General features: G+C 36.8%; 4 protein-coding genes and 2 long non-coding RNA genes across 10 annotated transcripts in view; 4 read left to right on the top strand and 2 right to left on the bottom strand.

Moving 5' to 3' along the window:
- The window catches only part of LOC147531929 (beta-galactosidase 15-like), a 3,873-nt gene extending 106 nt beyond the window's left edge, over positions 1–3,767 (bottom strand). Inside the window, exons 1-12 of the mRNA XM_086651238.1 lie at positions 3,547–3,767; positions 3,343–3,438; positions 3,128–3,240; positions 2,947–3,013; positions 2,744–2,836; positions 2,504–2,647; positions 2,212–2,406; positions 1,557–2,116; positions 1,263–1,470; positions 1,065–1,175; positions 828–938; positions 1–692 (exon numbers count right to left, since the gene is read on the bottom strand). The exon at positions 1–692 is cut by the window's left edge and continues 106 nt beyond it. Coding sequence (XP_086507364.1) covers positions 93–692; positions 828–938; positions 1,065–1,175; positions 1,263–1,470; positions 1,557–2,116; positions 2,212–2,406; positions 2,504–2,647; positions 2,744–2,836; positions 2,947–3,013; positions 3,128–3,240; positions 3,343–3,438; positions 3,547–3,729 — 2,481 coding nt within the window. The 5' untranslated portion in view covers positions 3,730–3,767 and the 3' untranslated portion in view covers positions 1–92. The remainder of the gene's footprint in view (positions 693–827; positions 939–1,064; positions 1,176–1,262; positions 1,471–1,556; positions 2,117–2,211; positions 2,407–2,503; positions 2,648–2,743; positions 2,837–2,946; positions 3,014–3,127; positions 3,241–3,342; positions 3,439–3,546) is intronic.
- A 22,090-nt stretch (positions 3,768–25,857) lies between these two features.
- On the top strand, positions 25,858–29,683 carry LOC147531928 (beta-galactosidase 15-like). The gene is made up of 12 exons (XM_086651237.1): positions 25,858–26,078; positions 26,187–26,282; positions 26,385–26,497; positions 26,612–26,678; positions 26,786–26,878; positions 26,975–27,118; positions 27,217–27,411; positions 27,507–28,066; positions 28,153–28,360; positions 28,448–28,558; positions 28,674–28,784; positions 28,919–29,683. The coding sequence occupies exons 1-12, from the start codon at positions 25,896–25,898 to the stop codon at positions 29,516–29,518; spliced, it is 2,481 nt and encodes an 826-aa protein (XP_086507363.1). The 5' UTR covers positions 25,858–25,895; the 3' UTR covers positions 29,519–29,683.
- Positions 29,684–30,121: 438 nt separating this feature from the next.
- Positions 30,122–31,902, top strand: LOC147531927 (uncharacterized). Its single transcript, XR_015228449.1, has 2 exons — positions 30,122–30,380; positions 31,528–31,902. It is a non-coding gene; the product is annotated as an uncharacterized LOC147531927 (long non-coding RNA).
- Positions 31,903–49,629: 17,727 nt separating this feature from the next.
- LOC147531926 (beta-galactosidase 15-like) lies at positions 49,630–53,974 on the top strand. The gene is made up of 13 exons (XM_086651236.1): positions 49,630–50,007; positions 50,106–50,201; positions 50,301–50,413; positions 50,507–50,573; positions 50,669–50,761; positions 50,854–50,997; positions 51,087–51,281; positions 51,370–51,929; positions 52,016–52,223; positions 52,343–52,453; positions 52,555–52,665; positions 52,820–53,308; positions 53,673–53,974. The coding sequence occupies exons 1-13, from the start codon at positions 49,825–49,827 to the stop codon at positions 53,781–53,783; spliced, it is 2,481 nt and encodes an 826-aa protein (XP_086507362.1). The 5' UTR covers positions 49,630–49,824; the 3' UTR covers positions 53,784–53,974.
- A 391-nt stretch (positions 53,975–54,365) lies between these two features.
- Positions 54,366–55,664, top strand: LOC147531925 (uncharacterized). The gene is made up of 2 exons (XR_015228411.1): positions 54,366–54,590; positions 55,355–55,664. It is a non-coding gene; the product is annotated as an uncharacterized LOC147531925 (long non-coding RNA).
- A 9,831-nt stretch (positions 55,665–65,495) lies between these two features.
- LOC147531924 (auxin response factor 19-like) overlaps positions 65,496–72,089 on the bottom strand; it is an 8,075-nt gene continuing 1,481 nt past the window's right edge. For 3 of the 5 annotated variants that reach the window (XM_086650263.1, XM_086650264.1, XM_086650265.1), the window contains 12 exons: positions 71,506–71,618; positions 71,317–71,412; positions 70,989–71,045; positions 70,723–70,878; positions 70,527–70,611; positions 70,097–70,187; positions 69,845–70,009; positions 69,552–69,747; positions 69,286–69,424; positions 66,834–68,791; positions 66,426–66,616; positions 65,496–66,134 (listed from right to left, as the gene is read on the bottom strand). In XM_086650263.1, coding sequence (XP_086506389.1) covers positions 65,954–66,134; positions 66,426–66,616; positions 66,834–68,791; positions 69,286–69,424; positions 69,552–69,747; positions 69,845–70,009; positions 70,097–70,187; positions 70,527–70,611; positions 70,723–70,878; positions 70,989–71,045; positions 71,317–71,412; positions 71,506–71,618 — 3,428 coding nt within the window. In that variant the 3' untranslated portion in view covers positions 65,496–65,953. The remainder of the gene's footprint in view (positions 66,135–66,425; positions 66,617–66,833; positions 68,792–69,285; positions 69,425–69,551; positions 69,748–69,844; positions 70,010–70,096; positions 70,188–70,526; positions 70,612–70,722; positions 70,879–70,988; positions 71,046–71,316; positions 71,413–71,505; positions 71,619–72,089) is intronic. The other 2 variants (XM_086650266.1, XM_086650267.1) reach the window with 1 other exon arrangement.

The raw sequence follows: 72,089 nt of genomic DNA, 5'->3' as shown, positions 1-72,089 counted from the left end.
CTTCTCAAGTTTACCCCCTTCTTCACAATAGGGGTTTCCACTCTTTGAACATGTTGTAAATTTAGGAATATAAAGAAGAGAGAAACCATTCTCTAGCAAACAGCTTCTACTGCCAATCTCTTCACAACATCTTTGCCACAGTCGCTTGATCCAAAGGTTGCATCTGAAACATTGATGGTACAACTCTCTTTCCCAACACATACCTTTTGAATAGCAGAGAGTGTGTTGGAGGCCTCACAACTGCCCTTCTGAAACGATCCGCACGAGCCTTTGGGATCACCGAAGCTAGCGAATTTGATAGCCGAAATGCTACGACCCCCATGACATGACAATTGCAATGTACTTCCTTCGTAAGCGTTGCCACAAGCTGTACCTACTGTAACGGTTTGGAAATTAACTTGTGTTGGATTACCACCGAATTCTTCGAATAATATCAAGGTATTTGATTCATCATTGAGGAACGATCGTGGTACATGATACCATCTTTGAGATGGATTTCCACAGTTGGTCAAACATTTCTTTTCATTGTACTTTCCTCGATAATCACACTTTGCATCACAACCGTCATTTTTGGCGAGAAATGATGGCCAGAACCGTCCGATGCTATGACCATTGACCCAAGCATGACCCTTACCCATACCTTTCAAGTCAACAACTACTGGTTCTGTCCCCAAAGGAGCCTTGAAAATTGTCTGCATAAAGAAGGCTTAATTAGAGCTTTCTTTGTAAATGAATAAAGGTAGACAATAAGAATAGTAAGAGGGATTGTGATCGGAAAAAGAAGTTCGACATGAAATAATCATTGTCAGTATGATTTGAGGTAATACCTTGTACCAAGTCATGGGCCTGTATATGGCAAGTTGCTCATTAGTCCATTTGGCATGGCGCGACTTCGCACTTGGATCAAATACTTTTCTGCTCTCTCCGTTCAACCCAACCTGCACATTCCAATTGCAACAAAATAAGCACAAAAATATCAATAACAGATCAATTGTCGATTTTCGCAAAACATAAACTCTTAACATTTCTTCATGTAAAACAGATACATTCATTTAGTATTATACCTTATAAGACCAAGTGCTGTTTGACAAGTCTTTAGTATTGTTGTTGCTTCCAATCAATTGAATTGGTCCCAATATTCCCGTTTTCTCCAAATCGAAAAATGAACCGTAATTCTACCCACATAAGAGAAAGCCGAATTTAGATTTTAGAAACCATTAATTATTCAAAATCACTATTCAAAGGTCATAAAACAATGGTACCTTTAATCCGACTGTGGCACTAAGTAATGAGATAGTGTTTTTTCCTGGTTTCAAAGGGACTTGTTTCTCAAAAACAAATCCATATGATCCACCATTTTTGCCTCCCCAATCGGAGCCTATGAGTTTCCCATTTACGTAAGCATGAAGTACATGGCCTGTCGTACTGACACGTAGAGTCTGTAATCCTTTGTGTGCATCACCTACAACGCTGTAACAAAAATATTTAATAAAGATTAATGTTTGGAAAATGATCTTATACTCGAAAATATTAAGAAACATAATAAACGTATATACCTAGTCATGTACCACAAGTAGTCAGAAGCGTCAACGGTGGTTTCTTTTTGTTCAAGAAGCTTATTTGCTGTAACGGTGCCCTTTCCTTTTAGGGTATCCTTTATTGATTCAGCCATCCATGACCATGTAAGCTGTGATGGTTCATCTTCAGCACTGTTTGGTTGATTTACCATCACTGAAGTTTGCACATTAACTTTAGCAGTGTTGTGGATCTCCTTGTTACAGTCAGCGAGGATACTAACTGACCAACCAGGTACTAAGAATTTTACATTGTTCAAATCTACAGTTGTATCGTCGTTGTTTTCGTTGGCAATGAAACATACTTTGTCATTGCCAGATGTATAGGTGGTAATCCAGACATTACTCTGTGCTTGTGTGGAATTTCGTGTACCGCTAGTTAAAATCTTCTCTGAAGATTTAAGGGCAGCATGAAGTTCTTTAAGATGTCCCCATTTGGGTTGGTTTAAGTTTCCATATTCATCAAGTGGTGCGTCATAATCATATGACGTTGCTATGTATGGACCTCCTGTAGTACGACCGAAGTTGGTTCCTCCATGATACTGTTCAAACCCATCAACGACAAACCAAGATTAGACCAACCTTCGAGTCTTACTATTTCTAAAAAGATTGAGGGAGATTGTTAGAGAGTATTCACCATATAGTAGTTTTGGAGAATACCATCCTTTTGGAAGAAGCGGGCAACAGCATAGGCCACATCTTCAGCTGTTCTGTGGGGGTTTGCCCCACCCCATCCCTTGAACCATCCAGTCCAGTTCTCTGTCCACATCTTTGGGCTTTTTGGGTTGTTTGGTGTGAATTCATCACAGTAGAAACCATTGCATGTGTTGATCTGCATATTTTTATATTTTTCATCCATTCAGCATAAAATTCGTACGTACTAGTTGTAGGGTTTTTTTTTTCTTTTTAATGAAAGTATTAATATTTACCATTGTCTGTGGGGCATCAGACTGTTGGCACATAACCCATGGGATACCGACGTTTTGAGACAAGGCCATGTTTGCAGCCCATTGGATGTATGACTTCCCTGCTTGTCCATAAGGTCCATTAACATTTCCGTATTCGTTTTCAATCTGTCAAGTAACAACAAGGAGTAATTTGCATTAAGAAAGACAATATAATAATTAAATACAATAATAAGAAAACACATGCTGAGTTTATGAACGAACCTGAGCAAGGATGATAGGACCTCCTTGTGGTGCAAAGAGCTTTGCTTCTTTGCACATGTCTACTATCTTGGTAGTGAAAGTTTGCATTTCATCCTGCACAGGATTTGTACAAAAATTATAAAAATAAATTATCGAAGAAAATATTTTGGATATTCTATGATCGAGGAACCATAAAACTGTTGTGGTTATTGTAAATTAGTTACCTTGTAAACTTGATTATCTGTTCTCAATTGAATTCCTGGTAGATTGTGTAACCACATGGGGAATCCTCTGAGAAATGAGAGGTGTAAAATAAAGATTAAAAATAGGAGGAAGTACTCAGGAATAGTAAATCGAAAATAATGATCAACGAAAGAGACAATGTCGAAGAAAATATATAATTACCCATAATTCCACTCAGCACAAACATAAGGACCAATTCTAAGAATGACGTATAGTCCTGCAGCTTGTATTGTCTTGAAAAATCTGATGAAGTCGAGGTTCCCCGAGAAATCGTACTAAAGAGAACATAAACGAAAAAGTTCAACCAATAAGGCATGTAATATATTTACATATACAACATCAAAAAGAATATCCAGTTAGCCAAGTAATATAGAGACCTCTCTACGACGAGGTTCGTGCCTGTCCCAGAATATGTATGTTTCAATAGTGTCGAGCCCACCTTCTTTGGACTTCTGAATTAGATCCGGCCACATCTGTAACCAATTTCAATAAGTATATTTTAGTGACCATATTCATATTTGGGGATTAAATATTCAAAATTTGAGCTCATGCTCATTAATTTCATTTTCTTTTTAAACTACCTCAGGAGTGCTTCGAGGATAATGGATAGAACCGGAAAGGATAATACGGCGCTCGCCATTGATAATTATGGCACGGGAATCGGTAGAGACGGTGGTGGCGGTGACTACAGAGGACAGGCTTAAAGAGAACAATACTACAGCTAGCCCGAAAATGAAAGCACTATCTCTGAAAGAACCTGTCATGATGTTTGTTTTATGATGAAGAAGGAGGACAAAGCCTTATTCTAATTCTCTATTCAAGAAGAGGTATTTATAACGTTTAAAGAGACTAAATATAGGAACTGTTTTATTTTGTAGTAAATCCTAAATCAAAATTAGTCTTCTAAAAAAAGATAAAGTGAAAGTAGGAAGTGGCGGAGAGACAACCTCTCCCTGCATTTTGGATACCACAAAATTCTAACCACTACTTTTCAAACTGGGCAGGGGGCACTAATACAATATTCTACCTACTAAAGATATCCATGGTTTATTGAACTTGGGTTATGATATAAATAAGGGTTTTTTAGCTTAGCCCCTCAACACTAATTAGTAATTGAGTTTACCCCCTTTAGTAATTAGTAATTGAGCTTACCCCCTTGAGTTTAGAATTTTTGGCAAAACTACTAAGAAAATTTTAGGCCTCTTTCATTAACGGTTGAACTTACGCGGTTATCGTGCTTATCACATCTTCATCATGTATCAATGCCTTGTAACGACTAACGAAGATCGTAACCGATTTCTCAAAAAAAAAAATTGAAAAAAAAGGAAAACTGAATGCTTAAAATGAAATAATTTGATTTAATGATATGAGCGAAAATAATATGGTCTAATGGCCTTTAGAGTCCGTTTGTTACGTGGAAAGTGAACTGAGAAATATAAATTTTCCTAAGAAAATCGATTTTCCCCTGTTTGGTATGGCTAAAGTGCGAGAAAGTTGAATTTTCGTTGGAAAAAAAGGTTAGAAAAGAGGGCTCCAGATTTTTCAACTAAAAACATGGGAAAGCTGATTTCCCACCTTCGCAAAGACGCGTTCTCTCTCCTCCTGTGTTTATCCTCTCTAACTCGTTTTCTATCTCTCTCTCAATCTTGGGAGAATTACTGAAATCCCCGTGTTTTTGAAAAGCTTTTTGGTCTCTCCCTCTCAGTCTCTGAATTCTCCCTCTCAATCTCTAGTATCCCATTTTAACAAAAAAAATCTCTACTATCCCTTTCCTCTTTATAGCTTGGACGATCTAAACAAACGTGAAGAGGGTTGTTCATTCCTTCTTATTTCGTCAATTTGCTCCGTCGGTCGGGAAAACAGAAAGAGTTCGGATTAGACTTTTGGGGTGTTCTTTGATTCTCAGAATATTTGTCGAATTTTGCAAATTTGTTCTATCAAGTAAAAAAAGGAACCATTTTCCCCTCATATGAATTATTTGAGTATCAATTCTGCAAGGTATTACTGTCAACTCTCAAAACCCTGAAATTTCTTCTAGTTTATACTGTTGGGTTGTTCTTTGATTTTGAGATTCTTAGTTGAATTTTGTGAATTTGGATCTGAGTTGATCTTCTAGTGGTGATTGGTGTTTATAATTAAGATATGATTGTCTGATTTGAGGAAATTCTTTGTTGATTTTGTCAATTTCTTCTCTCTCTAGGTATATGAAGTACGATTCTTTGGTGATTATGATGTAATGCAATATATCATTGAAAGCTCAAGTGAACTTCATTAATAACCAGGTATTTGATCATAGACGACAGGATGAGAGAGAGAAAGATGTATTACTTCATAACATTCATTACGCAGAAATATGAATATATCATTTATTAGGCAGGATGCCAGAGAGAGAGAGAGAGATTTATGTCTAGACAGAGTGAGAGAGAGGGAGAGAGGGAGAGAGAGAGAGAGAGAGAGAGAGAGAAAGAGAGAGAGAGAGAGAGAGAGAGAGAGAGAGAAAGAGAGAGAAGAGGAACATGTAATATAAAAACATGCTATATGCAAAAATTTGAATATATCATTCTTTAGTAAGGGTTTCTACAACTACCAAGTTGATCATAAATTGAATACGTTATAAGCTTAATTTTGGTGAGATCTCCGGCACCCTTTGGGTTGTTTATTCCCTTTTGTCCCTGATGGAAATTTGCAGGACTGTTGTATGTCATCCAAATGGCAGCTTGATCCTAATACTGATGAACTTTGGGGTGATGTTGTCGTTAAACTCAATGAAATGCCTATTGAAGCAGGGTCTGATAACACTTAAGTGTGGAAGGCAAGTGTAAAGGGCAAGTGTGAAAGGAAACTTTACCTTAAAAGAAACTTATCTAGCTTTGAGATCTCATGGTCCCAAAGTAGATTGGCATAAAGTTGTGTCGAAAGCAAGTGTGCAGGTTATGGTTGCATTCTTTAGAGACAGCTATGGAAATATTGAGTTACTTGTAATTAGTGGAACCTGGACAACTTGGTGTGGAAGTGTTGGAACCTTGACAACTTGGTGATGTGTTACTTGTAATTGTTGAAGATAATCAATCAGGAAAAGTTAGATTATAACATCCTTATTTCAAATAAGAGGAACAATATAATAAGGTTCATGAAGGACTATTGAGGCAATTGGGTCGGGTTAAAATAGGACTAAACGTGTAATCATGATAAATCTATGGACTAAAGTTGAAATTCTGTTGTTTAAGGGGAAAATCAGAATCGAGTTCCCTTTCTTCTTTCAACCGAGTTCAAGAGTAGCGTTGGGGTTTGGTTGGAGAAGAAAATCTCAATCAAGAGAGGAGTTGGGAAGATTGTAAAGGGGATTACTTGTTTTGTCGAATTCCAAGCTTGAAGGTGTGATATAAGCAGGGTTTTATGGAAGTTTTGATAAGAATTATTACCTTCTCTCTCTAGGTGATCATGGCGGATTGAATTAACTAGTTTTATGGAGGTTTATGCTTGCATTGTAGGAACTTATGAATTACGAAGGAAGTCAGTGAAAACGCAACAAGAAAATGAAACCAAAGTTTTCATCAAGTAACTTAAGGTAAGGTTTGCAAATCCTTGAGATAGATTGTAGGTTTATGTATTCTAGGGTTTGATGTTTATGAAATTGGGGATTTGTTATAATCTCATGGAATTATAGGGTTTGGACAATTGGAAAATAAGTGAAGTTGTATTTAAGGAATGTTAGAGAAGTTAATAGGGGTTAGACCATCAACGATTTCTGGGGACTGCAAAATTCAGTCTGTTGTCGAGCATATCTGTGTGTTTCGAGTATCTGGATGAAGTTATACAAAAGAGAGTTATGGTTGTTAGAGTATGCAGCACACTGTTACACTAATTTGAGTATTGTTGTATTGTTCTTCGAGTTTAAGAAGTCACCCAAGTCTTAGAAGCTCTTCAAGTCTTAATAACACCTGTAGTTGGACTTTGGAAGAAAGATTTAAGGCGGTTTAAGTGCGCAACGCGCTGTTAGGAGAAAACTGATTCACTATTGTAGGTTCTTCTTCCATTTTGGGGTTTATACATTGGGAATTTGTCCGAGACAGTACGTAATGAAATGTTATAAATCGAACTATCTTTTCAACGATATATTATATGATCGAAGGGGATCGAAATTGTGGTTGGTTTGAATCTAAGACAGAAAAGAGGCACACGTGGGTTCTTCCAATGTTAGGCGATTTCGATTTGGTTTATGAGTGTTTTACGGTTTTCGTTCTTTTGATTCTTTATTGTACTTCAAAGTCCTTATTGGAATATCCAACATTTATGTTTACTTTGTTTGATTTTGTTAAAGGAGAAGCTGAAACAAGTGTAGAGCGAGTTGTTCGAGGCGAAGCAAAGGACGGAGTCCTGAATCGCTAGGTAGGGGTGAGTACTTGTTTTCTTTTATATTATTGTCTAGATTCATGCTAAGAGTATGAGATATGCATGCGTCACTACGTGTAGATGGTAGGTGATCATAACTGCATGATTTAAACCCTTGATTTCAATGAAACTTGTATTGTTGGTTTTTATTATTGATGGTGTTGATAATTTAGACTCTGATTTCAATGAGATTTGTCTCATGAACTTTGCTTACTGATGAGATCGTTTTATGTATGGAAAATGTCTTACAAATGATTTCCTGAGAGATGGTTTTGAAACAAATTTTAACATTCGATGGTTTGAAAACATAAAGATTCCATATGTTGTACGTGATTGGTGAAGTGGACTGAGACGAATCATGAGGATCTTGGCAGTTGTAATGCTCCACTCTCTGGTTAGGATTCTCGTTTTAGGTTGACCCTCAGGGCTGAGGGATTTGCTACCTCTGACCGCTCGATTGACCTGTAAGCATGCTTGTTCTTACCCTCGGGGCTCATGGGTTGTACACCTCGGGCCGCTCGACTGGTTTGTTGATTGAGATCCCTTTGCACGTTATGATATGACTGTTTGTTGTTCCACTTGTATGTGTGATAAGATAACTAATGTTTCAAAAAGCCTTATCTTAGTCGAGGGCGTACGGGCGAGTTCCGAATCTGCTGAGATTGTGGGTGAAGGATGTTCTTATAAAAAAAAATATTATTTTTGCTTTTGACATACTAAATACTTTTCCTAAACCAGATGAAATAGTTGCATGTTAGGGTACTGATGAGACTAAGCTTTTCATCACAACACAAATACTAGATGGACGACCTGACTATTTGACTTCGGTGAAGCTAAAGCATATCTAGTTAGGCTAGGTGTATATATTTATCATGAGGTTAGTTGTTCAATGATTGTGGAGTAACCTGTAGGGATTTACACCCTTCTACTAGTGTTTATAGCGGAAATATGACATCTAATGTCTACACTAGTATTCCCAGGATCACATGCAAAACTAGTAATTAATCTAATGGAGATAGTAGATTACCTTAATCGCTTTTCCCTCGAACTAGTTGAATTGATTGAAGAAGACCAAGAGCTTCAAGTGTAGCTCCTCTACTTGGGACACGAGCAATCAATTTGATCTCCCACCTTGTTGTATAGCTAGCACACCAATGGTGGTTGGAAAGAAGAACACCTTCTTCTTTGACTAGATAGATAGTTAATGGGAATTAGCTCACTTTCTCCTCTCTACTTGATGTGGTAGAGTAAGAAAGCTTAGAGAGAAATTCCACACCTTATTCTCTGCCCTAAGAGTGTTTATATAGAACCCTAATAAGAATCCACCTCCTTTTAGGTTTCCTAAAACACCCTTTAGAATAAGATTTAGGGAAATAGTCGAAAATAGCAACTATTGGTATTTTCTCAATTCCCTAAGGAGGAGGTGCCCAAACACCACTAAAATTGGCAGATATAATGTTTATTATATCAGCAACTAACCCTCCAAAATTCAGCCCAATCCGAGTCCTATAAGTACCCGAACCGGTCTAGGCCCAAAAACCCTGTTTTTGGCCTTTTTGTACTATCTTTGCCTAATTCCTTTTTAGGCCTATGAGATATGTTTATGGGACACTCCCATGATTATATCTCACTCCCACTAGTCATATCCTAGATCAATTTGTCACTCTTATGTGTAACCCGTTGTAGGATCCGATCGAAGTTAGCCGCGAATTACTTCGTAATTCGTCGATCGTAGTTGGTCTCTAGCTACAACTCTACGATCCCTAAATCAATCGGACTTGATGATCTTCCACATCAATTTTCCTATCCGACAAATTGTTCGCATTGTCACCTTGGTCGAAGGACATCTCCTTCAACTCCTTCATAACCTAGTGGAAAAGTGTTTACCTACCTAGGGGTAAGATCACTACAAAAATACGGACTAGTTGTAACGGCTAAAAGCCGTTACAAAAAGTGTAGTTGTAACGGTCTTAGGCCGTTACTATTTATATCTAGGCCGTTACAATAAGTGCCGTGGCAATTAAAAAATGTAACGAGCAGGAGCCGTTACAACTAGTTTTATTGTAACGGCTGTCCTCTTTTAAGCCGTTATAACTGAGTGCGCGGGAATTATTGGCGGGAGTCAATTCGTAACGGCTTTGAGGGAGGACTAGCCGTTACAAATAAATAATTGTAACGGCTTTGAGCCGTTGCAAATGTTTGTTTTTAAAAAAAAAAAAACTGCAGCAAAATGTGAAAACCAGCAGCACTATTTTGCTGCTTTTACTTGCTATATTTTCCTGTTTCAAAACCATAAACATTCAACCCAACCACACAAAGCTTTAAACATTCAATCCAACCTAAGTAACTTTAAACATTCAACCCGACCACACAAAACCTTTAAACATGCAACCCAAACACAATATAGAACTTAAGCTAAACAAGATGAAAATATATAGAGAAGATGACTAAAACCAAATTGAATTAACTAGTAAACTACTTTATAATGTCAATATGTTTCACAAGATGTCGATAGTTGTTTATCTGAGTGCAATATCATAAACTAAACTAATGGTTCAGTTCTCTAAATGCATTTCAACTACTTACGAAATAGACATAACAAGTAGGCACTAGGTGATGATAGATTTCATACGCAATGAGAGTTCAAGCAAAATCTCTAATCGGTGTGGATCCATCATTGTGCAAAACGTTAAAAACCCTGTCAAAACGATGAATATAAACACATTAACGCATTTAACAGGACAGTAAGAATGGATCCAACCCAAAACCCATCCAAAAACAAAGGTGAATGTTCAGTACTTTTAGTTGTATAGTGAATTAGAACTCAAATTGATAATATAGACAGGGACTAACCAACAAAGATGGGAAATTTCAAACCTTTGAAGATATAATCTACAAATAACAAATACCCATATGAAAAGAACCAGAATCAAACCCCTTAACCACATACTAAACACCTAGTATCAAACCATATAAGTCCTAAGAAATCCACAAGGAAATCCTAATTATAGAGTTATATTTCATAAAATGCAAATACTGACACTAACAAACAGAGATATCAGTAAAAAATTCTTCAGAAACAACCAATTTAAGCACAAACTAGCAACCAAATTACAATATGAATACAGTTGGTTCTAGTGAGTGGGTAGTGTTAGTAGAGTGATGATGGGGTTAAAGAGCTAGACTTAGTAGTTTACATGCCAAATTCAAATGCAAATGGAATCTTGTTGACATCGGAATCACACAACCTAGACTTAGTAGTTTACATGTCAATTCAGATGGTCATCAAAACAAATGTAAGCATAAAACCTAAAGGCATGGAAATGAATTCATAAAAAACTAAGAAGTACTCGTGCATATACACACTCCCTATAAGGGTTTTACGCTAAAGAGTTTGCCTTTCTTGATCACATTTTCCGTATGAAATACAACAAAACATAGCATAAAACGTAATTCAACAAACGCAAAATTCCTTTATACTCATGCCACAACCATACCGGTCACAGCACAAAATATATGTTCTAAAGAGACTGATATAGAGAACATGTGCTCAGTTTGTCCACAGATGGTTGATTGTTCTAAACCCTCCATGGTTCGGTGGTTCCAATAAATGTTTACCTTGTTCACTATATAAAACAGAAGTCGAAAAAGTGAAGTAAATTCTAATGTGTTGGTGTTATGAATTAACTGAATTAGAGTGGGTAGTGTTAGTAGAGTGATGATGGGGTTAGAGAGCTAGACTTAGTAATTTACAAGCCAAATTTAGATGCAAATGGAATCTTGTTGACATCGGAATCACACAACCTAGACTTAGTAGTTTACATGCCAAATTCAGATGGTCATCAAAACAAATTCAAAAAACAGTACACATATATGGAAAACCAGGAAGAAGAGACCAAACCTCCAAAAACATTGATAAAAAAGTTGCATGCTTCTTCAATAGTCACCTCTCCTGTAATACCAGAAAAGTTGTTTATAAAACTTGCCTAAACCACGTATTCACAAATTAAGGACTAAAACAAGATGGTTGAGAAATTGAACAAGATGAAATTGAAGAAGAAAACATGCTTACAGAGTTGTTGTGAAGATTCTGAAGTTGATGGTGGTCGTTGTTGCTGCTGGATGAGTGCCATAAGTGCAGCCATATCTCTTCCTTGTCTCTCTTGTATTTCACGCAGTTCAATCAATTCCTTTCTCTGCTCGTCATTTTCTTTTCAAAGACCTGAAACACCACCCGAGCTTGAATTTCTAAAACCTGCATCCCTAGGTGCGATAAAGGGCATCATTCGAATTCGCCCACGTGACTGGGGTGGCATATGACTTCCAAAAACATCATTTGGACCAGGGGCGTCGACAAACTCGCCCGAGCTCTCGCTCCGTCGCCTCTCCTGATCTTCCTCCATCAGCTCTTGTTAACATTACATGCGCTTGATTACCTATATAAGATTGAGTTCTTACACATTATATTAACAAAACAAAATTTAATTGAGTTTAATTAAAACTTTACAATTAAATCTGCAGTCTCTTGGTTAACGCAAGTTCCATCTGCTCTTAATCTAGTCTTGTTGAACATACAAAATCGACTAGGCTGAGTGCCATACTTCTTTGCATACTGCAAATATACAAAGTAAATGACAATTATCAATTTCAAACAAAATCAACTGAATTGAACCAAAAAGTGTAAAAGAAATTGAAAATTTTACCGCATGCCCAATTTGGGCCATAGACAGACGCCCTCCAAAATAAGGATGTTTTGTCATAGCTTTGTTTTTCTTGTTGATCTCAGCTACCTTCTGTATATCAGAAGATGGTACATTATTAGTACCTATGAAATAAACTCAGTGTAGCTATTAAAGGAAAGACATATTTACCATTACGTCATCCCTACACCGATATCAAATTAAGCCAAACCAATCAGTAGGGTCAACGCTATGAGGGATATTTGCTCTGCACTCAGCTATATTAGGTAGGTGAGGTGTAAAATATTCTCTCTTAACTCTTGCTTTCCAAGTTCTCCATCTTTCTTTGAGTTCCTTCTTAATCCATTTTATAACTTCTTCAGTCTAAGGGAAATCAAAATACACTTTTAAGAAAATAACAAGGTAAAATAATTATAACGAAAATGTAGGAAATATTTACCCCCAAGTCCGTAATTGTGTCATTGATGGCAGCAGATTCCATTTTTTTCCCATTTGTCATGAATCAGAGGGAATCGAACAGGATCTCTAGCAAATGAAGATATATAACCCGACAATCTTTCCAACAGACCGAAAGCTAGCATCCCATTCAACTGTGTATTTCTCGCCATGATCCAGATCTTTTAGGAATTTTAATAAATCCCGTCCCCTCCCCTTCTTAGAAGGTTGAGTCGTTCCTCTATCAGACATCCTGTACAAAATTGGTCAGTTCACTTGTAACTATATCTAAAACATATCTAATTATCCGATCTAATTGAACCAAAATTGAAAGAAAAAAAATACAATCGCGGAAACTAAACATTTATTCATTCATTGATTTATCAAAAACCATACAGATTGTGATTAAACTCATCATTAAAGGAAAAACAGCAAAACCAAAACTCTTCAAATTCTCCATCTTTGGTCACGCATTTCAACGGTCCTTTGAATCTAGTAGTTATCTCCATCACATGTTTCGTCGTTTACGTCTTTGTTAATGTATTCGATTTCTTCATCACTAGCATCGTGGCATGCAGGTGCAAGAGTTTGCTCGACATCTGGTATAGGGATATTCATGTCGTAAATATCTCTAGGTCTATTGTTCATCACAACATGCCAATCAGGTTCAGTTAAATCTTCAACATAAAAAACTTGCCTAACTTGAGATGCTAACATATAATCGTCACTTTGAGTTAGCATAATACGATTGAAATTAACAAGTGTAAAACCTAAATCATCGATCTTTACACCTCTTCTTCCTCTGTTTTTTTCCTTGCAAACATCAACCCAATCACACTTGAATATTATAAATTCGCATCCTGGTCCATACGTGATTTCAAGTATCTCCGTGACACGCCCATAATATGTTAATATTGCATCAACCGGATTTGAATCTCTTGCACTTGAGACACAAGGTTGATTTGCATCGACCGTAATACCATTATTCTGCATTTTACCGTCTCTCTCGCTTGCAACAATTTTGAAATTGTATCCATTAATTGTATAACCTGATAATTTTACGACACATGGGTGTATGCCATTGACAAGGTTGTCAAGTCTTTCTGGATACGGCTGGTTAGATCCTTTAAGATCGTTCACAAGTTCCTTAAACCAAGTACCGTACTTTTCTATGTGTTTTCTTTGAATCGCAGTATCATCTAGTTTAAGATAGCGAAGCTTCAACTCTCTAGTAAAGAGGTTGCGTATTTTCATCATCTCTAGTAAAATACACTTAGAAAGACTTTCATAAATGAAGTCATAATAGTTAAAATCATACTTACTTGACATAAACAGAGGCATCATTGTCGTTTGACAAGATATAATGATGAATCTTATTCCGTTCAGCAACATCCAGGTTCTTAATATTCCGAACAGTTCCAATCGGATTGTCGTTTGTGTTCCGAGGCGCTACGTTAGAGCGTGTTTCAATGTCACTCATGTATCTTGTCATAAACGTGACACTCTCGTCGACAATATATCCCTCGGCAATAGAACCCTCTGGTTATGCTTTATTACGAACGTAATTCTTTAAAGTATACAAAAACCTAATCGCACAAGTACCTCATTAGACAAGTAACACACGAGTAACTAAAAAATAAATTAATTAAATAAGAAAAATAAATACCTTTCAATGGGATACATCCATCGATATTGGACTGGTGCGCCTACTTTTTCCTCTGATGCCAGATGGATGGCTAAGTGAACCATTATATCGAAAAAACTTGGTGGAAATATCCTCTCTAAATTGCACATAATAAGTGGAATTTTTTCTTCTAATCGCTTGTAATCTTCAACACTACCTACTTTTGAACATAACTCACGAAAGAACGTGTTGAACTCTATTAATATAGAGCACACTTTTTTTGGCAAAACCTTTCGAATCGCCAAAGGTAACAATTGTTGCATGATCACATGAGAATCATGACTCTTCAAACCAATTATCTTTCGTTGTTTAAGACCGATACGAGTAGAAATATTTGATGCATAGCCATCCGGAGTTTTGAGATTCTTCAAAACATTGAGAAACAACTCTTTACCTTTTTTGTCTGTAGAATAACATGTGGCTGGAAGGGTACATGTACGAGATCCCTCCTCTTGTTGTGGCCAAAGTTTTTGTCTAATACCCATATCTTTCAAATCCAATCTTGCTTTTTTATTATCCTTCGATTTTCCATCAAAATCCATAATGGTACTGAGAATACTGTCACAGATATTCTTTTCAATGTGCATAACATCTAGGTTGTGTTTAAGCAGATTATCTTTCCAATACGGCAATTCATAGAAGATGCTCAGTTTTCTCCAGTTACCAGGCATTTTGGTGGACTCGTCATCTCTTCCTCTTTTTCTAGGAGCGCGTACAATCCTCTCCAGTTCCCTACCAAATTCGTGTGGTATGTCTTTCAGTTTTTGCAAGATATCAGGACCCGAAGGAGGATTTGGAGCTACTCTACGCTATGTTTTTCCATTAAACTCCTTCGTATTTCTTCGAAATCTATGTGTCACAGGTAAGAAACGCCTATGCCCCATATAAACCTCCTTCTTCCAGTTACGCAACCTAAGATGATCTGTCTCCTCGCCATAAGTTGAACATGCCAATTTACCTTTCGTGGACCATTCAGATAGCATAGCAAGTCCAACAGAATCACTAATAGTCCATAATAAACTTGCATGCATTTTGAATGTTTCTTTTTTGGAAGCATCGTACGTGTCAACCCTTCTTCCCACAATTCTTTCAGTTCATCAACTAAAGGCCTCAGGTACACGTCAATGTTATTTCCAAGACTTTTAGGTCCAGGTATAAGCATAGACAGTATTATATAAGGTTGTTTCATGCACAACCACGGTGGTAAATTATAAGGAATAAGTACCATTGGCCACGTGCGGTGGGAAATATTCATTGTTCGGAAGGGACTAAAACCATCACTTGCCAAACCCAATCTTACATTTCTCGAGTCTGCAGCGAATGTAGGATGGCTGACATCGAAATCTTTCCAGGCTTCAGAATCTGCTAGATGCCTTAATATCCCATCTTCGCTACGTTTCTCATCGTGCCATCTCATTTCGGTTGCGGTTTCTGGTACTGTGTACAACCGCTGTAATCTTGCCTTCAAAGGAAAGTAACGAAGAATCTTTGCAGTTGACTTTTTCTTGCATACCTAGACTGACCACATCGAGGACATTGTTGTAATTTCGAATTTTCTTTGTATTACAGAATGCAGTCATCCGGGCATGCATGAATTTTAATGTAGTCTAATCCCAAATCAGAGATGAACTTCTTGCACTGTGTAAAATTTTTGGGAAGATTACAACCGTCAGGTAGAGTTGTATGCAGTAACTTGAGCATTGATTCAAAAGACGCGTTACTCCAACCTCCCATGATTTTAATATTCCATAATTTTATAACAGATAGCACACTCATCCTATCGCAACCCGGGTATAAAGACTTCTTCGCTTGTTGTAACAACTTTTCAAGATCCTCGTTTTCAACCTCGTCTGTCCCACCATCTACATCTAATCCAGATTCTTCATGAACCCCGTAAGCATCTCGCACCAACCTTTCAAGGTCCTCATCATAAACTTCTTCATTTGTAACCTCTACTAGAGCAGGCAAAGAATTCGATATTATTGGTCTAGCTTCTCCATCCAAAAACTAAGTTCTATAATGTTTTGCCATCCCATGGTAACTCAGATGCTCCATAACACTTTGTCTAACTGCGAATCTAGAGTTATTACATCTCCCACATGGACACTTAATTTGATCACCTCCCATAACAGGACCGTGAGTAAACGCAAAATCTAAAAACACATTTACACCATCTGCAAACTTCTTTGAACTCCTATCATCATGAGTCATCCAAGATTTGTCCATGATATCTAACTTCCGTCAAAGAAATAAAGATATAAAAGAGTTCATGAAAGGTATAGTTACATAGTTAAAAGCTTAAAATTCTAAGATGATAGGTAAAACATACTAAGGACAAAAACTGAAGCTAATCAAACTAAAATTTAAACTCAATGTTTAAACATATCAATGTATTAAGAAGTAAAAAACTATAGATGTTTGTAAGCTTTTCATAGGGAGAGGAATTGAAAAGGGACACATTATCAGCACAATATTGTGAGATATGATTACTACTTGTTTGGGTCTATTGTCTGTTGATGTAATCGCACACAAAGGGTGTGCAAGGTGGATCCTTGATGTTCAATTAGTCCTCCCTTCTCTCTAATGCAATACACATATTTAGGTGTCTAAAGTGAACAAATTTTGGTGCTTTGTAGGCTATATAACATGCACCCTATTTCATCAAAAATGGGTTATTTGACATTAGCATTCTGGCCTAAGTAAGAGTATAACATTTTGCGATGATATGAGCTCAAGTGGTAGAATAGTTAAACTGCATTGAAAATGTTGAAAGATTAGGAACAACATATAGCATTCAAGAAATTTATAATTGTGTATGTCCATTTATTGTACATTTGCAAGTGTGGGTTTAATATATTAGTTTCTCGCTAATTTCAAGTGAAAACTGTCATATCTGTGTATAAAAGACAACTAATTTGAGTTTTGAGAGATTTAGAACCATAAACAACAAAGACAACTAATTTGAGTTTTGAGAGATTTAAACCGAACCTGGTTCGGAGAGTTGAGATTCACAGCCAAATCCGTGTATAAAAGCTTCTCTAATTTATCGCCGTCGCCACCGAGTTTCCTTCGACTTTGAGCAATTAGCAACTGCTAGAGATGTAGAATGAGAATTTTAGAAAAATCAGGGTTGGTCATTTCCTTATCTAAAATACACTACTAGACTAGTCCTGGTTTTAGTTGGATCAAGCATACGAGTCAAAAACATTCTGAAAACAACTTGAGTCACATCATTAAGATGTGAAATTAAAGTAGCAAGTTCTTCTAAACCGAGAGATGCTCTATTAAAGTAGCAAGTTCTTCTAAACCGAGAGATGCTCTCTCTCTCTCTCTAATATTTCTATTTTAGTGAGCTTGAGAGGATCAACCCCAAACCGAGATGAGATTCTTTTAACTTTGTTCTTTCTCTGTTTTATAATAACCCAACCCTTTCAATCAAAAGAGAAGATCAAGCTGTTATCACAGCTCACTGATTCCATAAAAGCTTCTCCATCTCTGTCCGATCTTTTATCTTGTTGATTTCTTCCCATAAAAAAAATTCTTCATTGTTCTCCCATCAAATCTCTCTTGTCTTTCTAGCTATGAGAAACTTCCATCTCTGAAAATCACCTTCTCTGAAATTTCCATATAAGAGAAAACTCAATTCTCTCTCTCCCTTGCTGTCACAATGATCTGTGTATATATGAGAAAAGAGAAAAGAATTTAGAGAGAGAATAATATCTCAGGTCCTGTTTTGAATTAACCGAATATCATCTTCAATCCTACTGACTTCATGTTTCAAACAATATCTCCTTCTCTTCATATCTTGGTTTATCTCTCTAAATTTCCTTCTATTTCAAGAGATTGAAGAAATCTCTTATCAATCATCTCTTCAACCATCTCTGTTTACTTTCTTTATCTCTCTAGAATTAGAGATTCCAGGAGATAGAGATGAGAGGGAGAGAGAAAGGATTTATTTAGCTGCTTGTGTCTCACGGTTTCTCTCTGGAAGAATTTCTGAAAATCTTCTCTTGATCAACTCTTGACTAAAAAGAAATCCCACTGTGATCTTTCCTCCATTAACACCTCTTTCCTTCTCTGAGTTTTCTAACAAATACTACAACAAAAAGATGACTGAAACTAAAATGTTTATACCACCCAGTTCAGACTATCACCTGCAACACCAAAAAAGTCCAACTATGGACAGAAACTCATAGAGATATTGATCCGACTATGACCAAAGATAACTAAAAACAACCAAAGTCAACTTCACAAGGAAGCTGAACCTACCAAACAAAATATAAACCTACTCCACCACACCGAAACAGTTAAAAACAAACAGAAAAGACCAACAAACACCCTGAATAGCTAATGAGAAGATGATCCTGAAAGTATAGCTTCATCCCTATCCCCTGCATTGCTTAAGATATTAAGACTACGACTAAGCATCAATGATTCTTCCAATATTCTCCTTACTTCCACATTATCTGGAGGAGGAGAGGATCTGGAGGTGGAAAGGAGAGAAGGGAAATCGCCTAGATGACATCAGGGCGCTCTTTCTCTCTCCTAAAAAAACCTCACGTTAGTGAGCAACCTAGTGGGAGATATAACCTAAAGGTGAAGTCATTTTGTAGTTAATTAGTTTGTAGAGATAAAAAGATTGGTAGAAAAAAAAAGTATGAGAAAAAGATGAAGTCATTTTGTAGTTATTTATTTTAGAGAGATAAAATTATAGACATGATGAAGAAGAAAAGAAAGGTGGGGTGGGTTATAAAAATAAAAGAAAACGTTATCTATGAGAATTCTAAAGGTTTCCATGGAAAACAGAAAAGTTGTCGAGAGAAATTAAAAGGAAGAAATAAATTTTTTATGATTTATGTAAATTTATGACAATTCAATCGATGTAGAAAATTCAAATCAATTTGGCAATTAACAAATTTAACGAGGGGAGATAAAATTTAAAGGCTAAAGTCAGAGCTGAATGAAACGAACGACGATGGTCTAGCGTTTGTCTCAAAATAATTTGTAATTTGTAAAATTTAAAAGCGAAGTAAAAGATTTCATACCAAAATCAAAGAGAATTTTAAAAACTGATCGTATAATCAAACGACAAAGTTCAAAATTTTGATACATGAATAATATAACCTCAAACGAATAGTAAAACAGCTTATCAACCTAAAGTATAACAACAGAGCGAATTTATTGGGTTTCAAGTTTTAATTACATTACTCTAACACATTGAAGAATCATTCTTTAATAAGACTTTGTAATACCATAAACGTAGAAAGCTCTTTCCCCCTCATGTTTATCTTTTCTACTTTAGCTATTTAGCTTTTCAATCAGATGTCGACGCTTTCTACGATAACTTTTTCAAGGCTGCTTGTTTGTCTGCAAACTTCATCTAGAAAAAACTGTAGCTAGTTTGTTGATCTTCCGGCAACCACGAAAATCACATACAAAACAGAAACGGACCAGAATCCAAAATCCCTTAACACAAACAATTATTCCCAATACATTTTCTGAAAGCTCCTACATGCGACGCCAAACTTACCAGGATGCGGATTTGTGTTCCCTTTTCTCGGTTCCACATTATGGGTTCTCTGGTGATGTTGTTATTGTTTTGTTACTTTGCATTACTTGTTTTATGTTTTTGCAAATAAGAATAAAAGAACCCAATATTTTTTGGCCCAACTAAAGTGAAGAAAGTTAAAAAAAAAATATATAAATGAAAATCAGTAATAATAGCTAACAGGAAGACCAATAAATAGGTATAAAATTGTGAAATTTTAGTTACCATGGTTCAGTAGGAATGTAGGACAAAAATCAACTGATTTGCCTCTTTCACATCGTTGTGCCACATATTTATTGGTTTATAAACAAATATTGAAGATGAGAAACACAAACATTGAAGACAAAGTAAACATAAACATAGAATTAGTATGGGCACCATGAGATGAATTCTGCTAGGGTGAACCATCATCAAATCGGTTAAGATATTGTACTATCAGATCCAAAAACCTTGAAACAACTTTGATGAAGAAAGAAACACAAAATTAGACTATAAATAAAATTAATACATGCACCTTGAATTCAGTTCTCGAGATTGAACCAACATAAAATATAACAAGAAATAACAACTCAACAAACAGACAATATTTTATGTTCGTTTTCAAAGCAACTTCAGATTAGTGTTATTCCAAACCAAATTAAAATACAAATAAAGATTCTAAACATTTAGAAAGAGAAACTATGTAAATTACCCGTGAAGATGGAGGTAAAGATGAAATCATGCAAAGATATTACTATAGATTTTTAACTAAAACTCCCTTCATTTAGTTTGTAACTGGAATAATTTAACCAGATTAAATGGAAAATGTGAGAGGTTGATTAAATAGGAAGAAATTTACTTTGTAACATCCAAATTAATTATTTTTTTAACGTGCATCATAATAGAAAATGATCTAAAGGATGTATGTTGATTTTATATAATAACTATGGTTTAATGGCAACGATTTAATCTAACTAATCTGATCCAAAACAGACGGCTAGATTTATCTTATTGTTTTTCCTTTTTGTTTGTCCCAGTCAGCACTCATCATCTTACTTTGTACAATAGATATGGTTTTGTCAGAGATGCAAAGTGATGCAGGCGCATAACATGTGGGCCCACGTCCACGCGTGCCCAGATCCTATTCAGCCATAATGGTAGTCCTAGTTAGTATAGGATTAGGAAGTTACTTTAATTTGATATTTCTTTATTTTGAAGTTTCTATGTTTTGAGTATTTTATTATTTAAGGAATCCTAGTTTGAGTCTATCTAGGAAAGTTTGTTATCCTATAAAAGGAGGTCTAGTCTATTTTATTATTCAGATTGAAGAGAAAACCAAATCAAAGTTTATAGTTTATTAAGTTTATTCAGTTATTTTACCGTTCTTCGTTTACTTTATTTATCGTTTTTATATTTCCGCTGCGTCTACATCAAGTGGTATTCAGAGCCATTCTTTTTAACCAATCACAATGGTTAATACTACTATTCCTGCTACAACAACTAAAGAGAAGACACCAACTTTTGCCTCCGAATGGGACAACATCAACAAAAAGTTGTCCTCGGTTACAAAATTGGAAGAAGCTTTCGAGAATTACAAGAAGGAAAACATGGAAAAATCCGACAATATCAATCATCGATTCGATCAAGTCAACGATTCCATCATGAAGTTATCTAAACAACTCGAAGGCATATGTAAGTCTCCCTCTTCTACCACCACTCCTTCATCTTCTACTTCAATTCAAACATCATCACAACAACCACCTCCAACCACCACAAACACAACCGTTGACATCACCACACCAATTCCAATATCCCTATTCGGTCATACTATCACCAACCCATGCCCGATTACAATCCTACCACCGATTTACACACCAGCACTCTCACTGATTTTACCATTAACATACACAAACCCTACAACCGTTCCAACCACACCACCTTTCTCCTTCACCGATCAACACACATCAAACCGACCCGAGTCGTTATCTCACCAATCTATTACCAACCCGAGTACAACCCAACCATACCCCTTTCATCACCGAGAACCGGAACCCCTCATTCACCACGTCCAACGTTTTTCCGACAACTATCCACCTTCCCGAACCCGGCTAACCGAATCAATCACCAACCGACCCACCGATTTCCCGTCTCCTCCTCATAATCGAGACCCAGATTTCCCCTTGACCCATCACCATAACCGAGAGGAACTTCGTGAACAAAACCGACAACACCTTGTTGAACCCGACTACCCACCTTACCGTCATGAACCCCGTCTTCAAAACCGAACCCACCCTTATGAACCGGATCGACCCAAAACCCGTCCCAACTATCAAGAACAGAACCATAATAGGTCCATGCAACGAAACCGAACTGCTCATCCACCACGTCCCGCTTATCACGAACCCGACGACCACCATCCCGATGATGATCACGATTCTCCACCGGCTTATTCTTCGTACCGTATCCGAATGGACGTCCCGGCATATGACGGTTCCATCAACATTGAAAACTTCTTGGATTATATTGCTCGATTGGAAATTTTCTTTGATGTTATGCAGGTATACGGACAAGAACAGGTAAGATGTGTTACCGGATATCTTTCAAAAACAGCTTTAACATGGTGGAAACAAGAATCTGAACAACGACGGTTATCAAATCTTCCTCCCTTATCCTCGTGGTCTGAACTTAAACCACTTATGATGGCACGTTTCCTCCCTCCTGATTACGAAAATCAGTTATGTCTAAAATATCTTCGTTGTCGTCAAGGACGACGTTCGGTTGAAGAATATGCTTCCGAATTTCAGCGTTTGAGTACTCGGCTTAATCTCCCCGATACTGAGTCCATGAAATTGGAAAAATTCAAAGATGGCCTCCGAGGTGACATTAAAGATCTTGTCAACCTCCGTCCTTTTTCTTCCGTCTCTGAATGTATTAGTGTGGCTCGTTCTTTTGAGTCAGATTCTCGATCACTCTATAGAGGGAACTACAATCGTCCCAATTATGTTCGACCACCTACAGATGATACTGATCTATCAAAACTAACGGATGACGGATCTAAGAATATTCCTGAGAATCCGTATAAAAAACTACCTACGGGCGTAAGTGTTTTCGTTGTTTTGAAACAGGTCATTATTCTAATAATTGCCCGTTACGTGGTAAGGCAAACTTGGTGGAAAAACAAGATCACTTGGATTCATTCGATGAGGAGATCGATCATGTCAATATTGACCCTGATTCAGGTGACCGTGTTATGCTAGTAACTCGTAGGGTACTTTTTACTCCTCCTGAACCCGATCATTCTCAACGGAAAAATTTATTTGTTACACGAGGTACGGTTTTGAACAAAGTTTGTACAATTGTTATTGATAATGGGTGTGTGGAGAATTTGATTTCATCTAGACTAGTAGCTTACTTGGGTATTCCTACTATTCCAAAACCACATCCTTATCGTACTGCTTGGATTCAATCCGGTACTGCTACACGTGTTGATCGCATGTGTACCTTTTCACTCTCTATTGGCTCTTTTTATTTGTCTGACATTACTTGTGATGTTACCGATATGGATCTTTGTCATATTATTTTGGGACGCCCTTGGCAGTCAGATGTGGATGCTATTTACAAAGGACGTTTGAATGTTTATGAGTTTCCATGGAAGAAGAAGATTATCACTTTGTTGCCGATTGCGGAAGGATCTGCTGAACTTACCTCCATCCAACATTCGGTTCGGGACGAACCTTCTGGGGAACAGGGTGCTGATGCAGGCGCATAACATGTGGGCCCACGTACACGCGTGCCCACATCCTATTCAGCCATAATAGTAGTCCTAGTTAGTATAAGATTAGGAAGTTACTTTAATTTGATATTTCTTTATTTTAAAGTTTCTATGTTTTGAGTATTTTATTATTTTAGGAATCCTAGTTTGAGTCTATCTAGGAAAGTTTGTTATCCTATAAAAGGAGGTCTAGTCTATTTTATTATTCGGATTGAAGAGAAAACCAAATCAAAGTTTATAGTTTATTAAGTTTATTAAGTTTATTCTATTATTTTACCGTTCTTCATTTACTTTATTTATCGTTTTTATATTTCCGTTGCGTCTACATCACAAAGGTTATGTGAGATTAAAATTAAGACTGAATGTTCAAGAGGTTTTAGATTTGTTTCCTTTAGGACTCAGCAGATAGGTGAACTTTTTCTTTCTTTCTCAAGCTGATGATTGGAATTCACGATTCCTCTTAATCATATCATTATAGTTTCTTTTTCTCAGGATGTTCAAAGTGCAAAGAATGAGTTAAGTGGTAAGGAATATTAAACTGCTTCATGCAACCTTCTGTCTTATTTCCAGACTAGACTTTTCTTTATAGCGGGATCAGTCCCTCTCTTTTCCGATTTTTGTTTATTATTTCGAATTCAAATGTTTTTTTTATTACATATCCAGTAAGGGAAGTCGCAGACTGTGGGATTATGACACTAATTGAAGAATTAATTGCTTTCAAGATATCATGGTTTATCTAGTTCACAACTTCATGGTGACATTGACAATATCAAGAGTCATTGAATGTTTTTTTTGCTTCCTAGTTGCTTCACTCATATATGTTGTTTGTCCATAGTTTAAATGTCACTCACCTTCGTTAAATTTTATATTCGAAAGCAGTTATGAGTTTTAATAAATACCGAGGTTTCCCCTCATCATCACTGCTTTTCTATAATCAGTTGAAGACAACTATAAAAGGTAATCAACTCGCCTCGAAGAAGGTACGCCTCTCACGTTCACACGAACACACAACGAACTCCATGGTTTACTCAATACTCAATATTTTAACTGCAAGAGTAATATAACTATCTTGTGGTCGGAGAGGTTCCAGCTCCTTGCAGGTTTTCCCTTATATCAAGAGGAGCAAAAGCGGGATTCAACCTAACAGTCTCAATACTTTGATTGATTTTGTTGATGTAAAAAATTGTCAATCTGGTATAAGTGAGAATAACTGGAAGGAACTGGAAGTGAGAATAATGAATCTTTGATGCTGGATCCTGTTACGATTGGTGAGACGGCTACGTGAATCCCGCTAAATCAATCCTACTCATGTTCTTTCTATTTTGAACCTGGGGAAAAAACTGGAAGGATATTGGAAACCTCTCCGACGCTCAAGACACTCAGATTGTCCTTGCAGTTAAAGAATTGAGTATTGAGTGAACTGTGGAGTTTGTACCTTGTTCAAGGTGATATGATGACCTTTTATAGGGTGCTGAGGTGGCGCGATTGAGGCGGTTGAGATAATAAATATTCTAATGAGAGATCTAACGAATAACTAATTAATCTTTATCAAAATAAAGATAGTTATTGATATTTTCAAAAATAATCTCCCAAATATTTTTCAGAAACTAAAAGAAATCTATAAACTAAAAGGATTTCTTAAATAAACCTTTTCTAAAATTTTAAAGATAACAATATTTTTTTTTTTTGTTGAACATTAAAGATAACAACTACCAAAAAAAAATTTAACAACGTTATTTTGATACTTTCTCTGAAATGAAAATTTATTTTCAACACTCAATCTCAGCTAAAAATGGTGAATTATATTCTTCCAACGTCTCAAAATTCATAAGTATAGTGGCTCTCATAGTACTTGTGAGAGCCCCAAGCCTCCAGGCAGTTAACGATATTGTCCCCCATTTTTGCATCACACACGGGTAGAAGGTTTTGTTCTTGGCGAAGACTCCACGAGTCTCTTAAAAAGGCCTCACCACTTACCAAGCTTGTGCGTACACCTATATCCCAGGCTCCGGACACTCTCGTGAGCGATGTGAGACTATCACAATACTTGATGGCAATACTTGATGGCTTTTCATTACTCAAACATAAATAAATCATGAGTACTACAAGTAATGAAGATACCAACGATCAAGTATCAGTTAGATAGATAGAACGTGGTAGTCGGAACTAATTGGTAAAATAGAGGGGATTTGTGTTTGTGGTGTCAACAACGGAAAGCGAAGGTGTCCCTCCACATGTTTTTTCTTTTTTGTTTTTTCTTTTTTGTTTTATCTTTTTTTAGAAGACTAATTTTGATTTAGGATTTACTACAAAATAAAACAGTTCCTATATTTAGTCTCTTTAAACGTTATAAATACCTCTTCTTGAATAGAGAATTAGAATAAGGCTTTGTCCTCCTTCTTCATCATAAAACAAACATCATGACAGGTTCTTTCAGAGATAGTGCTTTCATTTTCGGGCTAGCTGTAGTATTGTTCTCTTTAAGCCTGTCCTCTGTAGTCACCGCCACCACCGTCACTACCGATTCCCGTGCCATAATTATCAATGGCGAGCGCCGTATTATCCTTTCCGGTTCTATCCATTATCCTCGAAGCACTCCTGAGGTAGTTTAAAAAGAAAATGAAATTAATGAGCATGAGCTCAAATTTTGAATATTTAATCCCCAAATATGAATATGGTCACTAAAATATACTTATTGAAATTGGTTACAGATGTGGCCGGATCTAATTCAGAAGTCCAAAGAAGGTGGGCTCGACACTATTGAGACATACATATTCTGGGACAGGCACGAACCTCGTCGTAGAGAGGTCCGTACATTACTTAGCTAACTGGATTTTCTTTTTGATGTTGTATATGTAAATATATTACATGCCTTATTGGTTGAACTTTTTCGTTTATGTTCTCTTTAGTACGATTTTTCGGGGAACCTCGACTTCATCAGATTTTTCAAGACAATACAAGCTGCAGGACTATACGTCATTCTTAGAATTGGTCCTTATGTTTGTGCTGAGTGGAATTATGGGTAATTATATATTTTGTTCGACATTGTCTCTTTCGTTGATCATTATTTTCGATTTACTATTCCTGAGTACTTCCTCCTATTTTTAATCTTTATTTTACACCTCTCATTTCTCAGAGGATTCCCCATGTGGTTACACAATCTACCAGGAATTCAATTGAGAACAGATAATCAAGTTTACAAGGTAACTAATTTACAATAACGACAACAGTTTTATGGTTCCTCGATCATAGACTTTCCAAAATATTTTATTCGACAATTTATTTTTATTTTTGTACAAATCCTGTGCAGGATGAAATGCAAACTTTCACTACCAAGATAGTAGACATGTGCAAAGAAGCAAAGCTCTTTGCACCACAAGGAGGTCCTATCATCCTTGCTCAGGTTCGTTCATAAACTCAGCATGTGTTTTCTTATTATTGTATTTAATTATTATATTGTCTTTCTTAATGCAAATTACTCCTTGTTGTTACTTGACAGATTGAAAACGAATACGGAAATGTTAATGGACCTTATGGACAAGCAGGGAAGTCATACATCCAATGGGCTGCAAACATGGCCTTGTCTCAAAACGTCGGTATCCCATGGGTTATGTGCCAACAGTCTGATGCCCCACAGACAATGGTAAACATTAAAACTTTCATTAAAAAGAAAAAAAAAAAACCTAGAACTAGTACGTACGAATTTTATGCTTAATGGATGAAAAATATAAAAATATGCAGATCAACACATGCAACGGTTTCTACTGTGATGAATTCACACCAAACAACCCAAAAAGCCCAAAGATGTGGACAGAGAACTGGACTGGATGGTTCAAGGGATGGGGTGGGGCAAACCCCCACAGAACAGCTGAAGATGTGGCCTATGCTGTTGCCCGCTTCTTCCAAAGGGATGGTATTCTCCAAAACTACTATATGGTGAATACTCTCTAACAATCTCCCTCAACCTTTTTAGAAATAGTAAGACTCGAAGGTTGGTCTAATCTTGGTTTGTCGTTGATGGGTTTGAACAGTATCATGGAGGAACCAACTTCGGTCGTACTACAGGAGGTCCATACATAGCAACGTCATATGATTATGACGCACCACTTGATGAATATGGAAACTTAAACCAACCCAAATGGGGACATCTTAAAGAACTTCATGCTGCCCTTAAATCTTCAGAGAAGATTTTAACTAGCGGTACACGAAATTCCACACAAGCACAGAGTAATGTCTGGGTTACCACCTATACATCTGGCAATGACAAAGTATGTTTCATTGCCAACGAAAACAACGATGATACAACTGTAGATTTGAACAACGTAAAATTCTTAGTACCTGGTTGGTCAGTTAGTATCCTCGCCGACTGTAACAAGGAAATCCACAACACTGCTAAAGTTAATGTGCAAACTTCAGTGATGGTAAATCAACCAAACAGTGCTGAAGATGAACCATCGCAGCTTACATGGTCATGGATGGCTGAATCAATAAAGGATACCCTAAAAGGAAAGGGCACCACTACAGCAAATAAGCTTCTTGAACAAAAAGAAACCACCGTTGACGCTTCTGACTACTTGTGGTACATGACTAGGTACGGACGTTTATTATGTTTCTTAATCTTTTGGAGTATAAGATCATTTTTCAAACATTAATCTTTATTAAATATTTTTGTTACAGCGTTGTAGGTGATGCACACAAAGGATTACAGACTCTACGTGTGAGTACCACAGGCCATGTACTTCATGCTTACGTCAATGGGAAACTCATCGGCTCCGATTGGGGAGGCAAAAATGGTGGATCATATGGATTTGTTTTTGAGAAACAAGTCCCTTTGAAACCAGGAAAAAACACTATCTCATTACTTAGTGCCACAGTCGGATTAAAGGTACCATTGTTTTATGACCTTTGAATAGTGATTTTGAATAATTAATGGTTTCTAAAATCTAAATTCGGCTTTCTCTTATGTGGGTAGAATTACGGTTCATTTTTCGATTTGGAGAAAACGGGAATATTGGGACCAATTCAATTGATTGGAAGCAACAACAATACTAAAGACTTGTCAAACAGCACTTGGTCTTATAAGGTATAATACTAAATGAATGTATCTGTTTTACATGAAGAAATGTTAAGAGTTTATGTTTTGCGAAAATCGACAATTGATCTGTTATTGATATTTTTGTTGCAATTGGAATGTGCAGGTTGGGTTGAACGGAGAGAGCAGAAAAGTATTTGATCCAAGTGCAAAGTCGCGCCATGCCAAATGGACTAATGAGCAACTTGCCATATACAGGCCCATGACTTGGTACAAGGTATTACCTCAAATCATACAGACAATGATTATTCCTATCGAACTTCTTTTTCCGATCATAATCCCTCTTACTATTCTTATTGTCTACCTTTATTCATTTACAAAGAAAGCTCTAATTAAGCCTTCTTTATGCAGACAATTTTCAAGGCTCCTTTGGGGACAGAACCAGTAGTTGTTGACTTGAAAGGTATGGGTAAGGGTCATGCTTGGGTCAATGGTCATAGCATCGGACGGTTCTGGCCAACATTTCTCGCCAAAAATGACGGTTGTGATGCAAAGTGTGATTATCGAGGAAAGTACAATGAAAAGAAATGTTTGACCAACTGTGGAAATCCATCTCAAAGATGGTATCATGTACCACGATCGTTCCTCAATGATGAATCAAATACCTTGATATTATTCGAAGAATTCGGTGGTAATCCAACACAAGTTAATTTCCAAACCGTTACAGTAGGTACAGCTTGTGGCAACGCTTACGAAGGAAGTACATTGCAATTGTCATGTCATGGGGGTCGTAGCATTTCGTCCATCAAATTCGCTAGCTTTGGTGATCCCAAAGGCTCATGTGGATCGTTTCAGAAGGGCAGTTGTGAGGCCTCCAACACACTCTCTGCTATTCAAAAGGTATGTGTTGGGAAAGAGAGTTGTACCATCAATGTTTCAGATGCAACCTTTGGATCAAGCGACTGTGGCAAAGATGTTGTGAAGAGATTGGCTGTAGAAGCTGTTTGCTAGAGAATGGTTTCTCTCTTCTTTATATTCCTAAATTTACAACATGTTCAAAGAGTGGAACCCCCTATTGTGAAGAAGGGGGTAAACTTGAGAAGAAAGTGAATTGTAATTTTATTGCTTTTGGATACTAATAATATGAAATAAAGAACGAAAAAAGACTTCTATATATTTTTAATAATGTCGCAATATCCTCCCTTTCGCCCTATTTCTTTGGGTTTTTTGAAAAACTCAACTTATGACGGGAGTTTATTTATCAATTTTTGGGTTTATGATCTAAAAGTTGACCTCTAATACTAGATTCAATTCACCCCATTATTAAAAAGGCTTGTAATCTCTTAATAAAATGCCATGGTCCAAAGCGAGCAAAGCTTCTCTTTAGGCTTGCCTAAGCCATACACGTGTGTCCTCAATAAGATCCATTAAACGCCAAGGTGCATCTTCCGAGCCGTTAGATAGAAATCCAACGATGGAGAGGCAGTCACTTTCAAATATAAAACTCAGGGTCCCCAACTGAGTACCCATTTGCAACCCTAGTCGAACAACTCTTAGTTCACTGTGAATGCCAGATTTCGGGTTAAAGTTTTCTCTGTTTGACGCTAGAATCCCGCCTCTGCAGTTTCGAGCAAGGGTCGCCGTAGACCCTCTCTCCAGATTGAGACCCCCATCAACATTTATCTTTAGTTTCCCATGAATAGGAGGATTCCAGTGCGTTATCTGCAAGGTTGAAGTAGGATTGTTAGTAGCATTAAGAGAAGGAACATACCTGAGGTTTTGCATTGCCGATCTATAGATCCGAGTAAGATTCAGTTGGATTCCATTAAAATGAAGATCATTCCGTCCCAACCACCACGACCAAAGGAGATAAGTATATATATTCCAATTTTTATTCCCTCTTTCTCCTTGATTAAGTAGATTCTTTAAGTTGGTAATGGGATCTGTGGTCATTTGTTGTTGAAAATTTGGTTCAGTAAGCTCCATGAGTTGTTTAAATTTTGGGCATTCTCCAAATAAGTGTTTGTATTGTTTCTGTACCATCTTGACGTATCACACACTCTTGATCAGTGATTTGCATTCTCTTTCCTATATTGCTTAAAACTGCTATTCCATCATGAATTAAGCGCCATATGAACATCTGTATCTTAGGGCTCATATCGTTTTAACCCCATAGTTTCATCCAAGAGAACTCAATGATATTGGTGGGTAGTGCAGGTTGATTATGGATAGAAGCATAGTAGGATTTAGGAGAAAATTTTCCCGAAGGATGAGGGGACCAAACTAATTTTCTAGTATGATTATTGATGGTAATTGGATTTATGAAATAGCAGGTGTAGTCACAGGATCGAAATACTGTTGAATCATGTTTAGGTTCCAACTATGATTAGAGATATCAATAAGATCTAACACCCAATAAATATTAGAGGGTAAAGGTGAGATAGGTATAGGAGCATTATTTGGTATATTTGGTACCCAAGGGTCATGTGGAAGCTTGATATATGATCCATCACCTACTAACCAAAGTACATGTTGTCTAAAAAAAGGTCTGATCTCTATGATTGATTGCCACAATGTAGACTTAGAACTTGAATTGTTGTTGTTCCAAAAATTGTCTTGATTGAAATATTTACCTTTCAAAAGTCTAACCCATATTGTTGCCGGATTAGTCAGAATACGCCATATTCTCTTTGCTACGAGAGAGTCATTCACTTGCTCTAGTGTTCTGATGCCTAGCCCCCCTGCTGTTTTGGGCTATAGATGATTTCCCAGTTTATGAAATGAATTCTTCTTTCATCTGTACTGTGTCCCCACCAAAAGGTCTCGTTCTTTCTGTTCAAGTTTTACAATAGTATGCTTTCGGATTTTTTGTAAGCTGAATGGTTAAGTACAGTAAGAGTTTATAACAGACTTAATCAATACTGTTCTGCCTGCTTGGGTAACCATTTTCCCTTTCCATCCTGCTAGCATGTTATTGAATTTTTCATTAAGCCAATTGTAACTTTGGATTCTGTTTCCAGGTTTTCTTATCAAAGAGCCCAGATATTTGGCATGTTCATCCATCACTGGAGTATGTAGTTCATGGGCATATCTATTCCTTATATCCGAGGGGACTCGAGAATCAATGTATATTGCTGATTTCTCCAGGTTGATCATCCGTCAAGAAAAATTAGAGTAACAAGCAATGATATTTTTGATGCCTAGTAAGTTACGATCATTGGCATTCCCAAAGAAGATAAGATCGTCCGCAAATAATAAGTGTGAGATGCTAGGGCAGTGTTTATTTGCTTTATATCCTATAAATGTATCTCGAGACTCATATAGTGAAATCAGTAGAGATAGGGACTGGACCATGAGAATAAAAGGGTAGGGTGACAAGGGACACCTTTAACTTAGGCCACGACTCGACTCAAAACTGCCATACAAGCCTCCATTAATTTGTATGTTGAAGGAGGCCGAGGTGACACAATGCATTATTAAGCCCAAAATAGGGCCATGGATACCCGTAGCAGATAAAATCGTCTCTAAAAAGGTCAAATCAACGCGATCGTAAGCCTTCGCCATGTTCATTTTTAGGGTGAAACCCCCTTTCTTGGCCTGAGAGATGTGCATAGAGTGTAGAAGCTCCTGAGTGGTCATAATATTATCTAATATTTGTCGGTCAGGAGCAAAAGCATTTTGGTTCCAACTTATACAATTCTCTAAAAAAGGACGGATTCGGTTAGCGATGATTTTAGTGATGAACTTGTAGACAGAATTACATCAAGCAATCGACCGAAAATTTGTGGCTGCAGTAGGAGATTTTACCTTGGGGATGAGGGCTAAAGTAGTAATGTTGAGACTGGGGTCGAAGGTACCTGTGATGAAAAACTGTTGAATAAATTCTACTAGTTCTGCTCCCACCACTTCCCAATTGTGTTGGTAGAAGTGGCAAGGTAGTCCATCAGGTCTCGGGCTCTTTGATGACCCCATGTTCATAACCACCTGCTTTATTTCCTCCTCAGTGTGAATGCAAGAAATACTACTCAGAGCCTCAGCTGGTATGGCTTGATGTGCTTGTAAGATTTCAGATGGGCATGGGCCCACTGGTTCCGAAGAGAACAAGTTCTGAAAATGAGCAACCAATTCCGATGCGATGTCCTTATCATCTGTTAGAACATCTCCTGACAAGTTCTGTGTTTGAGTAATTCTATTTTTCTGTCTACGTTGAGTCATGGAGAGATGGAACACCTTGGTATTACAGCCTCCGTTTTGTGCCTGCCCATTTCTGTCTCGATCTTTGTTCGGCTTTAGTTCTGTGTATTTCCTCTAAATGCAAAATATGTTCCTACAGTTCAGATACAATGCCAAGGGTATCCACTGTGGGCAGACATTCTTGTATATCTAACAATCTTTTCCTCAGGATTTTCAGTCTATTTTGTATGACCCCGAAAGCCCTTTTACTCCAAACACGAAGGGACGATTTAACTTTAACTACTCTGTCATGAAAAGACCCATTGGTTGCATCCCAGGCAGTCTTAAAAGTTTCAGTAAAATCAGAGTACTTAGTCCAGTGAATTTCATATTTGGCAATAGTGTCTAGAGTTTTATCCTGCGATTTAAGGCGCAAGAGAATGGGGGCATGGTCACTGTTATACCTAGTTAAGTGAAAAAAAAATCGCATTAGGGAAATGGAGGAGCCAAGAGGCGTTGCAAATTGCTCGATCTAGTCTCTCCCTTGTAAGGTGGTGATGTGCTCGATTGTTGGTCCAAGTATAACCTGGACCATTGAAACCAAGGCCCAAGAGGCCAGTAATGTTCATGAAAGAATTAAACTGGTTAAGAAATGGAATTGTACCAGAACCACCCCACTTGTCAGAGTAAGAACCAATAGTATTAAAATCACCAATACAGCAGATGGGATCTGTAACGTTTTGAATTCTGAGGGAAAGGTCCATCCAAAATTTGGGTCTGTCACTTAGTCTGGGAGGGCCATAAATGCAAAATAAGTCTCAAGTGAAGGACGAATCACTAGTGATTGTTAAATGGATTAAATTTTTTGAAAAATAATTAACATTATCATCAATATTGTCGGTCCAGTAAACTAACAAACCTCCACTGCGACCGGAAGAGGGAACAATAAAATTCTTTTTTAAACCTAGATAATTAAAAGAGGGCATAGAGGAAATAGAAGTAAGGTGGGTTTCAGAGAGGAACACTAGATCCGTAGTGGTGGAATTGAGGAACAATTTTAAGCTTGATTTTGTCGGGTCATACCTGAGCCCCCGACAATTCCATCCTCGGTAACTCATTGCTCCATCGACATTGGGGTTGCCGTGACCCTTGTAGTTGTATTATCTTCTGAGATATGACTGGTTGATCTCTTGGTGTGTCTTTTCCGTGTATCCAATGGCATTTCAAAAGTCGGTGATGTGGAGGTAGCTGAATTCCCCTGAAAACTTCTATTGACAATGAAGTCAGCATCACTGAGTACATCTGAAGTAGATTGTTGTTGATATCCCAAAGAACAACTGGGACCCGCAGTACCTGTATTATTTAATTTTGCTTTCTTTGCCTGCGTTAATATAGTTAGTAATTCACCAAACTTTCTGTTATTGGGGGCACCGGTTCCGACATAGGAGTTTCAGGAACAGGCCCAAAGATGCCGGAACTGTTGTCCAGAAGAGAAAAAGATCCATGTTCCTTAGCCACTCCTCTGGCTGCAAAGGGAACACGGAAGGACTCGTTATATCGAGGGAACTGGACTTTAGCCACGAGAGCATGATGTTGAGGGTTGGTGCTCAACTTTAATAAGTTAGTAAATTGAAGGACGAATGGACATAATTTGATTGAATGTCAAATACGACCACACGATGTGCAAAATCATGGTAATTTCTCAATCCTAAGTTCGATGGAGAGTAACTTTGTATTAGAAAGTTTCAAATTAACTCTAGGAGTTAAAGGTTTGGTGATACTTAATTCTACAAATAGTCTACTAAAGACGCTCCATTTAAAAGCGTCTTCAGGAGTAGTAGGCTTAAAACTGCCTAAAGTACCAGCCAATTTATTAAGGGTAGTCGAATTTAGGTGGCCAATTGGTATTCCATGAAATTGGATCCAAAACCAGGCCATGTCAAAATTATGTTCGCTTGGGGCTAAATGAGGCATGCGGATCTGTAATACTACAAGATCCTCGGCTATTACCCAAGGCGAACTTTCTATAGCCAGACCTAATTCACTAGATTAACAAATCGTATGAGAAAAATATCGTCCGAGATCTCAGTGAGAGTAAATTTATGAGGACCATGAAGAACCTTAAAGATCCTCATCATAGCCAACCCGATGTCCACCTTTTTGTTACTAATGAATTTGAGAAGACCATTCTTTGGGAGTTCCTCTATAGTTATGTTCTCGATGTTGTCTACTGACGGAATGTCTACGTCCGCCATGGTTAGGTCTGCAAACTTCTGGATCAATTCAGAAATAGGAGTATCCATAGTGTTGAAAGATTTAAGATTAAGGGAGATTAGAGGATAGGAAGGAGACGACTGAAATGAGACTGATTTTCACGAATTAATGCCTCTGAAAGGCAACGAAAGAGTATAAGAACAGAGAAGAGGGGAAGAGAATTCGTTGGTAACTGCAAGGAACCACTATTAAAATCGCTAACTTTCCCAGTAACTGGCGAAATAACCACCCTAAAAAGGTGGGTATCGGAGAAGAATACAAAAAAGACGTGGCGCCACTTAATATTAAAATACCTCAGCCCGGGAGCGAAATAACCCAATACCGTTTTTGCCATTTCAGTCCTATTTGTATTCTCAGTATTGGATTACACGTGGTTTTCAAGTTTCTTATTTGTGAGGGTTACTTCCAATTTAGCCGCTCATTGCAAACTTTGACCCCAATATTAATCTAGCAACCAAATTTGGTTGCAAGACTCTCATTCCATCAAGTAATTTTAGCTTTAGGTTTTCAATTTCTTTTTAGACTATTTTCTTCCATACTTTTTCTTTCTATTTTAAACCATCTTCATGTCTGAAAATGACTCTATCGGAGATAAGTGTCGATCGACCATCTAGTTATAATTTTCCCGCACGCACACAGAAACACATACACATACTCTCTCTCTCTCATCTTCTTTCTCTCTCCCTCATCCTCTTTCTTATTTCTTTCTTTTTCTTTCAGAAAGAGTTAATGTATTGATCGATCATATCTCTTTCTCTTGATCATTATTTCTCTTTGCATCTCTTATTCATATCTCTTTCTTTTGATCATATTTTTTAATTTCTCGATCTCCCTATCTTACTTTCAGAAATTTAAGGAGATACTATCTTCGAGGGAGAAGAAATCTCGAAGAGGATTTAGAGACTTGCAACAACCTGTGGATTCCAATGAATATCTCATTAAGTAAGTTGGAGAGTAACCTTTCAGAGAATTAGGCTATCATTAACTAAATTTTGGAAGACTACTTAGTTCAAAAAGATTTCGGAAGTTTTCTTTTATGCAAGTTTAATGAAAATAATGTAGATGTTTACAATTTCTTACACACAAACATTTCTATAAAAGAAACTGGTCGAGTTTCATGTTTGACTATGTTATAATATTTTTCAGAATTCTACTTCTTGTGCAAACTCGTGCACAATGTAAAAACTTTTTTAGTGAGTAAACGTTGCATAATATGTCTGAGCTTTTATAAACCTTACTATGTGCAAACTCGTGAAAATTTACTTGCGTAGTTAAATTTTAGAAAATTGATGGAGAAAAGAAATGACCTAAGGAGATTTGACAAAATAAATCTATATACATACAGAAACGAAGTGGAGGGCCACATTTTTTTAGTTAGCCTCACAAAAGTTAGGGTCGGCCCTGATTTTAATATTTGTCAAAGAAACACATTTTGTATCCACTTTCTCATTACTTTTGATTTCTAAACATGCCGATTCAAATTATGTTTCGTAGCATGATTTTCCATATCGTAACCTACAAAACAAGATTTCCACTCATAATAATGTGCATATACATATAAAGATTTATCTATGTATTTTGATTTTATTATTGGGATTCAATTTGTATTTTTGCTCTATACCAAAACGATTTTGCTATACTCTCTCAAGACAAAAGTTAATCCGGATTGTGTTCAAAATAGATAATGCACAATTTTTTTATGTTTGAAGTTAGATTTGCTTCACACATTATCAAAGAATAATAATGCAAACTGCATTTTGTACTGTCTGTTTATAGTTTAAATTGGTTTTGTGTCCAAAAAATGTATTGTAGTATACAAATTTCATTTTATACACATCATCAGAAAACTTACTAAATTATTATTATTATTTTTTTTTGTTTTGTTGAAACGAAAACTTACTAAATTATAAAATGAGCTTTGGTCTATACATAGTGCATTTTGATAACATTCTTTAAAATGTGTCTCGCAAATCTCATTTTGTTTCTTACAAACGTGTTTTGGTACTTTTTAGTTCATTTGGTGATATATGGGGATTCCAATCATTAACACAACGTATCAGAATGTATAGTAAAAAACAGAAAGTCTTGTTTGGTATATAAAATTTTATCTTCTTGAATCAGTTTTTATGATGTTGTATATAACATGCATTTTGTATTTGATAAAACACTTTTCTATATTGTCACAAACATAAACAATAAACAGAGCATACAAAATATATTTTGTAGTATTATATTTTGAAAATGTTTCAAGTAAATCTCGTTTTTAATCATAAATAAAATCATTTTTTCATCGTCTATTTACTAGACAAGACAAAATTCAGTATAGCAAGACCGATTTTGTATGGGGCAAAATACACACTGAAACAAATAAATATGACCAAAATACTGATGTGAATCCACATATACCAAATTGCACATATCTCGTTTTGTAAACCACAATATAGAAAATCATGATACAAAACATAATTTGAAACAACATGTTTATAAGCAGAAATATAAAATGGATGATACAAAATGTGTTTTATAATAGACAACTATTAAAATGACAAATATATTTTTACAGTTGTAATGAAATAAGATGATGAAGATGAAACGTTAAACAAAAAGATGAAGTTGATGGAACTTGAACATGAAGCATATATGAAATATATGAAATATTTTTATTACAAAACACGTTTTGTGATGAAAGCTTGCCTAAATCGGGAAACAAAATATAATTTTATGAGCATTTTTTTTGTATACTTGTTAAGAAAATTATTTAGCAAAATGAGTTTTGTAATAGATAATTTGTGCAAGGGTACTGAAGCTGAAACATAAGTTTGAAGATGAAGCCCTATAAAAAAGATGAAAAAGAAAAAAATAACCTTGAAGATGAAAATGTCAAAATGAAAGCATAAAGAAAACATGAAGATGAATTTTCAAGTGTCTTTAGAGCTTCTCATAAGCATTACCAAAGAATCTTAGTTCTATACTTGTCTTGTTTGTCAGGAGAAAAGCCATCAAATTCAAAGCAAGATGCTCGACACAAAGCGGAGGAGGAAGGAGTTTTAAATGCTGGGTGGGGGACCTCTTATTTTCTATTATAGTTGCATCGATAGGCATGGTAGGAAGAGTAGATATGCATGTTTTACTTTTATGTAGATGTATCAGTGATCATATTTTCATGATTTATGTCGTTGATTTCGACGAAGTTTATATCGTTGATTATGCGTATCGATGTGGTGGTTTTGTGATGAAGTTTATATGCAAAATGACTTACAAACTAATAGTTTTAAACAATTTGTGCTAATCAATGTCTTGAAAAACTTAAAGATTTTTTCATGATTTATGAGATTGGTGAAGTGGGTTCAAATGAGTCATGTGGGTTTTGACAGTTGAAGTGCTCCACTCTCAGGCCAAGATTTTCACTTAGGTTGGACACTCAGGCTCGAAGATTTTCCACCCTGACTATCCTATTATGTTCTGACATTCGGGCCTCAAGGGATGTACAACTCAGACCGCCCGACTAGTTTTGGAATTGATTGGGATCCCTCTGCTTTCTATGATACGACTTTTCATGTATCAGTTTCGTGTTTGATAAGATAAGTAACTAGCTAAAAATCCCAATCTCATTTAAGGGTGAATGAGTTAGTTCTTACTCTTTTGAGATGACAAGTGAATGAGATTTTTTACAAGAAAAGAGTATAACTTCCTGACTTTGATATAATAGGTACATTTGACAAAATCCCACAAAATAATTACATACTAGAGTACCGATAAGAATAGACACTTCGTCCCAAACACGGACACTAGAGGGACTACCTAACTATTTGAATTTAGTGAAGCTAAGACGTATATACTTAAGCTAGGTGTATATACTTACTATGAGGTTAGCCTATGAATGACTGATGAGTTACCCAGTGGAAAAGTGACCAGCCTACCTAAAGATAAGATACTTTTTCGAGAGAATGTTGATATTCTGGTTAGTGTTGGTATGGGATGTACAAGCCAATGCACTACAAAGTTCTTTGGGTAACTCACTATAGGTTGGGAGTCAACCATGGGTGGATAGTTAAGTTTGTTACTGTACGTATATGATATGCACGGGTCACTATATATATGTATATGTGTGTGTGTGTGTGTGCGCGCGCATGTATATATGCAAGAAATAATGTTTATATAGCAGTCCTTATTTCGCTCCAAAACTTTCATCGTTTTCTAATCTTTTTTTTCATTATCTGTTTTTTAAAACATATTTTTGATATTTTCACTATTTTTATTTTTCGAACTGTTTTTTTCATTATTTTGGGTTACCTGCTGATTTTTGCTGATTTTTGTGACCATTTTTCCAAACGTTGTTCTTTTGTATTTCTGAACTATTATCTTTTGCAATGAATGGATATTAGACAAACTCAAACACCAATTTGTATCGAACAAACACCTGTTTGTATTTGTTTGTTCTTTTCCTCTTTTAAAATTTACATTTTAGTGGAGTTTTTGTCTTCGTTATTTTCTTCAAAATGCATACATTAATATTTTTTAAAATACAAACACCAATTTGTAGAAAAAAAAACATTCCTTTAATCAATCATTTCAGTCGTGTTTTTAAACCACAACCCAAATAGAACTAAACAAAAATCATGAAAATCGTACAATCACAAACAATCAAATAAAACATCAAACGAGATAACAAAACTAATAGAAACGGCAACTGCAACATAGATCACAAAAGTGACAAAAGCAAGATTATAATCATATAACAATGAGATGAAAAATCATATCAGAAATGAAATCAGGAAAAAGATCATAACCAAGATTTTTTATATTGTTTTGCAACCAATTAATACATTAATCAATTCATTGTAAAACCATAGATCTACTTCTAGAAACGGGTATATATATGAAGAATTTTGAGGAGAGGAGAGATTGAGAGAATTGTAACTAATTTTATTAATATTGAGAATCGTTACAATAATTGAGCACTTATCTCTTACTTATACTCTTTATTCTCTTAGAGAGAGAAAGTCAGTTAAACAGTTATAAAGAGAGAGTGAGAGTTTGTTACAGTTATAACAAAAATTCAAATATAACAGAAAGTCGGATGAAATGAAATGTCATTTCTCTTATACTCCCCTTATTCAGACTGATGTTGGGACATTGAAGCAAGGCATTAGGATGTTCTTGAGCGTGAGAAAAGAGTCCCTAGGCAACCCCTTAGTAAAAATATCTACAACTTGATTAGTTGATGAAACAAACACAATTTTCGGAACACCTTGAGTGACTAGATCCCTTACAAAGTGATAGTCCACTTCAATGTGCTTAGTCCGAGCATGAAAAATTGGATTTTGAGCACGGTTAATTGAATTCATAATTTCTCATATTATTTCTCTTGTATGTACAATCATTTATAACTAAATTACAAGATAAATATAGTTAGAGAATTAAAGCAAATAAGATAAGAGATATTTCTAATCTAATTACAGAATTATAATATATATATACATATATATATATACATATATATATATAAGATATATAGAAATATAAAATATATTCTCCTAATTCCAACACTCCCCCTCAAGCTGGGGCGAAGATGTTGACGAGCCCGAGCTTGACAAGTGATGACTGCAGTAATGATGGACCAACAGGTTTAGTAAACATATCAGCAGTTTGATTAGAGGACGAGACAAAAATTGGTTTGATGACACCTGAGTAAACTTTCTCTCGAATGAAGTGAATATCTACTTCTATATGCTTTGTTCTTTCATGAAGGACTGAGTCTGAAGATAACATGATGGCAGACTTATTATCACAAAATAGTGTAGAAGACTCCATTTCCGGAAAGCCTAATTCAGTTAAAAGGGAACGAAGCCAAATGATCTCACATGTGCCTTGAGCCATGGCACGATACTCAGATTCTGCAGAAGATCTTGACACCACTGCTTGCTTCTTACTTTTCCAAGCTAAAAGATGATTACCACGAAACACACATATACCAGAGGTTGATCTCCTATCACCTCTTGATCCTGCATAATCAGCATCAGTAAAACTAGAGAGGCCTGACTGTGCTCCTGTGGCATAAAATAAACCAAGAACAGGACAAGTCTTTAGGTACCGAAGAATATGGTAAGCGGCATCCATATGAGCGGTACGTGGTGCGTGCATGAATTGACTTACAACACTCACTGCATATGTGAGATCAGGTCGTGTATTTGTCAAGTAAATGAGGTGACCCACTAATCGTTGGTACCGTGATGGATCAGGTAATAATTCCCCAGACTCTGTAGTTAGTTTAAGGTTTGGGTCCATAGGCGTAGATGCAGGCCTACACCCAAGCATACCTGTATCCTGAAGGAGATCGATGGTGTACTTCCATTGAGATAAAGATATTCCCCGAGAAGATCGAGCAACCACGATGCCAAGAAAATACCGAAGAAGACCCAAATCCTTCATATCAAACGAGTTCCCGAGAGCTTCTTTTACTTGAAAGATGCCAGATGGATCATCTCCGGTAATGATTATGTCATCAACATAAACTGAGAGGATAATACAATGACCCTGAAAACGACGAATAAAACATGTGTGATCTGAGTGACACTGCGAAAATCCCAAAGATTTGACCACATCACTAAAACGACTAAACCATGCTCTAGGAGATTGCTTAAGACCATATAGGGATTTGCGAAGGCGACAAACTTTCCCTGAATACTCCCCCTGAGCCCGAAATCCCGGTGGAGGGTCCATATATATGGGTTCCGATAAATCGCCATTAAGAAATGCATTTTTGACATCAAGTTGATAAAGAGGCCATGAATTAGAAGCAGCAAGAGATACCAACAAACGGATTGTGGTTAGCTTAGCAACGGGGGAAAATGTAGCATTAAAGTCCTTTCCTGGTACCTGAGTGAATCCTTTCGCGACAAGACGAGCTTTATATATGTCAATGGTACCATCACTTAAATATTTCACACTGAAAACCCACTCACATCCCACTATTTTCTCTCCAGTAGGTAAACTAACCAACTCCCATGTCTGATTATGTTGAAGGGCATTCATTTCAGCTTGCATAGCATCCACCCACTTAGGATTTTGAAGAGCCTCATGAAAAGAGCGAGGAATAGAAACTGAATCAACCTGACTGAGAAAAGAGTGATATTGATCTGAAATATCCTGATAGGACAGATACTGAGAAATAGGATGATTAGTGTTGCATGTAAGTAGATACCGCGAGGGCATACGTCGCTCCCGGGTAGGATATCTGGGTGGAGGAGGTTCAGAAACTGAAGGAGATAAAGAATTACCTGATTGGGGGGAAGAAGCTGGCAAAGGATCGCTAGAGCGCGAAGGACGCGAGCAAACCTGTGATGGATTAACAATAGGAGAAAGAGGCACCATTTGACTAGATGAAGGAGGAGAGGACAATTCATTTGAATAGTAACTGGACGTGGAAGAAAAGTATTGTCCTCTACGAAAATCTCCTTAACAGGATCTGACAAGGAAGGAGTATCGGTGAAAAAGGGAATCTGTTCTAGAAAGGTTACATCCATAGAATGATAGAAACGATTTGTGAGGGGATCATAACACCTATATCCTTTAGACATTGAGGAATATCCTAAGAAAACACACTTAATAGCCTTGTCATCAAGTTTTGTACGGGTAGGGTTGCGATTCTGAACGAAACACGTACATCCAAAAACACGAGGTAAGATGGGAAATAAAGTGCTACCTGGTTGGAGAATATGGAAAGGAGTCTTGCCATTCAATACTCTACTTGGTGTTCGATTTATAAGATAAACTGCTGTGAGGACTGCCAGATGCCAGAAATACTTAGGGACACTCATACCACGTAGAAGGCAACGTACTACAGACATAATATGATGGTTTTTTCTTTCTGCTACACCATTCTTCTCAGGAGTGTAAGGGCCTGTAAGTTGTTGAAGAATACCTTTTTTGTTAAGTTCAGATCGAAACTCATTAGTTAGGTATTCCCCACCGTTATCAGATCTAATGTTGCAAACTACTGTATTAAATTGAGTTTTTATCAATTGAAGAAAATTAGTAAAATGGGTGAAGACTTCAGACTTTGTTTTCATCAAATAAACCCATGTGCAACGAGTGTAATCGTCAATAAATGTGACATAGTAACGATGTTTGGAAATAGCTGACACAGGAGAAGGACCCCACACATCAGAATGGATGAGATAAAAAGCCCTAGGTGCACGAAGCATGCGAGGGATATACGTGGTACGAGAATGTTTTGATAATTCGTAAACTACGCAGCTAAACTTAAAGTCTTTGCAAGCTTTATGAAGGGAAGGAAATAACCAACATAGATATTGAAAGTTTGCATGCCCTAAACGTGCATGCCACAGATCTAAAGATTTTATAGAGCAAAGAGACGAATTCGAACCAGGTAAAACAGAAGCTTGCAGACTAGATGGAGAACTCCTAGGAGTCAAGGGCTCACCAAAATAATAGAGTCCATCACGCTCATATCCTTTACCAAGAATCTTCCTCGAAATTAGTTGCTGTAAAACACAACAGTTAGGTAAAAAAATAACTGCACAATTTAGTGTTTTAGCAAGACGGCTTACAGATAAAAGGTTATAAGCAAATTTTGGGACGTAATAGACTGAATTTAAGGTAATATTGGAAGATAAACGAGCATTTCCTTGACTACTAATAGGCATGGCGGTTCCATCAGCAATACTAACCGTCTGATTAACGGGAATAACCTCTGAAGTAAGAGTAGATAACTTGCCAGTCATATGATTATTGGCTCCTGAATCCAAAATCCAAGTACAGTGGTCTGACTTACCATGAAGAGCAATATAGTTACCAACCGTAGTAGTATCCATTGGCATAGAAGTATGTGTTATGCCCGAACACAATTGTAACTTATCAATTTGGGATTGAAGTTCGACATAATCTAATTGAGCAACAAAACTACCATGAGAATCACAAGACAACTATCTTCCAAGTCCAAACACGAGAAAAAATACTTGAAATATTACTGCAATACTGAACTCATACACAAAAGTATGAATAATAGAATTACCAAGAATTTCGAGCTTTGAACCTGTGGATTCTCTTGAATGAAAGTTATAGCTGGTGACGAAAAAGAAAAAAAAATCCTTTTCTTTTGATATTTGTAGAGAGAAATAGAGAGAATAATAGATGAAGGTTAGAAATCAAAAATCACATTATAATGATAATTAAGTCGAATTGAACAAACCCTTGACGCAATACACATGTCAGCGGAAGAATTATGATGTAAGAGACCTCGATCTGCAAAACTTTTCTTGATATCCCAACATCGATGAATGTAGCCGAAAATACTGATTGATTATAAAGATTAAGAGAAAAAATAGTAACTTTCTTCTACTGGATTTGAAGATCCACTATGCCAAAGACATTGTTGGATTGAAGAAAAAAAAACAAGAAGAATGTCGGAACGACACGAGAATTGTGAGAACTGAGGTATGAATCAATTGATTTTGCTCTGATACCAAATTGAATCATAATTTCTCATATTATTTCTCTTGTATGTACAATCATTTATAACTAAATTACAAGATAAATATAGTTAGAGAATTAAAGCAAATAAGATAAGAGATATTTCTAATCTAATTACAGAATTATAATATATAGATATATATATATAAGATATATAGAAATATAAAATATATTCTTCTAATTCCAACAGTTCTTAGCACAAAGATTATCACGCAAGAGAAGAAAAGGAAGCTTTAGTGGAAAACCAAGTTCCTCCATTAAGTAAGAGATCCAAAGTACTTCAGTAGTAGCAACGCTCAAAACCATGTACTCAGCCTCTGTAGAAGACCTAGCCATTGTGGGCTGCTTCTTACAAGACTAATTTAGAAGATTAGCACCCAAATAAACACAATAACCATGTGTGTTTCGCCTAGTATCAGGGCATCTTGCCCAATCTGAATCACAGAACACTTTAAGTTGATCACTCCCTGGACTAACTGTAATTCCAGAGCCCAAGCAGCCTTTTAAGTATTTGAAAACTTTCTTAACCAACTGCACATGCACTGTGGTAGGTTTATTAATAAACTGAGCCAGATAGGTCACTCCAAAAGAGATGTCTGGTCTTGTCAAAGTCAGATATTGTAAACCCCCCACAAGACTTCTATAAGACTCAACATTACAGAGCAGTTCCCCATTTGTTCTAGACTCTCTGACCACTTGGAATAGGAGTTGAACCTGGCTTACAACCCAACATATTTGCCTTTTCCAAGAGTTGGATAGTGTACTTCTTCTAAGTCAGATGCAAAGAGGACATAGAGGAGATTCTCTCAACCTCAATTACAAAGAAATAATGCAATTCACCTAAGTCTTTCATTGCAAATTCAGAGGCCAAAGTTTGAATAAGAGAATCAATGAGAGTGGAAGAAGTACCTGTGAGTATGATATCATCAACATAGAGAAGAAGAATGAGTTTCTCAGCACCTTGTTGAAGAGTGAATATTGAATGGTCTGACTGACTTTTTAAGAATCCAAACTTCTCTAGGAAAGCTCCAAACCTATTGAACCAGACCCTTGGAGCTTGCTTCAGACCATAAACAGACTTATGAAGATGGCAAACAAAGTCCTTGTGTTGTGGATCAATAAACGCCTGAGGTTGCTTCATATACACATCTTCCTCCAAAATTCCATGGAGAAAAACATTAGATACATCTAATTGTTTAATGAGTCACTTCTGAGAAACAACAATGGACAAAACTGTCCTGATTGTGGTAGCCTTAACAACTGGGCTAAAAGTTTCTTAGAAATCAATACCATCTTGTTGGTTAAATCCCTTTGCTACAAGGCTAGCCTTGTGTCTCTCTATTGAACCATCAGCCATTTGCTTCAATTTGTATACCTATTAGCAGCCTAGAACATTCATGTCAGGCCTATGAGGAACTAAAGACCATGTCTCATTATGTTTTAAGGCTAAAAATTCACTTTCCATGGCCTTACACCATTCATCATCTTTGGAAGCTTCTTCGTAACTAGTAGGTTTTGCTTTGTAAAACAAGAGAGACAAGAAATACGAATAAATAGAATGGTAAGCCACAAAATCAGTAGCACATTTTGTTTTGACAATACCATTCCTTGTTCTTGTAGTCATACGATAAATAAGTTGAGAAGATATAGACACTAAAGAGACACAAGCATCAGGCAGTAAAGAAGACACATCATCTAAAGTACTAACTGTCTCAACAACATCAGTTGGAGAGGAAGGCTATTAGAAATGGGAAATGATGGAGTGACCAAAGGTATAGGAAGAGAGACTATAACAGAAGTATCAGACTCATCATTGAATGGAAAATGAGACTCATCAAACACCACATGTCTTGACATATATAGTCTGTGAGTTAATGGATCCATACACTTGTACCCCTTATAAATTGGACTATACCCCATAAACACACACTTTAAAGACATAAGACTGAGTTTATCCTCTCTTAATGGACCAAAATGAGGATAACAAGCACAACTAAAAACCTTTAAGTGAGAATAACTTCTTCTAGAATAGAACCTCATATAGACTCTTAAAATCCAACACTTTAGACGGTAATAAATTGATAGTATGAACTTGTGTTGTGAATGCTTCAAATCAAATTCTTTGGGAAGGGAAGCTTGAAAAGATAATGTATTGGCAATTTACGTAATTTGTCCATGTTTTCTCTCTTCCCTTTCATTTTGTTGTGTGGTATAGTGACATGAGCATCTGAGAACAATACCATTTGCATTAAGAAAAGTCTTAAACTCATCTTTAGCAAGCTCAGGAGCTCCATCACTTTGAAATGAAATAATAGATGTTCCAAATAAGTTTTCACTTATAGCTTTGAAGTGTTTGAAACACCCAATGCTCTCAGACCTCTCTTTCATAGGATATATCCAGCTATATCTGCTAAAATCATCAACAAAAAGAATGTAGTATCCATTTCCTGATTTTGTTGATATTGGAGCAGGACCCCAGACATCACAGTGCACAAGTTAAAGATGAGCAGTAGATAAGCTCTCTGATGTGCAAAAGGAAGACATTTGCTCTTTCCAAGTTGACAAGAGTGACAAAATTCATCTTCAGTACCAGTGGACACATCAATCAATTTGGTTTGATTAAGTTTCTTAACTACAGAAGGGACTAGGTGACCTAACCTTCTTTGCCAAATTTATGAAGAAACAGCTTGAACAGTAACAAGAGTTTCTTTACCACTAGAAAAATCAATTGGATACAAGTTGTTGACCATAGGACCTGAAGCTAAGGGTTTGGTGGTCAACAAATCCTTTATATTGTATCCCCAAGGTAGGAATTCAACTGTGCAAAGGTTATCTTTAGTGAATTTTGATATAGATAGCAAATTTCTCTTGATTTGAGGAACATTGAGTATGTTATTCAGTTTAAAATTATGAGTAGATGTAAGTAACTAAGTATGGTCAGTACTCATTATAGGAATATTCTTCCCACTTCCTACCATTACAGATTCTTTACCATAATAAGGTTTAGGCGTAGAGATTACCTTAAAATCATTAGTCATATGACTAGTAGCTCCTGAATCAGCAAACCAAAGAGAAGGATCAACACTTTGATGGATAGAAGCATAGCAGCATTCTTCATTATCAGATTCATAAGAATGTAAGTGATCTTCTGAAAAAATTTCAGGATAACACTCTTCATCAGATTCAATAACAGTGATAGTAGTATTACGTTCTGCCAAACCTTTATCCACTTGAGCTGAGGAGGTTTCAGTATAATAACCACCAAACTTCGATTGATTTGGTTGATTATTATTGATCATATTAGGAGGACAATATCGAAATCTGCACGTTCTAGCTAAATGTCCCCATTTGTGACAAATTCCACAAGGAATTAATGAGAAATCAAAATTCTCAGCCTTTTGATTTTGTAAAGGATGTATTTGATGTTGTATTTGAGTTTGAACTTTTGTATGTTGTGATTAGTTTTGGGTTTTGTGAGTCAGATATTGTTAATTGTTTTCTTGACTCGATTTTGGGGTCTGAGTTTGATTTGGATATGATTTTGCATGATTTTGATTTGAATAATATTGCTTCTGAGTTTGATTTGATTTGTATTGAGTTTTCTTAGTTTGGTTGGTATAGAACGCTAAGTTTTGATCATCACTCTCCTGTGATTCCATCCATTGTTCATGTTGGATTAACCTTGATTTAAGTTCTGGAAAAGTAATCTTACCAGTTCAATTTTGAATAGTAACTACAAATTGACTAAATTCTTTACCTAATCCTTGTAAAGTAAAACGAATTAGTTCTTTTTCACTAACTTTATCATTAACTGATGTTAATGAATCAAATAATTGTTTGATCTGATGCAGATAATCAGTAACAGAAGAAGTTCTTTTGATATTTTGAAGTTCCTTTCGAAGAACATCAACCTTTGATTCAATTTCTTCAGTATAAGCATTTTGTAGAGAACACCAGATCTCTCTTGCTATTTTTAACCCTAGAACATCAGAAGAGATCGAATCTGAGAACGTCGCCTTCAAGCATGATTTCACGAAACTATCTTGCTTCCGCCAAATGATGAACTCAGGATTGAGAATTTCTCTGTTATTTTCAGTAATAGTTAGATCTAGTTGAGTGAATGATCCATCAATGTAGCCAACTAGATCGTTACTTAACAACATTGTTTCTACTTGATCTTTCCAGATCAAGTAGTTTGAATCAGTTAGCTTTACTGATATGTAGTTGATGACATTTGAAATTTGAGGAATGAATACTGGAAGAGATGAAGAGATGATAAAGAAGCCACTAATGATTGCAGAAGCTATTCTGGTCGATTAAGAACGCTCTGATACCATGAAGAATTTTAAGGAGATGAGAGATTTAGAGAATTGTAACTAGTTTTATTAATATTGAGAATAGTTACAATAATTGAGCACTTAGCTCTTACTTATGCTCTCTCTTAGAGAGAGAAAGTCAGTTAGACAATTATAGAGAGAGAGTGAGAGTTTTTTTTTTTTGATGAAGGGAAGAGAGAGTGAGAGTTTGTTACAGTACTTATAACATAAATTCAAATATAACAGAAAGTCAAATGAAATGAAATGTCTTCATTTCTCTTATAATATATCAAATGAATAAACAAAACCATAAAAAAAAACCTAGATCATTCACCTTTTTTCACATATATTCTTCATATCTTCATATCAACAAGAGTAAATTGAAAACAAGGAGAGAGAGACAGAGAGAGAGAGTCGTTTAATCTTTCGAACAGAGTTATATTTATGGTGGTGGCAGTGGTCACTAATATAGTTTTCTGCCAAGAAATTCTGTCTCTACATCAATAATTCAGTAATGGGGTAGAAAAGGAGAAAAAGAGGCCGCTTGTTTTGGCTAAAAAGAAATTATTAATACTGCAGTTATTATAGCCATAATGTCAAATTATTTTGCCTTAGACCAATAGACCATATTATTTGGACCCAAATAATCATAATATTAATATTGTAGTAGCTCTCTTTGGTCATTAAACCAAATTATTTCGTCCTAAACATTCGCCTTTTTCTTCTAATAGATTCTTCTATAATCTATTAGATTGAGGTAAGAAAACTCTAAAAATAAGCGACAACCAATAAATCGTTTGTATCCGTTCCGGCTGCCCACTTTGAAAATTAGTAGTTAGAATTTTGTGGTATCCAAAATGCAAAGAGACGATGTCTCTCCGCCACTTCCTACTTTCATTTAATCCTTTCATAGAAGACTAATTTTGATTCAGGATTTACTACAAAATTTAACTGTTCCTATATTTAGTCATTTTAAATGTTATAAATACTTCTTGTTCTAAAGAGAATTGGAATAAGGCTTTGTCCTCCTCCTTCTTCTTCATCCATCAAACAAACATCATGACAGGTTCTTGTAGAGATAATGCTTTTGTTTTTGGGTTAGGTGTAGCATTGTTCTCTTTAAGCCTGTCCTCTGTAGTCACCGCCACAACCGTCACTACCGATTCACGAGCCGTAATTATCAATGGAGATCGTCGCATTATCATTTCCGGTTCTATCCATTATCCTCGTAGCACTCCTGAGGTATTCAAAGAAAACACGATAATTTGCTTACGCTCTTAGAACTTTGTGGCATGTGTCTTTCTATGTTTATCCATATTACTGAGTGAAATTGGTTACAGATGTGGCCGGATCTAATAGCAAAGTCCAAAGCAGGCGGACTCGATGCTATTGAGACATACGTATTCTGGGACAGACACGAACCTCGTCGTCGAGAGGTTGTAACAATTCTCTTAATTCCAATTGTTTTATATGTTACTCATATATATAACAAATACCTGAATGTTTGAATTGTTTTTGCTTTCTATTGAATTTAGTACGATTTCTCCGGAAACCTAGACTTTATTAGGTTTTTCAAGACGGTACAAGCTGCAGGATTGTACGCTATTCTTAGAATTGGCCCGTACGTTTGTGCTGAATGGAATTACGGGTAATTATGTCTTTAACTTTATTTTTCAAATGAAATTCGTAAATATTTCCTCATATAATTATCTTCTGTTTAATTTACACCCTACTTTTTCAGAGGATTTCCTATGTGGTTACACAATCTACCAGGAATTCAATTGAGAACAGATAATCAAGTTTACAAGGTACCTAATTTACTATAACCACGACAGTTTTATGTTTCCTCCATCATAGAATATTTTCGTCGATGATGTTTTTAATTTATACAAAATCTGTGCAGGATGAAATGCAAACTTTCACTACCAAGATAGTAGACATGTGCAAAGAAGCAAAGCTCTTTGCACCACAAGGAGGTCCTATCATCCTTGCTCAGGTTCATAAGCTCAGCATGTGTTTTCTTATTATTGCATTTAATTATTATATTGTCTTTCTTAATAGAAATTACTCCTTGTTGTTACTTGACAGATTGAAAACGAATACGGAAATGTTAATGGACCTTATGGACAAGCAGGGAAGTCATACATCCAATGGGCTGCAAACATGGCCTTGTCTCAAAATGTCGGTGTTCCATGGGTTATGTGCCAACAGTCCGATGCCCCACAGACGATGGTAAACAATAAATACTTATACTGTACCACAATTATAAATATGGTAAAAGTTCATCGATGCTAAACGTATAAAAATATTAAAATATGCAGATCAACACATGCAATGGTTTCTATTGTGATCAATTCACACCAAACAACCCAAAAAGCCCAAAAATGTGGACTGAAAACTGGACTGGTTGGTTCAAGGGATGGGGTGGACTAAACCCCCACAGAACTGCCGAAGATGTCGCATTTGCAGTTGCTCGTTTCTTCCAGAATGGTGGTATTCTCCAAAACTACTACATGGTAATACTCTCTAATAACAGTAAGATTTGAACAGTCGTCTACTCGTCTCTCTTAATAATCTTGGTTTACTGTTGATGGGTTTGAACAGTATCATGGAGGAACCAACTTTGGTCGTACCACCGGAGGTCCATACATAGCAACGTCATACGATTATGACGCACCACTTGATGAATATGGAAACTTAAACCAACCCAAATGGGGACATCTTAAAGAACTTCATGCCGCCCTTAAATCTTCAGAAAAGATTTTAACCACTGGTACTGGAAATGCCACCAAAGTAACCGATGGTGTTTGGATAACCAAGTATTTTTCTGGTAATGAAAAAGTATGTTTCGTAAGCAATGAAAACAACGACATTGCCAACGTAGATTTGGACGGAGTAAAATTCTCAGTTCCTGGTTGGTCAGTTAGTATTGTCGCTGACTGTAACAAGGAAATCCACAACACTGCTAAAGTTAATGTCCAAACTTCAGTAATGGTAAATCAACCAAATAGTGCTGAAGATGAACCATCACAGCTTACATGGTCATGGATGGCTGAATCAATAAAGGATACCCTAAAAGGAAAGGGCACCGTTACAGCAAATAAGCTTCTTGAACAAAAAGAAACCACCGTTGACGCTTCTGACTACTTGTGGTACATGACTAGGTATATACGTTTATTATGTTTCTTAATATTTTCGAGTATAAGATCATTTTTCAAACATTAATCTTTATTAAATATTTTTGTTACAGCGTTGTAGGTGATGCACACAAAGGATTACAGACTCTACGTGTGAGTACCACAGGCCATGTACTTCATGCTTACGTCAATGGGAAACTCATCGGCTCCGATTGGGGAGCCAAAAATGGTGGGTCATATGGATTTGTTTTTGAGAAACAAGTCCCTTTGAAACCAGGAAAAAACATTATCTCATTACTTAGTGCCACAGTCGGATTAAAGGTACCATTCTTCCTTACTTATTATTTAAATACAACAGATATGTGAGTTTTGCTCAATGATTTTAACTAGTTAATGATTTCTAAAACATAATTTTGATTTTTGCTTTTGTGGGTATATAGAATTATGGCTCATTTTTCGATTTGGAGAAAACGGGAATATTGGGACCAATTCAATTGATTGGAAGCAACAACAACACTAAAGACTTGTCAAACAGCACTTGGGCTTATAAGGCAAGAGTTCATTTTCTATGAAAATCTTATGCTCGACAATTGACTTTTTCTTTTTTGCATTCGGGTTTATGAGCTTATTCGGTTGCCTTTAAAATGTTAAGGTTGGGTTGAATGGAGAGAGCAGAAAAGTATTTGATCCAAGTGCAAATTCGCGCCATGCCAAATGGACTAGTGAGCAACTTGCCATCTATAGGCCTATGACTTGGTACAAGGTATTACCTCAAATCATACTCGCAAAGAATGTAGCATGAATACTCAATTTTAAAGAAAATCTCATGAAGAAGATTTCAATATTCGTATCGAACATTCAAATATCGATTCTCTAATATTGGTCTGACCAACTCTAACGAACTCCTCATTTTCCAGACAATTTTCAAGGCTCCTTTGGGGACAGAACCAGTAGTGGTTGACTTGAAAGGTATGGGAAAAGGTCATGCTTGGGTCAATGGTCATAGCATTGGACGGTTCTGGCCATCGTTCATCGCTAAAAGTGACGGTTGTGATGAAAAATGTGATTATCGAGGAGGATACAATGAAAAGAAATGTTTGACCAACTGTGGAAATCCATCTCAAAGATGGTATCATGTACCACGATCGTTCCTCAATGATGAATCAAATACCTTGATATTATTCGAAGAATTCGGTGGTAATCCAACACAGATTAATTTCCAAACCGTCACAGTAGGTACAGCTTGCGGCAATGCATATGAAGGGAATACATTGCAATTGTCATGTCAAGGTGGTCGTAGCATTTCGGCTATCAAATTCGCAAGCTTTGGTGATCCCAAAGGCTCGTGCGGATCGTTCCAGAAAGGCAATTGTGATGCTTCGAACACACTCTCCACTATCCAGAAGGTATTCATATTTACTGTTACCAGAAAAATAGTTAAATTGTTGCTTAATTGTAGGAAAAATGAAAAGCTATCAAAAATGGATAATTTAAAGGCGCCCCTACCCACCTTCCCAAGTGTTATTTGCCTATTTGGTGCCTCCGAAAGCAGATTTGAGCTGGGAGTACGAGGAAAAAAGAGACGCCAATAACACTTTAGGGGAGCTCTTAAAACTACCCTTACAAGACGAGGTTTAAAAAAAAACATTTTCCGATAATTTATATTATTTCTACTTTAGAAACGGTTTTATAACATCAATCTAGTACAAATATAGCCTAAGGATTTTCCAAATTCTGAAACTGATTTTACTTCGTGTTCATCTTATGAAGACATGTATCGGGAAAGAGAGTTGTACCATCAGTGTATCAGATGCAACTCTAGGATCGAGCGGCTGTGGTAAAGATGTTGCGAAGAGATTGGCCGTGGAAGCTGTTTGCTAGAAAGTTGTTGCTATCATTTCTTCTTTCCTAAATTCACAACATTTTCAAAGAATGGAACCTCCCTATTGAGGAAGAAGGGGAATAAATCTGAAATCATATTTATTTATCTTTTTCAATGTAAACAAAAAGGGTTATTGTAATTTTATTTCAATACGAAATGAAGGAGAGAAAAAAGAGTTCTTATTCTCATATATGTTGGTGTTTTTTATTATTCATTTATCTTTGTCCAAATTGGATTCCTTATGAAGGAGTTATTAATAAATTAGTTTGGCATGACAACAATATAACTCTAAATTGAGATTTTGAGTTAGTACCACATCTGAGATATATAATAAGTATTACTTCCTTATACAGACTCTTCCATCTATTAATGGTATATTCGTAGAAATGAAAAGGTGTTTTGCGTGGTTTGCACCAGACATCTTCGAATTGGATTGGGAAATTGGGTCAAATGACCTTTGACCCAATTGACTTTGGTGGAATGACCCTTATTTCTCAAGTTCCTTGAAATGACCCTACTTTTGTCATTTTCTTCCAAGTTTGCCCCTCAATATAAATCGAGTCTAGATTTTCTAGACACCCGATTTTGATCCAAACCGAGAAAACCCCCCTCTCTCTCTAGAACGAAATTTGATGGGTTCTTAAAGTTTTCAAAATCATTCCACCCTTCCCTCTTCAATTTATATGGCATTAATCAATGCAATTGAGTCTCAATCATGAAACATCTTGAATCTTCTCTCCCATCTCTTCATCATCGGAAATTTCGCCCAAATTTTTACTTGGTTAGGGTTTGGTCGATTTGTTGAGGTAAGTTCATCTTTGTTATGGTTTTACCATATTTCATCTTCATTGTTAATTTGTTTCATATTATAAGTCGTTTTGTTTGGTTTTGTATGAGTTTTGATTTATTTATGTATTGTTCATCTTCCTAGGGTTTACCTTGTAATAAGTACATGATTACATTGTTTTATGTTATGTTTTGGTTGTTTATCTATTGTGTAATGTTAAATTCATCTTATGTGTTGCTTATTTTTCGATTTTGGCTTGGGTTTGACCTTAATCTTATGGATTGATTACTTTGCTTGACAATGTTCACCATGTGTTTGTTAATAGTCTTCAATGAATGAAAGTATTGTTAATGTTGTTGAAGTTTGTTCATCATTCATGTGTTTGATAGTTGTCCTCAATGGCTATCATATTCATATATTTAGGTATTAATGTCTTGCGACACATAAGATAACCTTTTGTGAATGATCCCACTTAAAATATTTGCAACGTGACGAAGAATTGAAAGAATGCTAGACATGATTTGTTAATAGTCCTCAATATTAGTAACCTATACTAGTTCAGACTCAGTCTAGACTGTAACCTATACAAGTTTACTTTCCTCGATGAAATCGGTGTTATATATATATAGCTTCTAAATGTATCTATTCTTTGTTGATGTTTGACCTTGTGTTTCCTTGTATTACTTAATAATCTTCAAGCATAAAATCTTGTTTTGTATGTATTTTGGAAGTTGGTAGTACTTTTTAATACATGCAAATAATGAATTTATCTTTGTTTTGTAGGATAATTTCTAATGGAATCCGTTAGCGCTTGGTTATTCCATGGTGGTAGATTGTAAAATGTGAATGACGAAATAAAGTATATTGGTGGTAAACAAACCGAAAAAGTTCTATCAGACCGGAAAGCACTTAGAGAACTTCGTGAAGTTTTTAATAAAATAGTATGTGAAGATAGGAAGAATAGCTTGACAAAATTGAGTTTTATGGTTCCGGGGACAATTCAAAGTACTTCACCTATGGAAATACTTCGACTTATTTTACTTTGATATCTATTACAATTTAGTAATATTAATTTGAATGCTTAAATTTCTTATGGATTTGTCCACACAGTGTGAGAGTAGACATTGAAAGACTCCTTGAGACGGTCTGTCTAGACTGAGACGGTCTGAGTCTAGACTCCTGCAGTCCGAGTCTAGACTCCTGCAGTCCGAGTCTAGACTCCTGGAGTCTGAGTCTAGACTCCTGGAGTCCGAGTCTAGACTCCTGGACTCCGAGTCTAGACACCTGCAATATGAGTCTAGACTACTGTACTCTTGTCATATAATACCGTCTAAGCTTTTTTACAACCATGGAAGAACATAAATTTACGTCTTGGAATAGTCACATACATACAATGAGTTCACAACAGAATTAAAAGTGCACAAAGTAAAAGGTCATATTACATTAGAATATATTTCATTGGAGATATATTAAGAGACTTCACAAATAATTTTTCTTCATCGACACAACAATCTTTGTGATAATATCTCTAAATCTTTCTTCTCTGTTATTTGGGTCAAATTTTCAAACATTGCAAATCAAAAATACAAATTCATTCACCATGTATCGAGAAATCGTGGCATACTATCAAAAATAACCGTTTAAGGTCTGAAAGTTTTGTAGCTTTTGCTTGCTCTAAAAAATAACGAAAGGAAATCATCTTTCTTAAACTTTGCCTTCAAATTATTACTAAGGTGGTAAATGCATGCACCGTGCATCGCATCAAGAAATACAGTTTGAACTCCTTTTCTAATCTACCACCATGAAATAACCAAATGCTCACGGATTCTATTAGGAATTACCCTACAAAACAAAGATAAATTCATTATTTGTACGTACTAAAATTACTACTAACTTCCAAAATACATACAAACATGAGATGAATTCAACATGTAAATTGACAACACATAAGATGAATTCAACATGTAAATTGACAAAAGCGAAGTACCAATTTGAAAAGTAACACTCTCCCACCCTAAAAGTGTTTCATCCAAATTTTCAGGAATTATGCTTAGCACCACATGCATTAGTGCAGAAAAGGATGACCATAAACAAAAGAACTTTATACACATTATTTTTTAGTTTTAAGCAGCAACTTGCATTAACCTTCATTACAAAAGTTAGCTTCTACACCATATGCAAGGTTCCCAAGTAAAAAACAACAGTTCTGAAGTATCAGTTTGGTCGTGGAAATGTTGTGAAAATGCTGAAGATCGATGAGGAACTTTTGTTTTGTGTTAAAAAAAGTAACTTCATCTTATAAATTCTTGTAAGTTCTACCATTTGTCATGACATCTATATTATTTGGTTCTGGTCCAAGAATAAGGAAGATGTTTGTTGTATACACCAATTGAGGAAGATGAATTCAAGATGTAAATTTACAATCAAGCAATACATAAGATGTAGTAATGAAGATGAAGTAAGAACAAACTTCAACAAACATGAACAATATTTTCATTCATTGAGGACTATTAACAAACACATGGTGAACATTGTCAAGCAAAGTAACCAATGCATAAGATTAAGGTAAAACTCAAGCAAAAATTGAAAAATTAACAATATATTAGATGAATTTAACATTAAACATTAGATAAACAATCAAAACATAACCTAAAACAATAGATAATCATGAAGTTGTAAAACTCTAGGAAGATGAACAATAGCTAGATAAATCAAAAACCAATTCAAAACCAAACAAAACAACATATAGTATGAAACGAAATAAAAATCAAGATGAAATAAGGTAACTATAACAAAGATGAACTTACCTCAACAAATCAACCACCCTAACCAAGTAAAAATTTGGGCGAAATTTCCGATGAAGAAGAAGAGATTTAAAATTGAAACCCTAGATGGGAGAGAAGATTCAAGATGTTTCATGATTGAGACTCAATTGCATTGATTAATGCCATATAAATTGGAGAGGGAAGGGTGGAATGATTTTGAAAACTCTAAGAACCCAATCAAATTTCGTTCTAGAGAGGGGGAGTTTCTCGGTTTGGATCAAAATCGGGTGTCTAGAAAATCTAGACTCGATTTTATATTGAGGGGCAAACTTGGAAGAAAATGGCAAAAATAGGGTCATTTCAAGGAACTTGAGAAATAAGGGTCATTCCACCAAAGTCAATTGGGTCAAAGGTCATTTGACCTAATTTCCCAATTGGATTAGTTTCTCCTGAACAAATAAGTGCTTGGGCCAATAAAATCCTACCTAAGCGCAAGCGCGTGGCTGGGGAGTTTATGCCGCATGCACGCACTTTGAACGTACGCATCGTCGGTAGGAGCGATTCGAGCCTTTCATTTTACAATCATAGATTTGATCCGATAGTTAAGTTGTGAGGAGTGGATCTGACAAAATCCGACGGTCAAGAGGTTTGGCGCCCCTTAAGATAAATTTGCGAAGGATCTAACGTAGGCGTTCGGGGCGAGATATGTAGATAGAACCGTTGAGATCAGAGGTCAAGATGTCACTCGAAAACCAACAGTCAAATATGGTTATTGGGAAGCATTCATTCGTCTATAGGAACCTATCTGAAGTGTTGTCCATACTCCTATAAATATCAAACAGAATCCAGCAAACAAACATGGAAATTTTAGCATTCAAACTTACATAATCATTTAGAGTTTTTAAGAAGTTAATTTCATTTTTCGTTCTTACTGTTTGTTCAAAGTTCGCACGCTTTCAGACATTCGAAGTACTCTGAGTTGTCAAACTGAAAGGTACAACCGTTGTATCCTGGGAGACAAACACCTGACTAGTATTCAGTAAAAAATTTAGAAATAAGATTCGATAAGTTAATCTCTGAGTTTTATCTCAGATGACACTGCAAAGCGTATCCCTGTTTTCATCAAGACAAGAAGATCAGATTCTTGGTTTCATAATACTAGAGAAACAACATTATTTTAATAATTTCATGTTTGAGTGAAATATTCAAGAGGTGTCTTAGTTGTAGACACCTCGTCACATCCAATAGGTCCTTTGAAATCTAAATTTGTCTCCAAGGATTGAGACTACAGCTATGAAATTTATCTCTAACGATTGAGATTATACTTCCCGAACTTATCTTCAATGGATAAGCTGACACCTTCCAAACTTATTTCTAAGGGTTGAGATTATAGAATTAATGTTTGTGCCTATTGGTCACAAGTTATACCCACGTAGGAATGTATAAGAAGACAAGTTGTGGAAAATTTAATTTTAATTGTAGGTTTGCCTTTTGGGCACAAGTTATACTCTCGTAAGAATATATGATACACACGTGTTGCGCTCTTAATAGTAATAAAAACTCATGTTCACTGGTTTTTACGGATGCCCTTATAATAAAAATATGTTTAGTCACTGAAAATAATTAAAAATCTTGAGCAAACAGATCACTCTGCCTTGGGCCATCATGGGAGACCTAAATAACATTTTACAGCCTCAGGAGAAGTCTGAGGGTAAGAACGGTACACCCTCTTAAACAACCATAATCCTTAAATTAATACATCAATGATATGTTTACAGGATATTGGTCACTCGGACTCCCCTATACCTGGACCCATAAACAATTTCATTCTAACCTCATCGCCTAGATAGGGTGTTAACTAATACAGACTTTATTATTAATTTTTCGGACTCGCACCTCGCTCATTTGGAAGGTGCGAGCTCCGACGACATTCCCGAAAACCTATCTTTAACAAAGTATTCATACCACTCTAAAAATTTTCAAGTTTATTAAGACACTGATGTTCCATTCACAATGTCACAAATTCATGGAAAAAAACTACTGTCAATCCCATACTGACAAAGCTTCTCTCCGGGTTCAATCCAAATTAACCAACCTTACTATGAAAACTGACTAATTGGAATAAAACTGTATTTGGCAACATGAATAACCAAATTAACACACTAACCATACAGCTAAATAATACCCCCAGCCAATCTCAGTACATTCGGTGGAGTAAACAATTAGAAAATCTTAATAGACAACAAGAGATCATATGGAAGATAAAATCCTGTAATTCCTTCATTGACCTCGGTGATAAAAACAGTAAGTATTTCCACTCGCTTGAGAAATAAGCGTAACTTGAGGAATCGAATTCACTCCATCAAAGATCTCAATGCAGAATAGGTCTCTAATGAGAATGACATAGCTCATGTTTTCACTGAGCACCTGGTTAACATAACCACTTCGAATAATCCTTCCACCTCTGATATTGTTTTGAACCTTTTCGAACTTTTATTGTAGGCATCTGAAAATAGTTTCCTCTTGGCTACCCCCACTCGAGAGAAAATTGATTCAGCTATTAAGAACTTAAAATCCAAAGCAGCTCTAGGTCCGGAAGTTTTCCTCATTTCTTATTGTAGAATAAATGGTGCACAGTTCATCGAGACATTGTCAACATGGTCTACACCTTTGATACAGCTTTATCCCTCCTCACACCAATCACAATCACATATGTGTACTAGCCCAAACCCCTACCCCATAAACCCTAGTTGTTTATAGAACTATAAGTTTGCTAAACACCACTTATAAAACTATTACCAAGATCATAGCTGATCGGCTGAAATCTACATTGAGTTCATCTCCCTTTTCCAAGTAGCTTACGTCCCTTCCCAAACAGCTTGATGTCAAAAGTTTTCTGACATTATGACCAAATTAGATTTCTCTAATGACAGGGTTAAACTGATTCAAGCATGCATTGCCACTTCTTTTATGGATGTTCTCATTAGTGGTTGACCATGACTTTATTTATCTCGTAATCGAGGAATCAAACAAGGAGACCTACTTTCTCCCTTCCTTTAAAGATTAATGATTGAATTAGGATCATATTGGGAGTTTCTCACTCGTTTCCTTCTAATTTTTTACGTAACTATTACGTCTTAATTATGGCCTATCAATTAGCTATAGTTAAGAAGATTCTCCTATACAAAATTTACTACCAAGACGATTATCAACCCTCTCTATGAGCATCATCCTTCAGAATCACCCACTAACATTGTTATTACTCCAACATTGAATGGAAGCAACTTTCCATCTTGGGCTCGTGCTATGAAGAAAGCTCTTAAAGCAAAAGGTAAGTTTGGTTTTGTGGATGGATCACTTCCACAACCCGATAATCCAATCAATTTTATTCAATGGGAGAAGTGTAATGCGTTGGTACATTCTTGGCTTACAAACTCCATATCCGTTGAAATAAAGGATTCTCTTTACAATGATAATGCTTCTGATATATGGAATCATCTTAGTGAGCGTTTTTTCAAACTAACGTTCCCGCAATATATCAAGTGAAGAGAGAGATTACTAATCGTAAACAAAAAGGACTATCCATCTCCGATTATTTTACAAAGCTTACTACACTTCAAGGAGAACTCAACTCCTACATCAAAATCTCTTCGTGCATATGTACAAAAGGTGAGTCACTTCTTGAAAGAGGAAATCAAGACCGATCTATGGAATTCCTCCAAGGTCTTAATGATAATTTTTTGGCTATTCGAAGCCAAATTCTCACAATGGAACCATTTCCTCCGTTGACTAAAATTCATAACCTTGCTAAGCAAGAAGAGGCACAACAAATGCTAACCTTTGATTATGTTTCTCACCATGAATCGGCATCTTAGCAACAAAGAACAACACCGCTAGGTCCCGGTTTGGTGGGCGATCTGAATATTCTGGGAGCACCCTCCAGAAACCGCACCCACCACCCAACCGAGAGAAGTTCTCAAGTGGTTGATTGGCTCAAAATCAAAGGTCAAAAGGAAAGAGGCCCAGGCCTCAATGTGATCATTGCCATCAATTATGGAACCTTGTTGAGAATTGCTACTTTCTTCATGGATTTTCAAAGGGACATCCTCAATATCGTCAGAACAATTCCACCACCACTAACGATGTTAGACCTTCTTCTATGACTAAAGAACAACATAGTTTCCTTGTTGGTCTCATGAAGCAACATCAAAATCAACATACCGATACGGAGATGGATGATCCTACCCCTTATATCAACTCCATAGCTACGTCTCTTACTTTTCATTCACGGGTGTTCAATTCGGACGCCGCAAAGCATATTTGTGCCCATTTATCCTTTTTTCACTCATATAGATTGGCTCCACCAAATCTTTATGTATGTCTACCTGAAGGATCAATATATTGAATCAATATATTTTAAAAAAGACTTTTATATCAAGGATGTATTCCACACCCCGTCTTTTAAATTTAACTTAATTTTGTTTTCTGAAATGACTACACATCTTCCATGCGATGTAAACTTTAATTCATCCTCTTGCGTCCTTTTCTAGGGTGAGGAGAAGTCAAGGATAATATCTAGGGGTAGAAATAAAGATGGGCTTTACTTCCTTCTCTTAGGAGATAGTTTTTTAAACTCCATTAATTTTAATGTTTTTTCAATATCTAGTAAGAATAGTTTTGATATTTAGCATTGGCGATCAGGTCGTCCTTGTTTTGAGAGATTAAAATTTATTATGAATAAAGTCCCTTTTATTAAGTCTATTTAAAATTCAAAAATTCCATGTGATGTATGCCCTCAATCTAAACAACCTCGCCTATCTTTCTCGCATAGTACATCTCGGTCTTCTAGACCCTTTCAATTAGTACATGCGGATGTATTGGGACCATTCTCAACCCCTTCCCATTCGGGATGTCGATATTTCCTTACATTAGTTGATGATTATTCACGATGTATTTGGATTTTCTTAATGATGTCCAAATTCGACACAGTTAAATACATCGTTAATTTTAACAATTTAACGATTACCCAATTCAATTCTAGGATTGAGGAATTTAATTCTGGAAACGGCTCAATTACATTTCCAACCATTCAAACTTTCTGTTCCGATAATGGAACCGAATTTCTTTCCAATGAACTCCAAATTTGGTTCCCATCAAAAGGCATCATCCATCAAAGGAGTTTTCCTTACACACCCCAACAAATGGAGTTGTTGAACGCAAACATCGACATAATCTTGATGTAGCAAGCTTTACGAATTCAAGCTCATCTCTCCTTAGATTTTTGGGGAATACGTTCTCATCGATTTTGAAAGGGTTTTCTCCCCATGAGATGTTAGTAGGACCCCACCATCTCTTCACCACCTCTGAGTTTTTTGTTGTCTTTGTTACTCACACAATAATTCCATCAAAACAAAGATGGATCCATGTACAAAATCCGGAATATTTCTGGGATATCCACATAACCAAAAAGGGTATCGAATATACGACATCTCTACGAAGAAGATCATCACTTCTAGACATGCGGTATTTTATGAAATGATGTTTCCCATGAAATACTCTTCACCGGATCAACTCCATTATAATATTCTCGATCATGTGTCAAATGATAATCCATCTATTAGGTTGCATTCTAATGCACCAGAAAAATGTACACGCACTCCTGCGTTAGAGGGCTCATCTATTAAGGACACTCTCATCTCGTCTTAGGGCATTCCACCCTCGGGCGCCCATTTTCAAGGCAACCTGTTTCCAGGCGCCCAAGTCACCGGCACCCAGAATGAGAGAGCCTATTACTCGTACGAGGACAGCCCTTCGGCACCAGTTTCGGGCACGCCATTTCAGGGCTTCCTAACTTTGGGCGCCCCATCATCGAATGCCTCACCACCCGTCATTCCCGACGGTAATGCCTCGGCAACTCGAAATTCTTTCGACGCTCCTCCTCGCACCTCAGGGGGATACAACGCGCAATTTTGCGGGCGTCCCAGATTTTGCGGCACCTCTACTCCGTCTGCTTCCGCTCACACTCAGAACATCATGAATCAACCGAAGAGAACTACCTCTCATCCGGCACATCTTAATGATTATGATTGTTCCCTTGCCACCGTCCCATTCTCGAACTCCTCTTCAAAAGTGGCTTATCCTTTAACTGACTATCTCTCAGTTGCTCCATTTTCTCGACCTCATCGAATTTTTCTCTCCTCGGTTTTTTCCACAACCGAACCTTCCACGTTCATCGAAGTTTCGAAATCTCCTCACTGGCGTGCTGATATAGATAAGAAGATTCAAGCCTTGGATTCAAACAAAACATGGATGCTTGTTCCACTTCCTCCGAATGTCAAACTTATTGGTTGTAAGTGGATTTACGAGATTAGATTCAATTCCGATAGTTCCATCGAACGATATAAGGCACGATTAGTAGCCAAAGGATACCCACAAATAGAGGGCCTTGATTATCATGATACATTCGCCCCCGTTGCCAAATTAGTAATGGTTCGTGTCTTCCTCTCTATTGTCGCCATCAAAGGTTGACCACTACATCAACTTGATGTTAATAATGCCTTCTTACATGGAGATCTTGAAGAAGATGTCTACATGAAAACCCATCCCGGATATTCCAAAAAGAGAGAGTCTTTCGTTTGTCACCTACATAAATCCAGTTACGGCCTCAAACACGCATCGCGACAGTGGTTCTCTAAATTCTCCTCTGCCTAATCTCGAAAGGATTTATTCAATCCCTTTCTGATTATTCACTTTTTTCTTATTCCAAGGAATCAATTTCAATTTTCGTACTTGTATACGTAGATGATATAATTATTTCAAGCTTAAAAAAATTCTTGGTCAAACCTTTTCCCTCAAGGACTTGGGGCATCTTCAATACTTTCTTGGTATTGAAGTCTCACGTTCTCCTCAAGGCATATTTCTTGGCCAACGAAAATACATCCTTGACATCCTTAAGGACTCCAGCATGACTGCCTCACGGGTTTCTCCTTTTCCCATAGAACAAAAATCCCGCCTCAGCATTACTTATGGTGACCCACTTTCAGATCCAACAGTCTTTCGACGCCTCATTGGTCGTCTCCTTTATCTAACCGTTACTCGACCCGATATTGCATTCGTGGTCAATAACCTGAGTCAATTCATGCAGTCTCCTAGGTCTTCTCACCTTGATGCGGCTCATCGGGTATTGCGATACCTCAAAGGCTCTATTAGCATGGCTATATTCCTCTCAGCTTCTAGTTCCCTTACTATGATAGGGTATTGCGATTCTGACTGGGCAGGTTGTCCCAGCTCCAGACGCTCTACCACTGGATATTTCATTCTCCTTGGTTCTAGTCCCATTTCATGGAAATCCAAGAAGCAACCAACTGTTGCTGGATCTTCTGTTGAAGCCGAATATCGGGCTCTAGCTACTCTCACTTGTAAATTGTAATGGCTAAAGTATCTCCTCCATGATTTTGGCATTGCTATTGTTCTCCGATGCCAGCTCATCGTGATAATCGTGTTGCTCTTCATATTGCAGACAATCATGTTTTTCATTAACGTACCAAACACATCGAGTTAGATTGTCATTTGGTGCGTGAGAAGATTCATTCTCGTCTCATTACTCCCCGACACACACCAACTTCGAAGCAACTTGCCGACATCTTCACAAAACCCCTTGGTGCAGATTCGTTTCAGAAGATACTTGGCAAGTTAGGGGTAAAATCACTTTCCCCTCCAACTTGAGGAGTATTAGAGAACAGGGCCCAAGCCCACGACGGCCACAACTTGGCATGGCCGATGACTACAAGTTAGGGTTTAGGTTTCTTGGATATCAACTTTAGATATCTTGAAAATCAAGTTAAATATTATTACTATAATGTAGTCTTTCCTTATTTTGTAAGTTGCTATAATGGTCATCTAAAATCCATTATACTTGATGTGAACTTGTATAATAAATCATAACAAAGTATTACAACTATTTCTTCTTCTTCCCTGGTTTTGTTATCAATTTTTTATCTCTAGACTATTCAATTCTAGAGATTTCAGAAAAAATCTTAATTGAGACATATTTGAGTAATTGAGACTTTTCCAAGTTTTGCATGGGAGATGCTCTAAGGTGATAATGTTATCTCAGAACTGCTGGGAGATGGAGAGGATGATAGGGTGGGGGGTGTTACTTTAGTACAATAATGTTGTATTACACAATTCATTTACATAAAGTTACAACAAAGTTGCTGCCTTCCACTCTCTGTTCAAATTCTTTTTCCAGGAACTTCAAAGTTTCTTAGACCTTCATCCTCAGCGATAATACTGATCAAAATACAACAACACGATGACAAGAAAAAAAAAAAGCAAAATCAAGACAATTCTCCTTATGGTCGACCTTCGCCTATAAGCAGATCGGTTATACAGCATTTACAAATACCCCAACTACATCTCTTCCCCTTGAAAATAATCTTGTCTAGAAATTAGAGTAAAGTCAGCTTCAAAGTTAAGTTGAAACTTCAAGTCGAATTGCAAAAAACTAATTCGTCCGAGACGAGGAAATGCAAGCTTTCTCCCTCTTGCTCGAGGATAAGAACAGAATTGTCAATGCTCAACCGATCTTGAATCCAAAATCACTAGCTGAACTATCTTACCTCTCAAATGATGTAGCAGCCGAGTGACCATCGTACTGACTTCTCCATTCGCCGCTACCAGACCCACTACATGCTTGATTGTCTTCTTGAATATTTCCCAAATCCCCATCCAAACTCAATTTTTGAACTTCAGCTGATGATAATATCTTGATGCTCTGTACACAACTCACAAACTCCCTGCAAGGTGAGAAATAAGATATTATAACAAGTTTCATGGTTTATAATTCAGGAAAAACTATGTTGTTTGACTCCAGTTGCTCAGGGCTCAGAAGTCACCTAATTCGAGTTTAGGGTTTGTGTCCCCGAACTCATGCTTCAGATTGTACTATCTTATATGTCGGTGGTAAGTATAAATACAAAAAAAGGTCAGTAGCCGAGTTTTGGGTGAGTCCCTAGTAACGAGTTAGATATTCACTGAAGATGATATAAATGCAATGTAGTTTAGTTATATGGAATTCTTTTACTTACTCCCATGGGTCGTCGCCAACGAGTAGAATGTCATTTTCGTGATCCAAGTAAACTAGTTTCCACTCCGTTCTTTGTGAATCTTCTAGCTGCCCTTCGATCCCAAACATGCGAGCTAGATCATATCTAAGCTCATCATAATCCTTGTAGCGAGTAATATCTATAGACCTTCCAACAGAACCTCGTTTTTGAACCTTCAAAGATTTGAACATGCTTGTGTCAGAAAAGACCAAGGAGTTGACCAAGCTTATGCCACTATTTACTTCTCAAAATTGACGCAAAATGACATAAAACCAAAATTTGTACAATATTGTTAAATATGAACTTTCAATACAGTATATAAGGAAATGGAAATCAAAAATAATCAAGCTTCGAACTAAAGCATGGAGTTTGAAGGTCTCAGTAGCATACCTTTGTGAATGTTCTCATACGCTGAGGTGTCTGATTAGCCCACAAACCTCTATTCATAACACCATTGTCATTAATAGGAGCGTCACCAGAACAGCCAGGCTTAAATGACATATCTAGCACCCCAAAAGATTGAGAACTGATTGCTGCAGTAGATATTTCTGTCTCAATATCTCTATGAGCACCACCATAACTAGAAATCAAGTTCTGTAGATCCTTCGAAGAGCCAAACCTCCTCGCTAATAAAGCATCGGGAGTCAAACCATCAATATTAACTCCAAATAGAAGGTTATTAGGAGTATCCCCTTGAACATCGCCATCTAAACAAAAGTTAGGCATAGCGAAATTGTTATGAAGACTACCGCCATCCATGCAATACGAAGCTGCAGTTGAGGATGCCTCTAATGGATCAGCAGTAGAATTCCTATATGCTAGTTGTTCGGGCTCCTTTGATATGGGTATTTCATGTTTGATGAGGACATCAGACTTGCTTTGAATCTCTTGAACCAAATTGTTTGCAGGTTGAACCACCATATCCTCCAATAATGCAGCTGAACTTTGCTGAGTTCTGTTCAAGAAGCTTGAGCCGGAAACCTGGCAATTATTAGTAGAAGGCGAGGTTGAACATGAGGGTGCATCCCCCTCGGTGAGACCAGAAGGTGCTCTGACAAGAGCAGGTGGCTTTTGCTGTCCCTGGTTCGAGGGAGGGCGTTGAGGCTGGTTTACTAAAGATTGAGAAAAGCTAGTGATGGGGCTAACTTGCTGCTGCTGTTGCAATTGATGGTTTTGTTGATGAGCCAGCTGCTGCTGTGGGAGCTGAGGCTGCAACCGTGGGCTAACCTGCAAAAGTAACTGTTGCTGTTGCTGTTGCTGTTGCTGCTGCTGTAACTGTTGATGTTGCTGCAACTGTTGCTGTTGTTGCAACTGTTGGTGTTGTTGCAACTTCTGCAACATCTGTAACTGGAGCTCATGCTGAGAAATTGGTAACTGCTGCTGCTGCCTCTGCAGGAGGTTCTGTCTCTGTTCCAGTTGGCGCTGGAACTGGTCTTGTGATAATGATGAAAGTCCCAGGGAATTTTGATTAGGTGGAATGATATTTTGTTGGGATTGGGCACTGGAAGTTGGTAGTTGCTGCTGGAGCTGAGAATAGCCAACAGGTTTCTGCAAATTTTGGTCAGGTATATGAGTTAAAGGAACCACACCATTGCTAATATTAGCTGCTCGAAGTATCTGTTGTTGATTTTCATGTTGTTGCTGCTGCTGCTTCTGTTGTACTTGTTGCTGTTGCTGTTGCTGTTGCTGTTGCTGTTGTTGTTGTTGCTGTTGATGAAGCTGCTGTTGTTGCTGAAGCTGCTGTTGTTGCTGTAGCTGCTGTAGCTGCTGTTGTTGCTGTTGCTGCTGTAGCTGCTGCTGCTGCTGCTTCTGCTGTATTTGTCGTTCCTGTTGCTGTTGCTGTTGCTGTAGCAGCTGTTGTGGTTGTTGTTGTTGCTGTTGTCGTTGTTGTTGTTGTAGCTGCTGCTGCTGCTGCTGCTGCTGCTGCTGCTGCTGTTGGGAGTTAAGCTGCTGTTCCTGTGGTTGCTGATTAACACCAAAAGTTGGCAGCTGTTGATGCTGCCTTTGCTGCTGCTGGGGCCACATGATATTAGATTGCTGAAAAAGCTCAGTTTGTTGGTTTGTTTTAGGAATGTTTAAGTGGACACTGGGTACCCCTGAAGCATGTTGGAAGTTCAGTATTTTGCTTGGATCATCAGTTATAAGGTTATTGTGTAGGGAACCTGAAGAAGCCATGGATGGGAAGAATTGAGACTGAGCTGCTGCTAATTGGGGGTTCTGCTGCATGCTCATCCACTGCACTAGACTTAAACCAGGGAACATTGGATTTTGAGCGTCCTTCATTCCAAGATCATCACCAATCCATGGCATTGCCCTCTTGAAAGCATTTTCTACATCAGACTCGTCATCTGCAACAAACAATCCCAAATAATAAGTTACTAAAAATTGTAAAATGTGCAAACAAGATTCAAGTGTTAATGAAATCCCGCATCAGACAACTAGACAAGTGTGGTTCAAACTGCAGCAAATATATGCACCACATGCACCTGTGGCTTGAGGTGCATGATGCGATGTGTCTCTCTCTTTGTAAGTCAGATCTCTAAAGCAAGTGGTCATCTCAAAAGCAGAAATTTTAAGCCGAGAACTTGATTTAGATATCAAACTCCACTGAGATATAAAAGTATTCAATAAATCCATATAAACAACAAGAACTTAAATAAATTTGTGCAGTTTCTGATTCAACTTCATTAAGAAATTGCACTTACTATATTTTCCAATCATAATTATAGCTCATCTTCCGTATACTTGTAAAATGTTCTTTTTCTGTAATTATACTTGTGCATGAACAACTAAAGTAGGTCACTACATGTTCACATAGTACTACTTTTTAACAATAGAATACCTGGCATCCCTGGCTGGTTAGGAAACTTGGGTCTGAAAAATGGGGGCGGACATATGTAGAAAGGAGTGGCAACAGGTTCTATCTGCCAAAGAGAAACTCGACTTGGCCGATCCCCAGCTGCTGATTCATCCCACCCAACCTATCCAGTACACAAATAGATATTTAACCACCAGATGTAATTTTAGTCTTATATCAAGATAGGGTCGTAAACACAAAAGCGCCTACGGAGCAGTAACTTATTATTCAAAGAAAGCCAATACACCAACCTGAAGATTGCGCCACTGTGAACTTTTCCATCTCACTGGATCGAGGTCGCTAATACCTGTGATTGTTCCCATGTATCTGCGTACCCCTGACTCCTCAGTCTCGAACATCATCCTAAATCGCATTCCGAGTGAAACCTGGGTGTACATTGCTTTATTGTACTTGGCCAGTGGAACTACAAACTCTGAAGGACTAGCCCTGTTAAATAAAATAAACTTTAACAAAATGTAGGAATCACTCTGAGTAGTGTTGATTCCATTTTGGTAACACATGACCAGAGAATCAGAGCAAGTACCTTGGGTTGTAAAATATAGTAAATGGGCTGTTACTTGATGCCGCATGAGCAGCAGCAGCGAGAATCCCGATATGCATACTATCGCTTGATATTACTGATGAAGCGAGGGCAGGTTGTTGTCTATTGGCACGTCTTATGCCCAAAAGATGTTGTGACTTCTCATCTCTGAACAGAAGTAGGTTATTTTAATGTACTAAAAAAAGAATTTAAATCTTCAAATGAATATTTACTTCATGATTCTCATTTGAATACCTTATGAAGAGGACTGAATCACCAGCAAACAGTCTTTTTGTACTAACGAAGACACTCCAACCTGTAGTCAGCAGGTGCCTTTTAGGTTGACCTGAAAGAAAATGAAAACCCAAAACAAATTTAATATTTAACTCTTCTCCAAGTTACATACGCAAATTACAAGATGATTTTTGGTACTCTTGTTGATTACTAGGAAAACTCAAATTGTCTTGGGAATTCCTACCACCGATATTTAACGAGGGCAAACCTATTAACTCAAACAGGGACTAGGAAACAAGTATCCATCTAAGAGGAATTGCCCATATAAAAATGAGAACATAGGGAAAATACAATTAGCACAACCTCATATCTCTAGTCTAATGAGGTTAAATACAGGCTCAAATGAGATGATGGTGAGATAGAGGTGTCATGTTAAGTACATAGGACATACCACGATAGATATGTCTGAATGTCCACGCAACGTCATGTAAGTCTCTAGCAACTAGCTCCTGAGCAGGTGGTTGCATCGAAAAATCCTGTCAAACATATATTTTTATAAGCATTGGTAACTCTAAACATAATGAATGTTAACCCAACTTGAAGTTAAATGAGGACGTGAGCAACCAATTTGAAGAAACTTCACGTACTAGAGGCGGGAATATCTTCTCAGCCGCTCGACGAGGTACTGAAAATCCACCATGAGTACTTGTGTCACTAGCCGTAAGTGTTTTACAGAAGAAGTCAGATGGTTGCTTGTTTTGCTTGAGGCCCATATCAGATGCCAACAATGCTTCTTTATCATACTACAAAAACGTTGTATTAGATGTTTTATTCTTATAGATAAATACTGCACACAAAATATAATGAAATCTCAGTATCTGAGTAAATAGCAAAGGACAGTATTGTGACTTACTTTATTTACAGGCTGGAGAGTCATCTGTGCATAGACTTCATCAGTTTCAGCATCTGCCTGAGAGAAAAGTGAACCAACTAAGCAAATCATATTTACTACCATAAAGTTGACCGCAACCGCATAGGCATCAAACCAGGTTATTCAATATGGACGCATTGAGCCACCTCTAGTGAACCGATGTCCATTTGGGTAAGAACTTATTTATGTGAGGCAAAACGCAGAAATCAGTTCCTTCGAAAAGAGAGAATTATTTTTGTTTTTGGTGCAATTTCACTTCCCCTTCACTCAAAAATGAAATCTAGAAAAACGATAGTAAGGTTTAACATACATGTAAAGTGACATTATGAAGAATGCAGATCAACTTGGAAGGTAAGCTGGGATAACTGGGGATGCTATCCGTATCCTTCTGCATGGAAGCTGCAACCTGATATCGGCATAGCCAAGGTAAGCTCTCTAATAACCGGTATCTCAGATATTGATGATAATCTCAAGCAAAAGCAAACCATACAATACAAACCTGTTCGCTGTGACCTTGTGGGAAGTAAACCACAAGACTGCCCACTGGAGGCAAAGATATCAATGGTCCCGCACAAGCATGCCATAACTCTGAATTTATAGTCTTCCTCTCACCTGATTAATACCAAGTTGAATTTCCTATTACTACCAAGTAACCTCGGAATTTGTGAATGGAATATGAATATTCATAGATGCAAATAAGTGTTAGTATACAATCTCTAACAAAACTTGAAAAGATGAACAAGATGAGTTATTGGGGATCCCTCCTTTCCCATAACTACCTCCTTAGTGAAGTAAAATCTGATTTCTGAGTCAACATTAAGAGATCTAGCAAATTCAAATCTAGATCTATGAAGAGCCAAGCCAGAGTCAATTACGAAATACTAGTTTGAAATGCTTGTCGGAGTTGACCCGTCAAGAGATTTAAGTTTTGGTAGATCGGATTACAAAAAACAAAATCAGTACATTAGTATGAGAGGGGAAAATATACTTAACTCATACAGTAAGAGATTTAAAATCCTTTAAACCCATAAATCACTCTGGTTTTCAGACTTGTATATTAAATTAGTACAAGTTTCTTAAATT

This window comes from Eschscholzia californica, unplaced genomic scaffold (genome assembly GCF_041429995.1).
Source record: "Eschscholzia californica isolate CP2 unplaced genomic scaffold, dmEscCali1.0.p SCAF_6, whole genome shotgun sequence".
NCBI lineage: Eukaryota > Viridiplantae > Streptophyta > Magnoliopsida > Ranunculales > Papaveraceae > Eschscholzia > Eschscholzia californica.
This window is presented reverse-complemented; position numbering and strand designations above follow the sequence as displayed.

What these genes read in the sequence shown, in the direction of transcription:
- LOC147531926 (XM_086651236.1), top strand. Translation starts at nt 49,825, where the DNA reads ATGACAGGTTCTTGTAGAGATAATGCTTTTGTTTTTGGGTTAGGTGTA. An exon ending in CCGATGCCCCACAGACGATG is followed by an intron (nt 50,998 to 51,086) that starts GTAAACAATAAA and finishes TAAAATATGCAG; the next exon opens with ATCAACACATGCAATGGTTT. An exon ending in TACTTGTGGTACATGACTAG is followed by an intron (nt 51,930 to 52,015) that starts GTATATACGTTT and finishes TTTTTGTTACAG; the next exon opens with CGTTGTAGGTGATGCACACA.
- LOC147531928 (XM_086651237.1), top strand. Translation starts at nt 25,896, where the DNA reads ATGACAGGTTCTTTCAGAGATAGTGCTTTCATTTTCGGGCTAGCTGTA. An exon ending in GTCCTATCATCCTTGCTCAG is followed by an intron (nt 26,879 to 26,974) that starts GTTCGTTCATAA and finishes GTTACTTGACAG; the next exon opens with ATTGAAAACGAATACGGAAA. An exon ending in CTGATGCCCCACAGACAATG is followed by an intron (nt 27,119 to 27,216) that starts GTAAACATTAAA and finishes AAAAATATGCAG; the next exon opens with ATCAACACATGCAACGGTTT.